Here is a 60,948-nt window from a genome sequence, read left to right on the forward strand (position 1 = left end):
GCGCCCTCCTGATGCCACAAGTGATGAGGATTTTCGAGATGTTCATCAAGTAGTGGTACCAAAGATGTACCGGAAGGAGATTATATCTCTTGCCCATGAAGCACCATTGGCAGGTCATTTGGGGATCAACAAAACCCAAGAGAAGGTGCTTCGATATTTCTTCTGGCCAGGTTTGCGACATGACGTCGCAGAGTTTTGTCGGTTTTGCCATGTGTGTCAGGTAGTTGGCAAGCCAAACCAGAAGATTCCCCCTGCCCCTTTAAGGCCAATTCCGGCCTTCGAAGAACCGTTTAGTCGGGTCATTGTGGATTGTGTCGGTCCTCTTCCAAGGACAAAGTCGGGTAATCAGTATTTGCTGACGATGATGTGTGCATCTACCCGCTTCCCCGAGGCAATTCCATTACGGACAATTACTGCCAAGAATGTCAGTAAAGCTCTTGTGAAGTTCTTCACAATGGTAGGACTTCCAAAGTGTGTGCAGTCAGACCAAGGGTCTAATTTCACATCCAAAATCTTCCAACAGGTGATGAGTGAGTTAGGTGTAGAATGTAAGAACTCAAGTGCTTACCATCCACAGAGCCAGGGAGCTCTTGAACGCTTTCACCAAACCTTGAAGAATATGATGCGTGTGTACTGCAGTGAGCACGAGAAAGAGTGGGATGAGGGTATTCCTCTCCTCTTGTTTGCAGTTCGAGAATCGGTCCAGGAATCTCTTGGATTCAGTCCTTTCGAGCTGGTCTTTGGCCACTCAGTTCGTGGTCCCTTGAAGATCTTGCAAGAAAAGATCTTGGTTGAGCCGGAGTCCAACCTATTGGACTATGTGTGTCAGTTCAAGGATAGACTTTCTTGTACTCGTGAACTAGCTGCAGGTCATCTGAAGGCAGCTCAGTCTAACATGAAGAGACTGTTTGATCGGAAGGTGAAAGAAAGGCATTTCGAGCCTGGTTCTAAGGTTCTTGTGTTGCTCCCTCTTCAAGGAGATGCCTTGAAGGCTAGATATGCAGGGCCGTATGTGGTTGAGAAAAGAGTGAGTGATGTCAATTACATCATCCTGACACCTGATAGGAGGAAGAGGAGAAGACTCTGTCATGTCAACATGCTAAAGGAGTATGTTGAAAATGTAGAAGAGGCTAAAGAAAAGCCTGTTGCCACAGTCGGAATCGGTTGTGAAGTGGATGGTGAAGACAGTGAGAGTGATGATGTGGAAATTCCGCAGTTGATGTTGAAGAATTCTGAGGTGTTAGCAAATCTATCTGACACATTATCTCATCTTCCAGGAGTAGAGAGAGCTCAGGTGATGGATGTAGTCCATGAGTATGAACACCTCTTCAGTGATGTACCAGGTCGTACTAGTGTGGTGGTGCATGATGTTGATGTGGGGGACTCCTCCCCTGTCAAGCAACACCCATATCGTGTGAATCCATTGAAAATGGATGTTCTGAGGAAGGAAGTTCAATATATGCTTGAACATGACCTTATTGAGCCCAGTAAGAGTGGATGGAGTTCTCCCTGTGTGTTGGTTCCAAAGCAGGATGGTTCTTTGCGTTTCTGTACGGATTACAGGTTGCTCAATTCGAAAACAAAGTCAGACTCGTACCCTTTGCCCCGCATCGATGATTGTATTGATCGCGTAGGGAATGCCAAATACGTCAGTAAGTTTGACCTTTTGAAGGGGTACTGGCAGGTTCCCCTCAGTGAAAGAGCGAAAGAACTGTCTGCATTCGTGACTCCTGATGGATTCTTCCAATACAAAGTGATGCCGTTTGGGATGAAGAACGCGCCCGCTACATTCCAGAGACTCATCAACACCGTCACGTCTGGCTTGGTGGGATGCGAGGCGTATCTCGACGACATCATAGTGTACAGCCATACATGGGAGGACCACCTTCTGAGAGTCAGAGCACTGTTTGACCGCTTGACCAGTGCCAACCTTACGGTGAACTTGAGGAAATGTGAGTTCGCCCGAGCAAAAGTCGTGTTCCTGGGTCACATTGTGGGACATGGTTCCGTCAAGCCTGTTGAAGCAAAGGTGGAGACGATCCTGAACTTTCCCCGCCCACAGAGTAAGCGAGAGCTGAGACGATTTCTGGGCATGACTGGATATTATCGGAAGTTCTGCCATAATTTCGCTGATGCTGCAACACCGCTCACCAACATGTTGCGGAAAGACTCGCAGTTCGACTGGTCAGATGACTGTCAAGTCGCTTTCAACCGGCTGAAGGCAATGCTAGCGAGTTCTCCAGTTCTTGCAGCGCCGAACTTCGACAAGCAGTTCATTCTTATGGTGGACGCGAGTGACACAGGAGGAGGAGGAGCCCTGATGCAGAAGGACGACAACGGAGTTGACCATCCCGTCGCTTACATGTCCAGAAAATTCAACAAACATCAGCGACGGTACTCCACTGTCGAGAAGGAGACGTTAGCGCTCGTCATGGCTCTTCGTCATTTTGACGTGTACCTGAACACTACAAAGTATCCAGTGCTGGTGTACACCGACCACAATCCGCTTGTGTTCCTGTCGCGAATGAGGAACAAAAATGGACGCCTAACCAGATGGGCGCTAGTGCTACAGGAGTACAACCTCCTGATACAGCACGTACGCGGAAAAGACAATGTCATTGCAGACGCTTTGTCCCGTGGATAAGATAGAAGTACACGTATTTTCCACGGATGGGACAAAAGGACACAGATGTGCTTAATGTCCAGAGATAATAAGACTGGTAATGACTTGGAAGCATGAACAATACGAGACAAAAGAAATGTGTTTTCATGTATTTGTAAGAAAATTATATTTCTCATGTTGAAGAAAGAGTGTTATTGATTGCTTTGAAATGATGACACAAACATTGTGTACACTGCTTTAATTTATCCATAATTTGTTCTTGTCTGCGTGGAAAAAGACAGCATGTTTTCCAAATTGTCATGATTTTTGCACCAAAACAGGGCAAAATCATTTCCAGTGATATAGCATGAGTTTTGCTATGTTTTATGCTTTATATGCTGAAGAAAGGGGTTTTCAGTTATACAGCATATTTTGATACAGTTTATAATGTAGACATTGTATTAATTGGAATTGCAAATTAAGTTGCATTGCTGTTTGTAGAAAGCACACACAAACACACAAAAGCTGTTGTTGCATCTTTTCAAATGCTTAATTTGCAAGAGTTGAAATATTTGTGGTATCACAGAGTTGACCAATTATACACATTTTCCATAGCATAGATATCGATTGAGTGAAATTATGACACTATGAATGATATTCATAATGTTGTGAATGTGTAAGGTTCATGAGACCATACAGGTGTACAGACATAACCAGGTTATATTCATGTGATATCTTGTTTCAGAAACAGAGAGTATAGCAGGTGTTCATAATTGCATTGTTTTGCTGTACTCTAGTGTACTTACTGTACATGCATTTATTGTCTTGACGAACAAGGCTTTACAGTACTTGAACAGAAGTGTCAAGAAATAAGAAATGTAGAGATGTTTGTCACACCAAACAGTTGAGCTGAACGCATTGTTATGTCAGTTTTCATCAAAGGTCAGATTGCTACAAGCTCACCATGTAAAAATGGTTACTAAGTATAGTGAATGGAAGATTACTTCTATTATTGGTGACATACACAATAATCACAACAAAAATGTGTGAAGTTCATTATGCAGACTGCATGATTATCAGTGTATGTAGGTTATTCAGTGATATGTGTAGCGGTTTTTCTCAAGCATATGCACATCAAGCTAAGAGAGAAGTTTGATATGTCCATACTTATGGTATATTGTTTCATGATACAATTACAGTGTATTTTGTTCTGAACCAGCAGCATTTCTTAGACTTCGACTAGGTGTTGAAATGTTTGGCCATTTGATACTCAAAAGCATTTCAGGAAAGCTAAAGAGAATACATGCTTCATGATTTATGACCAAGCAGAAAAAAAAAAGAAGAAAAGAAAACAAGGAATGTTGTGGTTGTAAAGTTTTGCGCGTATACGCACATGCTTGTTCCGAGCAGGTAGTGGGTCTATATTTAGACAGTTAGCCTACGCTCAAGACAGGTTTTGATAAGGCTCATAAGTCTGAGCTTGTTTATGTGAAGAATCCACTTTAGTGTATGAACACACAATCGTGCATTTTTATGTATTGTGTTTCGGAACATGTTTGTAACGACTATTTGCAGTTTGACTGGAAAGTTCTTCCATAACTTCCCGTCTTAAGGGGGGAGATGTGATGCGCCTTGAACAAGGCTAATACCAATAAAGAGGTCCGCAGCAAGTTATCGCTCTCAGATCAAGACATGGCTTCCCAATCGTGGTCTTTTGCAACGTTGTTGTGATGGTTTGGGTGCGATCTGCCAGGAATGGAGCGGAACATTTTGATTGTCATGATGTGGTGATTGGGTTGAGTCGTGACACCAGTTTCGTTAAACACATGCGATATCACGCTTACATTTTGCACCAATGCATATAGGGCGTATGTCATACCGCTACATAAATCTTTTTTTTTCTTAGACGCCATCTTGCCTATGTCAAAAAGGGTGAAAGGCTAAAAGTCCTTATATCCATCCCTCGGGGAACTTGTAGATCGATAGACACGTAGGCAAACATACAGGTGTATTATGTCCTGTGATATATCCCTCCCATTATCATGGCAAATGTTACTTTTCTTAAGTTAGCATCTTATAGACTCCTTTACAAGTAAAGCAATTCGGGTAAAAAGTTACAAATTCATATTTTGTGGTATTCTATGTGCTGCATTTCATACTGCGTTTTGCACTTATGTAAATAGTGTCAAAGTGATCATTTTATAAAATACCCCCTGATTGATATGAAACAAAATTACACACGGAGTAAATCTATTCTTTTTATTTGAGTTCAATTCCGCATTAAACGTATCCTTGTGTAATAGAAATGCGGGAGACCGCCATTATAAGCACACAAGCACACTTGACAAGGGTGATGGTCTTACATTTACATATGATATGATATGATATGATATGACATAATATAGTATAATATAGTATAATATAGTATAATATAGTATAATATAGTATAGTATAATATAATATGATATAATATAATATAATCAAAGTTAATCCAGTCACCACTCATCGAGCAGATTTCGAGTGGGAAAACAAATCTGGAATGGTGTAGGATGGTGCAAAATTGTATAGTGAGTTTGTGTAGAAAGCAAAGTGTTGGGTGCGTATCTGTGTGTGTGTATGTGTGTGTGAGTGGGTGTGTGTTTTTCAGTACCTTGCGTTCCAAAAGTGATATATTTTGTGACATTATTAGAAAGAGCATCTTCAGCAGAAGACAATGATGCCAAAATCATTAAATTGGGTTTAGAACTGTTTATTCTACGCCAAATTCTGTAAATTGAATTGAACTGAATTGAAATGGTGTTTTATTAATCAATATCTTTCGCAGCCCGGAGGCTGAATTACAGACATTGTTAACAAAGGCCACGTATACATTAAAAATACTCACAAAATACAATGTAGCAATTAAATAAAAAAAAAGAAAATACATAAAACAACAAAGGGTCAATCTTATTCATCTTAACCATTGCACAATTAGATTTTCCGATAGTACAAAACAAAAAGTAATATTACAAATACAATATATTACTGTTCTCAATCATTATAAAAAAAATGTGTTTATATTAATTATAATTATATGCCGGTCATTTATACTTATTAATCAATACAGATGTTGTATTGTCATACGGCTCAAATCAACACATTTTACGCAACAAAAGTAATCAGTTTATCGAAGATAATCAAAGATAATCAGATAATCATACGGCTCAAATCAACACATTTTACACAACAAAGATAATCAGTTTGATTAAAACATAAAATTCCTCACAATCTTCTCTTCGTAATATACATAAACTCCCATATCACAATACATTCAATCTATACACAGCGCAATACATCAAATCAGTCAATCAATAAACGACATATTCGCATTACATGTGCATTGTATATACGAAAATAGGATCTGATAATTGGACATCTCTCCCCCTCTTTCTCCCCCCCCCCTCTCTCTCTCTCTTACTCTCTCTCTCTCTCTCTCTTCTAACTCTCATTCCACTATTACACACACTCTTACGTACAATATGTATATCTAACAAACAAATGTATACTATTGTTTCTATAACCAACACTCTGTGTTATATCATTGCACATTTTACACCAAAATTCGATCTCACAAATAACCAACACCAAATCGCTAAAACATAACATTAAAAAAAATTAAATCGTTGCTGAGGATAATGATATAAAAAGATACAATTATACTTTTTCCACTTGTCGTTAAACCCTTTATCCTGTGATCCACAACCTTTTTATATTAATCATAAACTCTCTGACAACGCATACCATGCACATCATGATTAAAACAATATGTATATGTGACCCTGCACCACAAAACACACAAAAAGCCGCCACACATAGATTTTTAGTTAAGGGCAGATTCTCAAAGAGCAGAATCTAAGCTTTCAAATGAGGTATAACTCAATCCAAATGGATTATTCTAACCTATATAAATATTGGAAAGAAAGCGCACACTCTGGAAAAGTTTGAACTGAGAAAATAGGCTGTGGAGTACAGGGTCTATTCAGGTGCCCAATCTCTACTAATCCGTGCTACCAATGCAATGAATGGGACAAAAAACTCGGTGTAAACCACTGTAGCAACAACAATGAAGGGATTATCAGATTAAGCTGAAATTGAGCATGCTTAATTAACACAATCTGTTCATAATAAATGTCAACTTTCAAAGCAGTAGCATCGTCTTTTCAAAAGTTATTAGAGTTCAAAGTAAAGAGTATGCAAAGGATTTTCAAGAAATTAAAAGGGGCCTCTATTAAAGAACAACCTCATCACACTACTTTACCAAATAAGGGTTGTTCAAAAACTGCTGAAAACCCACTTTCCCATTCAATTTATGATCCCGAACTTTGGGATAATGTTGAAGAAAAATAGCTCTTTCAGAAAATATGTAAATCTCAAAACAGACTCGGTTGACCCGCTTTACCTTTTTTGAAACCTCACATAAAATCAAGTGTTGCGACTTTTTGTTTGTTTTGTGATGCACGGTCACATTATACTTTCAAAAATTACATCTTCACATAATGAATGCAGTCATTTTCAAATTTCGCTGGATTTTTGCGACGTATAAGCGAAGAATTTGGGTACGACACTCGTTCCATATACGGTGTATTGTGTAAGCCCGTTGATCCATGTCAACAAAAGATACAGCTTTCACATTGGGCGCGGGCAAGGAAAAAACATTAGCGTGTGCGCGCCCATTGTGAAAGCTGTCTCTTTCGTTGATATGGATCGACGGGCTTACGCAATACACCGTATGGAACGCGTGTCGCACAGAAATCCTTCGCTCATTTGAATTCGAAATTTTAAAACTGACTGCATTTACAGTATTGGGTGTAGAAAAAAAAAGTTCTGCACCAAATTTAATGATTTGGGTATCATTATCTTCTGCGGAAGATGTTCTTGTTAATAATATAAAAAAATATATACTACTTTTAGAACGCAAATACTGAAAATCTACCGTTCAGCTTTTTATGGGACACCCGGTACAGTACATATATATATATATATATATATATATATATATACATATATATATATATATATATATATATATATATATGTATATATACATACACACACATATATATAATACACACATATATATATATATATATATATATATATATATATACACACACATCTGTTCTATACGGAAACCTGGACACATACTCGCGCAGGATTCGAAGCTGCGACCTCCTGATAATCGGACATGCGTCTTCTCGACTAGACCACCATTCATTAAATTATCTAATTAATTTATATACACACGCAGAACCTGTTGCATGCTGTGATCAGAAGGTTGCAGGTTCGAATCCTGTTATGCTTGAGTATGTATGCCCCTGATTTGATATCATGGGTACTACTCGAGAGTGATCAATTCAGTGCTTATCTACCTCGATGTATAAGGGCAATTTGTGGATCTGCTGCAAAATTCATGTACTTTAGTGATTGTCTATGCACTTTTGCTGTAGGCCTATTCTTAATATTATTCGGAAGTAAAACTTGTTTTTCGCTTATTTTCTTTTTTCCCTCTCATTTACATTGTTTCTGAAAAAAATATTTGCCGCTGGTCCGATATAACTATATAAGAGACCTTGAACTCAAGCCGTTCATTTATCTAAGTTCTGGTTTGATTGTTTTTACAACCAACAAAGTCCGAAAGCAAATGCCACACCTCGCAATAACTAATTTTTGAAGTAACGAATCTTCGGAACAACGATACTTCTGAAAAACGAGCTGTAACCAATTGGTTTATCATCTGATGGCGTCCTGACGGGGTGCCTGGAAGAGATAGGTGGTACAATTTTTTTTTTTTTTTGCGAGAAAAAGTGCGTGGTCAGCATATCCAGTATATGAGCATAACAAACAAACAACATACTTGGCTAACCAAGATACATGAATTAAGACACGCCTCAATACGAAATCAATGTACAGCTCTCGACTAATGAGATCGCTTATTTTTTTTCTCACCCCTCTCCATTATACATTTTGTTTTGCGCGAAATATTGTGTGACCAAAAAAAAAAAAAAACAACAACAACAAATAACCCAAATGCCTTGAGCCTGCTAATGCCTACAAGTTTGGCACATTCTGCTGATATGCCGAAAAGGATAAAAACAAAAAATAGGTCATAAGCGAGCATAACGTCTTGGCACCTTAAAGAGGACTGACATGCATTGTACTGGAGAATTTTGTGCATCAAACACAGAGTGAAAAACTTTTAACTGGAAAGTTGCTCATCTGTGCAACAATCAATGGCAAACCAAGGTAAGTTGTAAAAACAGAGGACACACTTTCTTCAAGTATATGCATAGTTCTACACACCTGATTTCTAGTATTACAGAATTGCCCTCCTTCCTCCCGAACAGAATTTCTTCCCAAGTACATTTTTTTTAAAGCAACTCCTCTACCATGCTCTCACATAATTCCCAGATTAATTTCACATGCTCACAAGTGTAAAAAAAAATAAATGTTTGTAAATTTCTTCTTCTTTATCACAAAAAGAGCATTAGTTACTTACAACAAAACCGAACCGGAAAAGATGATGGTTTGTATAAACAATACCATGCACCAGTTTAAATTGAAACTCTCGTAATCGGCTATTTAATGTACATTGTCTTGGCCTTAAAAATGATTTTCTCCAGTTTAAATTGAAACTCTCGTAATCGGCTATTTAATGTACATTGTCTTGGCCTTAAAAATGATTTTCTCCAGTTTAAATTGAAACTCTCGTAATCGGCTATTTAATGTACATTGTCTTGGCCTTAAAAACATATTTTCTATCTCCTTGACAGAAAACCCATAATTTCGTTTAATTCTATTAAAAATCGGTACTGCACTTTCTTTTTCCTTAAGAAATCGCAAATACATTTGTTTTGATCTTAAATTGCTAATATCATTTATTTTCCCTCCTATCATAAAATCAGTTTCCAAAATATCTTTTTCTTTTTCTCTCATATGTCTCCTCCAAACCAACAAACCACCGGCACATTTTCATGAATACATCTTAACAAAAAAAAAAAAAAAATCGTTTACTCCTAAGGCTAAATCTCTAAAATATCTATCACGTTTCAATTCACCGTTATTTCTTAATACTGTATATGTTTTAATCTATAAACTCCCTTTTTATGCATATTTTCATCATAAATCGTATACATTTAGATATCATAACATTACCAATATACAAACTGTTACTTACATTACTTCTTATTTTTCTCGTATTTACCCACACTTCTAATAAATCCTTATAAAATTGTGGGTCTTACACTTTCAGCAACACTAGTAAATAATCACACAAAAATATAAATTCTCCGTCTATGTCTCTCGTAACAAAATTAAAATATTGCTTCCATTTCATATTTTCATCTTTATTAAGAAGTTTCTTAATCCACATAACTCGCTGTGATTTAACTTAATCAACAAGATTCATCATTTTCAACCCGCCTTGTTTATAATGTAGAAACATTATATTTTTTTCTAATTTTATATCTTTTTCCTTTCCATGCAAAATCAAAAACTAGTTTATCTAATGAATCCAAAACCCATCTGGGGACTATAGGGAGAAAAGCTCGATATATAAGTTTTGAATGAATATGTGCTTTCAGTAATTGACTCTTTCCCATCAAAGTTAAATCTCTTTGTTTCCAGAAATTTAAAAGAGATTTTATTTTACTCAAAATTTCTTTGTAATTCATATTTTCCTTCGTTCCCTCATCTAAAGAAATGAAAACCCCAAGTATTTTCACAAAATCAACTGTTTCTCCAAAATTGATATCCAATCCAAAAGAAAGCAAAACCTTTTGAAGAAAATGATAGGAAACAGAATCAAAAGCCTTTTCAAAATCTATAGCATATAAAAACCCTGGTAAATCATAATAAGATGTGTGAAATATCCGATATCATTTATAATTTGAGTAGCTTCCCCAATATTTCTTCCCCCAGTATAACCCACTTGATCTCCCAAAATAACTTCATTTAAAACTTCCGTTATCCGTTTAGCTAAAATCTTTGTAAAAATCTTATAATCTACATTAAGAAGAGATATCGGTCTATAATTCTTCAATAAGAAAAGGATCTTTCCCATCCTTAACAATTAACCTAATTACTGCTTGCTTCTGTGAAGATGACATTACCCCTAATTTGTGTGCCTCATTTAAAGCTTCTCTTACTACTCCTCCAATCTCCGGCCATCGATATAAATTATATCAAAATATTATATATCGATGGTTTGAGCGCGACAATTTTGGGTCTAGATGCAAGACACTCAGTAGGCCGGTTAACTGTTCCTCAATCAGATTTTCCTCTGTTTGACATCCTTCTGTCCATTATTTTGCTTCCATTCCCGGCGGAGCTCGATAGTGACTGACTTCCTGTTACATTAGCGAACTTTCAGATCTGCGACACGAACACCAGAGATGACGCTATTAGGCTAAAATGGCGTTCTGCACATGCGCGGGACAGCTGTTTCAATTCTTCAACCAGGAAGGTTACGTTGTCTAAGCGTTTTACGTGACGCAACTCTAAATCTTGTTAGTATCTTCCCGTCGCACAGTGACGGCACCAGTCCTGCTTACTGGATCTCCCAACCCCTCGAATTTCCACAACAATAATGTTTACCGTTGCTCTTTTTACAGCCTTCCACAAAAAGAACTTAGTAAACTGCAACGTCTTCAGAATATTGTGCCGCTATATAGATTACTTACTTCACGAAGAAAACTACGCATACTACCCCAATACTTCGGTCCCTACACTGGCTCCCTGTAGAAAAATATATTAACTTCAGGATTCTTCTTCTTGTCCACTACTTGTCTTCTACTTTGCACAAATTTGCCCTGCCTACTTTCAAAATACCCTCCATCTTCACCAACCACCACGAAATCTCCGTTTATCGAACTCGAATCAAGCATAGTTGGTGGGATCGTGCTTTTTCATACATGGGTCCAAAAGTTTAGAATAGCCTGCCAAAATCTCTTCGACAAGCATCTTCTATCGATGCGTTTAAAAAGAACATCAAGACCTATACCTACCCAATTTAAATTGGCAACTATTTACCTGCATGAAGGCCTATACGTATTGTTTGTTTGTTTATTCTTATTCTTGTGTGATACTCTGTTGTAACGTGATTCTGTACTCTGTTCTACAGCGCCATAAGTATCTTTTTAGGTAGAATAAGCGCTTTATAAGAGTCTCTCTATTATTGTTATTATTATTACTATTATTATTATCATTATTACTCTGTAGACACACGAGATTTGGTTGGTTCAACTGGTGAGATAAATGTCAATATTCCTAGCTCCTTTCGCCGCTTTTAAGGAAAAAAAGTGGATCGGCGAAATGCAACCGACAATAAAAAAGTCCCAGACCCTACAGACCCGTTTGTCATAATATGGCCTGTTACTTTCTTTCTTGTCTAAGGCTGGAACCTGGCATTGCAGTCTCTCTTCTCTAACTTTGTTTCGAAGCCGTCTGTAATGACTGTCCCTATTACATTTAAGTAACACGATGTTCCCCCAACTTAGAATAGTTCAAAAGGAGCCTATGATATATGTGGGTTTTATTATCGAGATTTTTTTTTTTTTCAATGACTAACACGGTCTTTCACAGTTTTATCGGTTGTTTGAATTGTGCAATGAATGCTATTGCTGTAGTTTTTCCCAATTCATTTTTGTTCATTTAGAAACGTTGTAGTATTTACATGTCTTTGAAATTGTTCTATAAGCGTTATATGTTGATTTTGATTGTATTGAATGTAAAATAATAATATTTTTTTTCTTTTTCTATGTTTGTTTGTAAATGTAATTCTGGAATGTTTTATGTGTTGTGTTTTTAAAGGGCCCCGATGAAAACCAGCCAGTGCTGACTTGGGCTATCCTTTTTAAATATGTGAAATAAATAAAAATAAATGAATAAACATTTCCGAGCATGCCAATGTTTCAGCGGTTACAAACTAAACCCAAAGCTCTATCACCCTTACGGAACCCTGTAGACTCGAGTCCTTGGAGAAACTAAGACCGGAGCAATTGGCTCAGGAGCAAATTATACTGTCTTGTTAACGTTTCGGCACATTATCAGCTAATGTCACATGTGTGGCATTTATTTTGCAAAGTCCTTTTTTCTTAAAAGTGATTGGACTAAACGCAAAAACTCCTTATCTGTCGTGTATAATCTATAAAGCGTTTGATAAACCTAACGATGTTAATGTGGTGGGCGACGATTTGCGCTTGGTTTCCAACGTCCTTTCTTAATAGGATTGAACTTGTATCTCCTGGATTATAGAAACACAATTCCACCGTGAAAACCAATGATGTTATCACTCCACCAAAATTTGCCAAAATTTGCCATTTTGGGTAAAATTATGTATCATGAAATACATAAAGGGTATAGAGCTTATGGTGCAGTCAGAGATCTCATGTATACGTTACTTGCGAAGCTTGGTATTCTATGTCCAGAGATATTACTGCATGGTTTTTAATTAGTCCATCTAATACCCGTATGATGCCGGGCAAGTACGGTTTGAACGAAATGTGCACAACGTGTGCGCTTTTGTTTTATGGTTTGAGCTCCAGTAATCTGTCTAACGTTCGAAATACGAGAAAAGTCCTGGGCAGGTAGACTTTTCTCCTTAAAAATTAACGTACATTATTTCTCATCACATTAAAGCTGGCACCTATATTTTATACAGTGTTTACCTAATTTATTCTGTGGTTACTAACTGTCATTTCTTCTTCCTTGTAAGTATTACTTGTATAATATGTCTTATAAATATCATCATATCACTAATCCATGTACGTACGTATAATTATCTATATCTTTTTTTTTTTTTTTGCTTGACCGATTTGATTCCCTCGTAATATTATGTTACAAAAATAGCCAAACCCGAAGTGGTAGTTGAATCGATACTACTTGATTTAACCCGAAGATGGAAATATACAAATCGATTGTTAAATAGGCGCTTTTCACACACACACACACACACACACACACACACACACACACACACATACACACACTTATATAATTACGGTTTACCTAGATGTTTATCGATTACATTCAAATCATTCATTCATGAATTACAGTGGCCCATTCTGGTTATAAGATGAACAAAAGCAATACCAAGATAATTAAAATAAAAACACAAACAAACACTTTTTTCTATATATACTGTAAACTGATAATTTCTGACTTAAAGAATATATCCAGATACTATAAGAAATTTCACCTTAAATTGAAGAAATAATTAAAGAATAATAACGAAATCTAATAGGTACATGCCGTATGATTTATCATAGCTTACCCGCTTTCACGACTGAAGAATATATAATATGCACTGTGTATTACCTTTATATCGTTTCATTATACTCATACATACTGCTAACCGTGTCGTGACTGTAAGCTGTTATGCTTTAAATATTCAGTTTCTTTCATCTCTCCAGGAGGGAGGAATATTTGTCGTTGAATAGGTTGTGATTTTTTTTTTCTTTCGAACATCCACTAGGTATTTGCTATACTTGTTATCTTTGTCAAATTATTTTTGTTTCTTAAGCTTTGCAATTCCTTCTACTATATACACAATTTTTCGCGGTGCATCAAGTTTCGCCCATTTCGTGCTACCTTTGGCTAGCCCGAATTCTTAAACCCACGAAAATATCTGCTTCACGACTATTTTCTTGGCAAATTTTGAATGGGGCGACAATCGTGCACCGCGAATTGGAGAACCCGCGTATAATTATTATGTTTTCTGTTTCAGCAAGAGAGATTGATCCTGTGAGAGAATGGACACTTGGGATGCGGAATCACATTATCAAGAGATTTTCCCTGAATATAATCACCTTCATATTAGTGACCAGTATGTAATATTGTAATATTTGATTTATATTTATATTCTCACTATTATAAATAGAAAAAATTTTCGCCGAACATTCCTCGTTCTGAGTTATCTTCTTGCAATTTGATGTGCATTTTCGCCATCTGGAGCCACATAGGATTTCAAAGCCAGTCTTCTTACTCGCAAGTATATATCACTAATACATACTTTTATATGACAATTTAATTTTTTTTTTTTTGCGTGACTAATTTGTCAGATGAGGCCACAAAGAAAATCTAGATCTTATACTAGTACCCTTAATTATTAATCACTAAACCCCTCCAAATCCTCAGCTTTGATGGATTTCAGGACTAAAAGTCATAGCTGTTTTGGGGTGTTAACTATTTCACACTTGCAGTGAATTTCAGTTTCCAGTGCTTATCGTTACATTTTGTTTGGGGGAAGGGCTGTGATATGCCATCCCTCACTGTGCCATAGTTGTGTGCAATCAAGTTTGATAATTATAAAAGGTTGCTTCTTGCGTCTTATCACCATGATGTAGCTCAAGAAGTGCCCGAGCCTGTGAATTGACGTGAATTGAGAGGAAGACTGTCAGTCCATGCTTCAACCAGACAATGCCGCTCTTCTTGATGTTCATTTTGCTCATTAGTAACTAGAAAAACAAGGAGCTAAGTAGTGAGTGTTTCATTGACTACATTAACTGTTATAATGCATTAACCATTTATGATAGAATTGCGCAGCAGTAGTTAAACCATGGATTCACATTAGGTTCAGGGGTTCTCGTACATGTCACATGGGAGGACATGATTCTGTTTAGAGCAGCAGCTAAGTAAAAATTTGGCATGTGAGATGACTTTTTTGTCAACCAGCTTTTGGTGTCTTTTGCCAAAGAAATAAGTCAAAGGCCAAGTCTGCATTTTAGAGTGTACATAGGTTGTGGGATATCGCAGCATGAAACTTGTCTTGTTTGGGAGAATTAGCCATTCAGTAAATTTTGTTTCTTACTCATCTAAAAATTCAGCAAAAGCATAATGTTCAATCATTGCTGAATCATTGTGCAGCGATTAGTATGTCACACAATTGACCAGAAATATACAGTGTACAATTACAAAAGGGCATTCTTGCTTACGCTGAGTTTTCTCTTTCCAGTACTGGTAGGTATTATCAGAATAGCCATGAATTCAGAAAAATAATGTTTACAAATCTGGTGACAGAAATGAACACATGCCTTCAATTTGATGCCTGCAGTTTGTGGGATTAAGGCATATTTGCTGTACATGAGAATGCAACATAATATTATGGCATACTGTTGAATAAATCAAACTTTACGGTAGTTCTTAAGCATAAATCATACAATGCAATTTTGATAGAACATGAATTTACCTCATCAAAGAATATTTTTGGCAATAATGACTCATACAGTGTGAATAATGGAGAGACATATGTTCCTTTATTTGAGTGCTTGAGTGCATGACCCAATTCCCCATTTGGGGATATCCTCCCCCAGCCTTTGCTTTGATGAATTTCAGACCTTCTATGTCTGGGGATGTTAATTCTTTCATACTTTCATGGAATTTCAGTTTCCTGTGTTTATTGTTACTTTTCCTATGGGGGTGACGGGTCATCTCTCATTGTGCTGAAGTTGTGTGCAATTAACTTATCAAAGGTTGACTCTTGTGTCTTATCACCATGATGTAGCTCAAGAAGTACCTGGTCCATTAAATTATTTCATTGATTTATTTACACACGCAGAATATGCTGCATAATATGATCAGGAGGTCGCAGGTTCGAATCCTCCTTGAGTATGTATGCCTATGATTTTTCATCATGGCTACTACTTTATATTGATTGATTCACTGCTTATCTACCTCAATGTATAGGGCAATTTGTCAATCCGTTGCAAAATTCATGTACTTTAGATTGTCCATGCACTTTTGCTGTAGGCTAGTCTTAAGATAGGTTCGGTAAGTGAAACTTGTTTTTTCGCTTATTTTCTTTTTTTTTCTCATTTTACAATGTTTCTGCAAAGAGATTTGCTGCTGGTCAGAAACATGTAAGAAACATGGAAATTAAACCATTCATTTATCTTCTTTCCGGTTTCATTGCTTTTACAACCAGCAAAGTCCGAAAGCAAATGCTATACTCCTCGTAATAACTAATCTTTGAAGTAACGAATCTTCGGAACAACGAACCTTTTTAATAACTAACTGTAACCTTGGTTTAGCATCAGCTGATGGCGTCCTGACGCGGTGCCTGGACGCAATAGGTGGTATATTTTGTTAAGCGCGAAAAATTGCGTGGTCAGCATATCAAGAATATGAGACTAACAAACAAACAAAATAATTGGCTAACCTAGATACATGAGCTAAGCCACACCTCAATACGAAATCAACGCACAGCTCTCCACCAATGAGATCGTATATTTTTTCTCGACCCCTTCCATAACATTTTGTTTAGGCGAAATATTGTGTGAAAGAAAAAAATAATAAAATTAGTGCTTGCGCCTACCAATGCCCAAAATTTGGCACGCTCTGTTGATATGCCGTCTGTAATAAAATGGATAAAAAACAAAAAATAGGTCATAAGCGAGCACAACGTCTTGGCAACTTAAAGGAGACTGACGTGCTGGAGAATTTTGTGCATCAAACGCAGAGTGCAAAACTTTTAACTGGAAAGCTGCTCATCTGTGGAACAATCAATGGCCAACCAAGGTAAGTTATACGAGCACGGAACACACTTTCGTTAGGTATCTGCAATTCTACACACCTGATTTCTAGCAATTATTACAGATTGGTTTTATCTATTTATTTGTGTTTATTTATTTATTTATTTATTTACTTATCTATCTATTATTATTATTATCATTATTTTTTTTTTTTTTTTTGGGGGGGGGGTTGTTAGGCATTTACAATTATGCCACTATCCGCTCTAATGTCTGTGGTTGTAAGTAAGGTTCGTTGCACTCGAATTGAAGTATTATAAACACAAGTACATCGCCTACTTCACACATGTACTGATCGCAGAAATTATGTCCATCTTATGGTAAATTGTATTTCTTTTTGTACCGAAAAAAAAAGACAAATCGCAATTGTTGTTAGCGTCTTTCTTTTTATCGAATGTAGTCAAGTATGTGGTTATCGGATCCTATAGCAACATACGGCACACAGTCACTCTCGTCAGACCACTATGGGATCGCCAGTGCATTTGGTGGTACTTTACAGCTTGGCGTCTTTGACGCAGCAGTGCGATCGTACCTGAAAGAGAGAAGTGATTTCATGATAAATAAAATTAATACAAAATTCAATATTACTTTAATCTCAATTAAATTTTACTTGTGTGTATTTTCATGTTTGGTATTTTTTTGTATTTTTTTTTCAAATTGTACAAACCTCGGCCATTTTGTTCATTCCGATAGAATTTGCTTTGAGCACTGTTCTTCGTTGTATGAGCCTATGACTACTTAAGGACTTTGTTGTTGATGAGGAGTTAAGTGGGAAAAATAGCTGAGGGAATAAAAGACTAAGAAGGATTCACACAAAATAATAGATAAATTTGTGAGGATTTGAGCGTAAGTTCTACAGGATAATAATGCCTGACATTCCACTGACGTTTAACGTCCATAACAGTGCTTCAAGCCGCTCTTCCATTGACTACAGAAGAAGAGGCACCTTATTCAACAAATTTAAGAACATGTTTTGCTTTGTTTGTTTGTTTTTTTGTCAGAGAAAATGCTGAAATCTGCATTAATTTTTTTTTTTGGAATATGATACATAACACATTATCTAGTCATGTTTCTTCGAAATCATATCTTGCTGGAATTACCCCACGATTGACAATAAAAGGATACTTATCGCATGAACAGACAAAATTAAGTACATCAGTGCAATAATTAATTGTTTGCCAGGTTTAGCTGGGGAGTGTAAAATCTTTTGGATTCAACAAAATGTTTATTGCCAGTTCTTGCGAATGCGGAAGGGAAGGGTCACTAGTACACTTGAATGACAATACAAAACAAAATGCGTTATGCTTGACAAAATGTATCGATGTATACCTCAATCATCACGTATGTTTCCTAAAGAATATCTCAATATATATATATAATTATTATCAATACAGAGGATTTTTAGAGCCCAAATACAGGTGTTATTTTGTCAACGCACCTCATTGCCTCCAACCCACTGAGAAAGTTTGTTGAACTCGACCAATATTTTTTTTTTTTTGCCGAGGCGACGAATATTTAAAATATTGGATGGCAAGAGGGGGATTCCCCAAAGTTTTTATAAACTACTCCGTGATTGGTTGAGATATACGAAATGACCTGAAATATGAAGTAAAAACGTCTGTGATTGGTCAATCACAAATTTACTAAAATATCGGTTTTTTTTTCTAAAATTCTGTGTTTATATCAACAAATTTCATATATTAATTAGTTGAAATTGTATATTAAAATGCATAGATCACTGTTTTATCTGGGTATGAAGTGGATTAACTTGCACTGAAGAGTGTACCATACCCCATGTCAGGATCAAGTACAGTAGGAGACCTGATTGTACAGCACTCAGAGACAGAAAGGTAGCATAAGTGATATTCTTAAATACTAAAATCCTCTGTAGGATAATAATGATAATATTGGATGTCCTATTTTCGGTTAATACAAGGAAATATTGGAATTTCTAAGCAAAATATTTGGACTCGTCTTCGACTCGGCCAATATTTGTGCATAGCTCGTCCAATATTTCCTTGTATTAACCTCAAGGCCATCCAATATTATATAAATATCATATTATAGGAAGAGAATATTGATGCCCATGAGAATGATGTACGAAGCTGGTGTGATTTGTCAGCCTCTGCACGGGTGTTGTACAATTTTATCAGACATGTCGGGAGCGAACCAAGCGTGATTAGAACATGTGATCTACTGTTTACGGGTGTATCACTCTTGAAATTAAAAACAATGCTAAACGATATATCAATCCTAAATGAAATTGAAATATTACAACGGCAATGTTTGGAAGAAGAAACAAATATTGATTTTTTTATGCGGCCCCTTGCATGAATGATGAGTAATTACTAATTGCAAGTCAACATGAACATGGGAAATCAAATTCTGCTAAGATTGTATCAGAATTATTATGGAAAGAGTATGAACAGGTACTTAATATGATTAACAATTTGAATACAATCTTGAAGAAAAAATATCTTAAATGATACCTAAAAAATACGGTAATAAGTATTTTAAAGGGAAATGTAAGAAGGTACGTGAAATAGAAAGTAATTTACTGAATTAGGTATTGATTGTATAATAACAGAAGATAAATGTAAGTACGTTGAATATTTCAACTGCACTTGTGAAGAAATACAGGGAAAGGTAAGGTTATAATATTCTATGGCAAATCATAGTTCCGCCGGAAGTAATGAAACTTGTGTTTTAAGTTGAAGAAATTTCTGAAAATCTTTCTTTTGAGTGAACTTGAATCATTTGATCAAAATCTTAAGAATACAGTATTGATGAAATGCACCCAAGATTGCTTAAAGCAGCCCGCTAAATCGATTATAAAACTTTCAATTTGTATTTATTTCAACTGCTCTATACAAGCTGGAAAGTCACCAGCTGATTCTAAAATAGCAAAAATATTCCCTTTCATAAAAACAGTACAAAAACAGATCAGCTAACTATCAAACTATTTCTGTTTTGTCTACTGTGAGGTAAAGATTTCTCTTGTTGAGAAACTGAGGGAACTATATTTAAGTATGGCAGAATAAATAGATGCACATATAAATAGATAATTGGAAACATTCATCATCACACCAGACTATCATTATTTTACAGACGACATGCAATTGAAGTGTCTTGTATTATCTAAACCATGTGGTTGATACTAACACCCTATGCGACTTTAACTATGTGTTGAATACGATCTGTGATTCTGAAGTTTGCATAATATACATAATATAAAACTTTCGTCTCTTCATTTTGCATTATCATGGAATATAAGTACACATGTATACTTGATTTAATTGGCAACCTGTTTCAGCTGTTAGATTCAAATAATACTGCACTCAGTTAGTTTGTTCAATTAAAGTTGTATTACATTTATTTCTGAAAGAGAAATCTAGAAATAAAATCAATTAATCAACAAGATAGGCAATAGCGGGCATTTTGGATGTCCGAATTGTACAGATGGCTCGATAAGATATTGTAATCTTTGAAGTTGCAAGGTCGATCACTAAATTCAAGTCAACAGGTATATTCAGTGTCGAAATGTTATATAGTGAAACACATGGATATCAAGAGAATTATTACGGTATAAGATTAATGACGCGATTATACGTAAAAGTGCTTTCAGTTCAAGATTTATTTCCCTATATCTCTAACATGACCAAAAACATACTCCTACATTTCAATTACACTGTACAAGGAAAGACATGTAAACATATTGTGTTTGTTCGCAAAAACCGATAAGTCCATATATATATTTGCCAAGTGGAGATATTTGCGATTAAAGGTCAAGAAAAATAAAGAGAATAATAAGAAAATTTTTGCTTCTTTTTACCATAGCTTCAAAAAATGTACCTTTTTATGTAGTGACCAATATATCATTGAAAAGGTATTATTTTGCATTTTATGACAGAGACCGTACTTCAAAATCTTCAAAAATGGACTTATCTGTTTTTGCGAACAAACTCTTGAATTTAGTTAATACAAAGCCGGATATTGTTGCACTTTGGTCGGGAATGCAAGGATTGAACATTGTTATTCGAGTTTGGATGATAATGGTGATAATGATAAATAGTGAAAAAGAAATAATGAAAGGAATCATGAATAAAGGGGTAAAAACAAAAACAGTCGATAAGCTCCAAGATGAAAAAAAAGAGTCTGAAATTAATGGGGCGACGGTAACAAGTATTTGAATGTCAGCCAATTTGGAAAAAAATTACGGGTAGGAATACAGCGCAATAAGTCATAGTATACCTGAATGCACTCGTACTTCTGAGTATACAATATTTCTCTTAATTGATTTTATTTCTTTGAACAGCAAAGACCGTATGGATTGTCGGGGACTCGACTGTGGTCCAGGCAAAGAAACGAGCGGAGACCAATCTTGGCCTGAGCGACGCTACCGTTTATTGGGTGGAGAAGGGCATCGGCGAGATAAGTCGGTGGCTAAAAGATATAAACGATAAGCCCACGCATGTGGTGATACACGTAAACCAACTTGAACCTACAACGGGAGCCTTTGTCAAAATATTAGAGGATCTCACCAGTGATCACCCGAATATCAAATTCTTGTGGTCCGACATACTGGACCAAGATGACATAGATTTGAGTCGACGAAACGCACTTAACAAAAATGCGGAGAAAGTGGCCAAGGAAAGCGGCGGCAAGGCTATCGGTCACCCTGACATCACTCGGAATAATCCAAGCTTGTACACCGAAGGCGGACGGGGTCTGAGCGATGCTGGTTTGGATGTGTTCATCAGCGACTTTACAAAGGGCCTTGCTGACCTCTGAGCAGATGACATCGACTGAAGGTCAACAGAATGTTCAACATTCCGGTTACAACGAAGTGAAAATTTGAGCCGTATCACGTTATCCACGCTATATATTCTTATTGTTTATTGTTTATATTTATTTTTTAAATAAACCTCCATGTTCCATATTCCACGTTTCATACCAGTTTTATATTTCATTTGATTTTGAAAGAGAAATGTTTTTAACACAATGGTCAGTTTGAACCAAAATTGCACAAATGTATAAGGACGTGTAATTGACGTGTAATTGAGAAACCCACTAAAAAGCAAAGCTTGTGGGATGTGGGTTCCAGAAATATAACATAGGCTTTTAGTACATCGTTTTTAGTATATCGATGTCAAAAGTGACGTAAAGTGACGTGTGTTTTTTTGGATTTTTTTTTATTTGTTCGATGAGCCTATAGCAAAAATTTCGATATTACGAGATAAAATTGCCGGTCCGAAGAACCTCGTTATAACGGGAGTCCAATGTATTTAATCTAGGACTAATCATAATCATACACATTACTCTACAATGATTTTCAACCGTTTCTCGCAGTTAGTCTCATTTCTCAGCCACGAGGCCTTGTCAAAAGGCTAAGGGTCAAGTGAAAATTCTCAAATTCTCGATTATCTGCTCTCTGAAACAAATAATGTTAGCCATGCATATGAATTCTGGTTCAAGGAACGTACAAACACTCAACACAATCCCCTTTGGGTTGTGGCATTAAATTCAATTCAATTATGTCACTTCAATATTTTACTAACCATGCGAGATTCTGGTCATCCCCTTGATCAGTCGAAACTTCCGATTATCTGAGATATAAAACTTAACGAAATAGGGCCGAATGTCTTCCGGGAGGTATTTATCATTAATGGTGTCGTGGAAGGGAAATAATTGTGTATCTTATAGCCTATACTTTCCATTTTTTTTTGTGTGTGTGTGAAACGTACACTAATTTGATTTCAGTCATTTCTTTTACTTACCTTTAATTTAGGATGGTGTAGCGTACATACACTTAGACCTTTGTAAATGATAAGGTAAGTTTTCACTAGCTCCTCACTTTTTTTCTCGAAGTTGTATAACTATCTTACATTTATTCATAGTCTGTAGAGGGGTCTACATTTTAGATACATGTACCACCATTGCTTCTTCAGTAGTCCCCTCCAAAGTATAGTTATCATAATTATCAATGCCAGAATGCAAAGTATAGTTCATTCATTATTGTCATTATATTTTCATTCATTGATTTTTTTTTTTTTTACGAAGAGTTCCGTGTTCATAATCATATCGGTTACAGCTCGTTATTCCTAAGATTCGTTATTCCGAAGGTTCATTGTTCCGAATTTCATTTTCGGATTAACCAATCTTCGGAATAACGAACCTTCGGAATAACCCCACAAGTTTTCGGATTAACGAACCCTTTTTCATTTTCGGATTAACGAACCTGTAGATATAGGGAATTGGCGTGTTTCGGATTAACGACCCTTCGGAATAATGAACCTTCGGAATAGCGAACCTTCGGAATAACGAACAGCACCCATCATATCGACGTCAACTACATTTTTGTCGCTCAAAAACAATCGCTTTTCGCGAGCGATCGCTGGTTAAGCTGCATGCACTGGACAGTCTTAATCTGAGTTTGCTGATAATACAAGACGTATACCTTTCAAAGTAATAGTACCTAGGGAGAGAGCCAGGAATAGATGTACAAAAGATTTTGGCAAGTTGGATGAAATCTTCTGAGATATAGACACCATAGAGTTCCTAGAGGGTATATACATAGAGTGCACACGAGCACACATAGAGTGCAGGCAGACGAAATCCAACACAAACAAACATGCACACACATACACACATACACATAAAGTTATTTTCAACATGTTTTAACATATACTTTTTTTGATTTGACTGAATCATTTGACATGTAGACCTACATTGATTTTGACCCTTTTATTTCAAAGATATACGTCGCACAATATAAATGTTTTTTATGTAATAAGTGTTTGTTTGTCTATAAGTCGTGAGCATACATGACAACTTTTTTGTTTGTTTGTTTGTTTCAGCATAACATTAGGATCATTGCACGCGACAATGCAATGTAAATTCTATTAAAGATGCTTCTTGTAGTAAAGATGAAGTTCATTTATACCTCGTATTCTGAAGAGATTGTATAATGATTAAGTGACTGCTCAGTTTTGTGAATTTGTTGTTTGACAATGTTTGCTGTGCTAATTTTCACTTGAATTGTAATCATGATATGATATACATGTGTTTATTGGCCTGTGAGTATTTTGTTGGCAGTGTATTTGTCAAAACAAACTTAGTTCCAATAAATTTATTGAATGAAATAAATGAAATAAACTGCACACGATGTATTTCACCATTTCTGATCTGTTCATTTTCCTTCTTTTTTCAGCAAGTATTGCTACCAGAAGTATTCCATATTTTGTACATCGTCGAAATGTTATACAATGCCAAATACGAACAATGTAATTCAACTAAGAAGAATAAACTTAAAACAAAAAAGGTTCAAGTATGTAACAATATCTCATCAGAGGTTAACGGCGCTTTCGATTAGCAACTGCAAATGGATGGGGACCCACTTCATATTAACCAAAATCACATGACCGGAGATTCGTGACCTGCAACTGGCAACCACTGCGAACGTTGAAAGCGCAAGATGTCAGTGGAGATAGGGAAAATAGTTTTGCGAACGTAATGACTCTCCGATTTCAAATAGCAGTTTTATGAAGGGGAAATGAATTGATGACAAACGAAAGGTTATGTACTCAGAAAGGAGAGATAGAAGCAGACAGAATGATGTACTTCTTGTTTGGAAAATTAGTTCCTGGAGACACGTAACCTTCAGCGTGTGCAGCAGAACATCTGATGATTGCGCAAACACGCAGACACAAACATACAAAAAAAGAACACGATTTATATCTATGTAAAACATGATTCTATATGACTGCATGCATATATACACTCGACACACACACACACACACACACACACACACACCAAAAAAATACTTTTAATTAATACTTTTCAGATTTGTCCATTATATCAGGCCAAAATAACAAAATAAAGCGAATTCCAAACTCTTTGAGCATGTTAAGGTACCTTATTGCTCAATTCAATTCACAAAATATGAACGAATTCAACGTCAACGTTCAAAAGCAAAAAAACAACAACATCAAACAAACAAACAAACAAACAAAAGAATAGGCAATCTGTTATTGCTGCAGTATTAATAATGCCCTTTGATTCCACAATGTAAACAAAAGATAAAGGTTACACAAAGGTTCTATCTTTGAATGAGAGTCGAATAGGAATTTTGATTGAGCTCGCTCTCTCTCTCTCTCTCTCTCTCTCTCTCTCACAGGTTGTATTTCTGTATCTATTTTCTTTTTTTCAGGTTATAAAATGGTCTTATTTGTATATTTCATTTCATTTATTAAGTTTTACCAAAAATTACAAAATAAACATCAATATATAAAGTTTATATATACATATGTATATATATGTATGAAAAACCAAAACGGCAAATTCAGGAAACTCCTTCCTGCCGGAGGAGCTCGCAAGTCATAATTGTACAAGCTGGTAGTCGCACTCTTCGTCAGCGGCCAGGGTGCGAAAAAGATGTAAAATTAAATCCGTTTCTGAAGCAAACGTACAAAATACGTTTGCTCATATATATATATATATATATATATATATATATATATATTTCATAATTTTCATAGGATCTGACTGGGGCCCATTATAATTGAGGTCCACTCTAATGCTCTACATCAATCTCTGATACCAGAATAGCTCCCGTTACAAAGAAAAAAAAAATGAACAAAATCTCAAAAATCTTACCCCTAACACACACATACACACAACAGAGATACATACCTCACTCATCAATCAGTGTCTACTTGCTGCACAGTTTTGTCGGGTTTGTTATGATTTGATCAGCCCCTTTAAAGATGAAGCAAAATCATTTATGTTGCCATGGTAACAAAAGTGTGTCCTTTTTAAAAAAGATTGTAAAATATTCAATAGGAATCTTGATTGCTTAAAACACAACATGTAATTTCAAGCTGTAAAGTAAACCGACTTTTTAATCATGCACATATTACACTATTGTAGTTTCACTTCGAAACAAAATTGAACAAGTCGCACAAACTATCGCACAGTTCATTTAGAAAAAACAACAATTTATTCCATTTATGGAGTGGAGCTCATATGACATCCACCACTGTGATATGTAACCACATTCAAAACACATTGTATAATCCCGCATATACCAAATCTCACAATAATATTGTCATCGGATCTACCTCTGGTGTACCTCCATACAATCATAATGTTCATATGCATCACATTCGAAAGTCATTCTCTTCCACTTCTTGATATCAAAGCTAATCTGCAATTATGAATCCAACTGAAATAGAAGTAGATTTGAAATATCTCAACCTGCAAAGAGTTAGAGCAAAAGTTTTTTTCAGTTGCGGATGGTTTGAAGAGGAGAGAGAAAATTACAATACAGCTTCTCTGGTGTTAGATGTAGGGGCGTGCACACGAATAGAGACTAACCTTCTCAAAAGATAGTACAAGATTTTTGACCGCGAGTCATAAATTATGATGAACTTTAACATAAGACAAAATCGAAGAGTACTGCCCTATAGAATTTTGATATCACTAGCTCTCAACTTCCAAATAAATGTTTGCTTCTTGTTGTTGTTGTTTTTTGTAAGAGATGGGGCACTGATTTGGGTACAGACAGGAAATATATGGGAGTTGGAAGTGGAATTATGCATGAGGTGGTGAGCTTATCAATCATTTCATCTCACACCGTCTACAGAAGCAAAAATCCCATTCCATTTTACCACTGGCTCCCAAGTCACGTTAGTTTGAAATATATTTTCCTAAAAACATACAGGATCTCGCCATGAGCACCAAATCAAAATAAAAGAACACTACCGGATCTCTTCTCTGCTAAAAGGTCCCAGGGGGAGGAGAGGAGTGTGACATAGGATGGCAGCTGCAAGGTGGTGGGAAAGGCTTTATATAATGTAGTGAAACTACGTCTGATTCAATTGAGATGCTACGACCCTGCACACTGAGTATTACTACACGTCTTACAGAGTAATTGAGGATTTGTATTTGCAGTTATGAAGTCTCATACGTAGAAAACGAATCACGTATCTCTTGCGATCCACAACCCCTTGCTGATCCTCGTAAAAGCGCATCAAGTCAAACGTCCTCACACTATGGTGCACTCCCGTTATAACGAACACGGTTACAACAAAATTTCTGTTACAACGAAGTAAACATTCAGGCTGAAATATCATTTTTTATTTGTTTGGTCATAACGAAATTCCGTTGCAATGAAAGACAAACTGCCAGTCCCGACGACTTCGTCATAATGGGAGTCCACTGTATTTTCAATGGTTCATCATATTGCGCTTATGTGGAGCAATATCATCCTGCCTCAACAGAGAGTGAAAATCTGAATCCTGGTTTAATGTAGGAGAACCTCGATATTATGAGGACCTATAGGCCAAAGCGATTACCTCATAGTGTCTAGTTGATCACTACATGAGGGCACTATCAAAGACAAAGGAATACAGTGTTCGGACATGCAAAATCACCAGTCCTTTATATGAAGGTTGAGGGTTTTTTTTACCGACCTTTTTTTAATGATGTTGCACTGTATACCTATACCCACTGCCAATGGAGACACACTTCATTCCATTAGAAACATTTAAACATGGGATACACTGATAACCCACTAGGATTAATGATAAATTTAACCTGCATTTCATACAGCACAGTAGCAAACAAAAGTCATTTATCATCTCTTTATTATATCATACATCAAATAATAAAACTTTATTTACCCTTCCATTCAGCAGGATTAGTACCTTAGGAATGTTTAACATTGTTATTAACATACACAAATCATACCTATACTTTAGTAATTTTGTTTTATTTTGGTTTGAATAATATTCTTTATGGGGATGGGGCAGGACACAATGAATGCAGAATTTACAGAATTTAAAGTTTTTCTTCAATGATTATATCAAAATAGAGGGCATATATTATCATAAACTGCATATATACTACACACCAGTACACACACACACAGTATTCCATCATGTTGGAGGGGAGTAGGTGAGTCTTACGTACGATCAAAATAATCTCATGCATGTTTCTAATATCATTCACTTGTCAAAACTTGACAAATTCTGCATTCAAATGGAAAGGCAAAATAAGATATGTATTATACCACAAGCTGGTTTAACAGAGAAACAATCTGGAGTTTTTGCCACGAGTGAGAAAAAAAAATACAATAAAAAGAAAGATGTTTACATAATCCAGTTTCAATGCCTTAATGGTGCTAAAACAATGACACATAAAATAGCAGCACTGGGTATGAAATAAGAGAAATCCCGTGAAGAAAATCTCAGGGTCTACAAGAGGAAGTTGGTGCACGCGCATGCAAACACAAACACACACACACATACACAAAGACATAGAGAATTCTTTGAGTATCACAGCTCAATAACCATCTCTTACATATACAGTGCACTCCCTTTATAATGAATCCGGTTATAACAAAATTCTGGTTTCAATGAAGTAAAAATTCAGGCCTAAACATTATCCACTCTATGTGTTTTTATTGTTTATTTGTTTGGTTATAACAAATTTTGATATGACGAAAGTAAAGTGCCGGTCCCGAGGATTTCGATATAACGAGAGCACATTGTACCCCAACTCACTTGATAGTTAAAATTAAATTGTAAAATGAATGGTAAAACACCAATCCAAATCAGGAGACTACAGGAGACTGTGATGGGAGCAGACACTCATATCAACCATGCTGCAATGCAAAACAGTCACTCATGGCAACCAAAAAATCCTATTTTCAGCAAAAGAACAAACAAACAAACAATACAGACACAAGTACTCAGAGAGGCACATGATTCACAATCCAGTGTCAAACACAGACACCAACAGTTGAGGTAAAAACAAAACAAAAAACAAACAAAGCCAAAAACAAAACTGTTGTATCCCATGTTTAACTTGGTTCACAAGCCTTGCTATTTCCGTACCAGATTCCCTAATTTCATCTGCAAGAGACGCCCACTAATGTACAGCTGTATTTCCTTCTTATTTCTTGGCTTGTTAAAGTTGTATGCCATGCTGACCCTGGTCTTAATCAAGCTCCCGAAAACTTATGAGAAATGCAAATTCCTTCGATGAAGATAGTTTTCCCCCACTCTACCTCAATTACTCATTTTCTGACTTTTCATGTAATTTGTCTTTGATCATAATTTGATGATTTCCCTTCTCAACAAGAATGACAAATGAGCAACCATTTTGCTCAAAGAACAAGTCAAAAGTCAAAGGATTGTACAGTGAACCACAACCTTGCTCCTTCAGAAATCTTGAAAAGCTCCAGCCTGAAATGAAGACTAGCATGCCTTTCAAGACGCTCACTGTATATAAAACCAATATATACACACAGTTACTCTGTCCAACAAAGACGAAGAGATAAAGTAATAATTTGGATATGAGATCATATAACATAGAGCAATAAAGTATGTCATAGATATTGGATTTGGATTCTATTCCTGGTGTAAAATACATCTCTTGTGTTTGCATTAAAAAAAAAAAACCTTTCTTTTTCTAATGGGTGAGGGGTTTAAATTGTTCATTGCTGATAAAAAAAAGAATACAATAAATGATTAAATAACATCAAAACAGCACTTCTGGTTGATTTGTGCACAATCCCAAAGTTCAGCTTAAATCATATGCATGTGCTGCCAGCTTGTGTGCTGCATAGTGTCGGCAAAATCTTGATCACAGAAGTATTCAAGCAATGACAAGGTGAATATTCTGTCTTACTTTGGATGCCTGCCTGACTCAGTCAGCGCCACGTAAACTTTGCTTGTTTCGCTCAAATACCAAACCTTACACATACCCCATTAATTGATAAACTGCAATATGCCACAGTACATAGAAAGCGTCATGCACAATTCCTTTTTTCACACACAGTAACGTCACCTCTCACCTCTGATGTTTCATGGGTCACATACTGATTTGGGATTACAACGGGGAACAAAAATTATTTTGATAGCAAGTGGCTGGGAACCTCCAACAAAAGACACACAGTAAGTGTTACAGGGCTAGTGATTATTAAAGACTATGCTCTCCTTGTCAGAGGAATTAATGGTAACAAAAATCACACAGCACAATTGGGCTTTCAGTGTTTGTTACACATTTTACCTTCTTTTATTATAATTTCATATACTCTTTCATGTTCAAAGACTCAGACTAACACTGGGGGTAGTTAGAAGCTGATGTAGGATTATGAAAAACATTTTCAACTCACATCATTGCTTTCTTATTTCTCATTCTCACTAACAAGAAAGCTATAAAGTGGAGGAGGAGGGGGACGGGAGGGATATTAACTTTGGGCCCTTTTACCACTCAAGAACACATACCAGGACTTTCAGTTGCCATGGCAATATGCAGGTGATGCGACAGAAGCCAAGCCATTAGTGCCATCATTGTCCTAATTCTGTATAACATGAAGACTCGACTCTTGTGTCTCCCCCTCCAAGGCAAACATATGAACAATGACGAGAGGCGATTAACAAACACAATTTGGTATCACAGATCTCCTCCTTCCGATAACAAATGCAGGAATTCGATACAGGAGAACTTCTAATCATTATAATTCTCTTTTGAAGAGCTGCTATTGTCGCTGGAGATGGCCGTTCCGTCTCGCCGCGCACTGCTAGCCATCTCACGAGCCCAGCGCTGAGGGCGGGGTGATGCCGTATTTCTTGGTCACGTTGCTCTGGGCCTGGGCCGCTACGCTCAGGGAGTAGAGGTGTGCCATCTCCATCTCGGTGCGGGCCAGCTCGATGGCCTTGTTGAAGTACTCCTGAGCTGACGTCATCTGTCCCCTTCAGATATAGAATGGGGGGGGGGGGGGGGAGGGGGTGGTGTTGGAAGAACACAGGGAAGCATGAGACACTGGCTTAACCCTATCTTAACTGGAAGGGGGGTCAAATTGAATATCCCCTCGACATTTCGCATGACGATTCTGCAACGTGCAAAGATTTTGCCGAGCTATTTCATGACTTTTTTCTTTGAAGTCTCCCACATAACATGAGACCAAATTTGCGACGTCCAGGTACACCATTCTAAAGTTACGCAATGTTTTGCATATGCATGTCAGCCCCACAATAGCCCAAATTTGAGGTATCGTGTGCAAGAATGTGAAGGTGGGCCTACAGTACTTTAGATATATAGTGGAAAAGTCTACATACGTTGTAAAGAGATCTGATATACATGTAACAAAATACCAGATATAATAACAAACAAATTTCTCAGGTATCAATGAATTTGTTTTTGTTTTGTTTTTTATTTGTACAGTTTATGGACTACTGATGTATAACAAAATATCTGATATAAAGAGCAAATTGTCTTGGTCCCCAAAAATCTTATTATACTGAGTTTCTACTGTATTTAAGAATCCCTGTAATGAACAGGGTATGGCTCATCTCTGTGTGCGTACACATACAGCTGAATAATCTATACATTGTAGACTGCAGTCAACCTTGTATTTTTCGTTAAAAAAAAAAGAAATAACAAGAAAATATTGAAATGAAACTCGGAAGTAGCACCAGAAATACTACATCCCCCCCCCCTCCCCTTTACAGAATTCCTGGATCCGTCCCTGCATGATAATACACATGACGCTGCACTACACAACAAAAGTAAAGAAACGGATGTGACTCAAGGGAAGTGTAAACAGTTTGCTTTGACATATCCCAATACTAAAACCAGCAGAAATTTTGTAACTTGTATATCATGACGTGAAAAAGACAACATTTATCTGAAGTACCATTCCTCAAGTCAGTACAGGACTTGACAATAGCAGTGGCTTGGTCACCCGGTGGCCCAGGGCTACTAAAAATTGGTGCTGGGCCACCAATCAGCTTTTTTTTTCTTTCTTTGTTCAATTTCAATTTGAGAAGATGGCTGGATAGCTCATATTCAGCTCCAGTAAGCTGGTCTTCCATGAGTCCAGTTGGATGTGAGGTGAGACCACTTCACCAGGTTAGACACCCTGCTCTTTGCGATGAATGAATGAAGCAGGATCTTTTATGTGCTTGAGTTGTGACTCTCTCACACACAGGAACTCCATTTTATGTCCTATCCAAGGGACAGAGAGTTTTGCCTCTTACGAGATGGTACGGTATGATTACTTGCACACAACATTGCTCAGTGAGACTCGGGTATCGAACCCGGGTCGCTTGGGTCGAGGGCAGACGCGCTACCGACTGAGCCAACTCTCCGCAACATGTGTTCTCTTACCTCTGAACTTCAATGGTCCCCAGCGTTTCGTAGGCAAAGTCACATCTACTGTCAATCTCAAGAGCTTTCTGGATCATTCGTATGGCTTGGTCAGGGTCCTTCTTCCATGCTAGATACAGCAGCCTGGTGATAATAAAATTGAATAGATAATTCAACATGGAGAATATGGTACCAAAAACTACATATGATTTTTATGAAAATGTATAGTAGCACATCTCTATGCTCAAATATGTATTCAAAATATAGACACAAATAAAGGAATTGGAATGTGAAAGCCAACCACATCATATTATCCCGTACAGTAGATAAAGACTTAGATCAATCTTTGATTAGAAGTAGATGTTCACAGGGCCATATCTCAATCACAATTTTTAACAACAGCAACATTACTGCCAACATAAAATAGCAGGTGGCTGCTGTCTACTATAGACCTCGGTCTATAATAGACAGGTGGCCACTAAGACGGATTTGACTAAATACTGATAATTTAGCATTCTCCATTGACCGCAAACTTAACTTTTCATGTGCCATGTTAGCACGCCCGAAGTCGAAGGTGTGCCAACTTCGCATTTTCTGCTCAAACGCAAAATGCCACAGTACAATGAAAGCATTTCATGTGATTCCATTCTTGTCACATGTAGGTTGCATTTGATACCATGATTGACTATCAAGCAGCGTTCCCTATTGGATTTGCGAGCACTTGTTACTATTTGTGTGGAAAAGCCATGCCTCTACAATAATGTATCTACACTAGTCATTTTAAAAGAAATGTCATCATGGATTTGCCATACAGTTTACATCAAAGCAAAACTTCACATTCTCTCTTCAACTTTGCATATCGCATGTCCAGGGTAACAAAAATGTGTAAAAATCATATAGATTTGAAAAACATCATTTTTTCCCATAGGGGCAATTCCGCGGTTAGTAACGTTACATTTTAGGGACATTCTCATGATTTAGATTAGACTCATTTCTCTATCTGTGGATGTGAAGTCTCATTAATGTCACCAGAGATCATACTAGTGTAGACCTAGAACAGAGCAAAGAATGAAATCATTTCATGAATTATTTTAGAAGAAAGGTCTGCTTTTAATGCCGGTTAGTAACGTTACAAAAAAAGGACATAAAAAATTGATGAGCATCTTTGAACAAAAAGTTTGCTAAAACTGGTATAGCTTGAAATATATCAACACTTATTTTTCATTTCTAGCTTTAAGGGCAGTATCTACCCCAAATATCCTTTCTCATTATAAATTTGTTTGAAAATTAAGTACAAAAATCATGGTTAGTAACGTTATGGTTAGTAACGTTACAGTTTGTCCAGTGATTACAGAATTGTGTGTTAACTCAAATCATTACATGTTTCCCCATGAGAATGCAAAGTTAAAGCTAAGAAACATCAGATAAGACATGAAACTCTTATTTCAATCATAAAACTCATGCAGTATCGTACCATTGTACTTGTACATGTTAAAAAAGACTAGAAAAAAAGTTTGCATAAATTACAAACTAAAAAAAAGTACCACTTTTAAAGACTACGAGTACGTAGGTCAAGTGATATCCACAGTTTCATAACTTTGCCAATCACTGTTCATCATGACTCACAGTATTCACAAAAGCAGCCTGTTTTATTGAGCAAAACAGTTAATGTGTTCCTTATCAAGAGTACCTTTAATAAAGGGGAAAGAATCAAAGAGTAAAAAACTAATGTACCGGTATGTAGTATGTACAGTGTATGGCCAATTGTGGTGTGCGTAGTCATTGCACAAGAGGAATCCAGCATAATGCAATGTTTTATATCATTGTGAAAGTAGTTTAAGTCATATGACATTAACTCAAATAATACAGTGTATTAGATGAATTCATGTTTATTCAAGTCTAGAGACAGGTATTTTTTTTTTCTTTTAGACCAGTTTGAATAAATCTCTGCATTGTTCTGAAAACAAAAGTCTGTTCGCTGTACCTGAAGCGTCCCGACAAACCATTGTATGATAATTTCAAATTGGGACAGAAAATTTGAAGTGATGGCCTCAATTGTTTTTAACACTACTTTCCACACAAAATGCTCTTCTGGCCCACAGATTCCATCAATTGCCCCTTCCCATGGGAAGTGGTTAAAAGAAAATAATAATCGCTCAATGTGCACCTTGTGAGCCTTCTGTAGTGATGTGAATGCTGTAGACCCCCCCCCCCCCCCCCCAACATTTCCCACCACGATTCCGCAACGCGCAAAGATTTTGCCGCATCGTCTCATGACTTTTTTCATTGAAGTCTCCCACATATTTGAGACCAAATTTGCAACGTCCGGGTACACCGTTTTGCAGTTATGTAATGTTTTGCATAAATGCATGTCGACCTGAAAACAGCTCAAATTCATGATATCGTGTGCAAATCCAATGCAAATTGTGTTTTTTCGTTAATTTGATATTAATTAGATTGTTTCAACCTTTGACCAGTGAAATTAATCAATTGTCATGTAGATAAGCTTGAAAAAGTGCCTGCAACAAATTTTGGCAAAAAAAAGCAATAGAAAACAAAAGGTAAAAAAGCATTAAAATACATAAGAAATTAACAAAACAATAAAAAACAAAAGAAACTGATTTTGATTTTGCTATTTTTTTGCAAGAAAATTGTTGGAGGTGTGTTGAGGAACTCTTACACAAAAATTTAGCAATCCTTCAGTCTTTTTTATGGAGTTATAGGTGAAAATATGATTTCATACGTAAATTTGCATAATTAATTTACAAAAAAAAAAAGCCAATATCTTTTTACTGTATGACCATGTAATCTTGTAGTTGACATCTGGCTCTATCATCAGGCAAAATTTTGCCAGACCAGGACCTGTCCATTGGAGTCTTATTCACTTATTTCATGGTTAGTAACGTTACAATACCCACAGGCTGTGGTTAGTAACGTTACGTGGTTAGTAACGTTACACATTTTGACTGCTGTTATTTCTAACTTCTATAATGATTAGTAATACTTACTTTTATATTTCAGTTAGTCATTGGACACAGCAGGAAAAATTGAAATATTATCATTCATAGACACTTTATACTCTCTGGAGGTAAATAATTTCACTTTTTGGTTAGTAACGTTACATGACTGTCCGATGGTTGGGGAAATGCACACATGTTTGCATTTCGAAGACATGTTAGTTGATTTTACTTAATCTATCCATGAAAGCATTGCATTGCCTCTATGAATTCAATATTTGTGGCTAGAAAATGGCATTTAACTTGACTAGCTATCTTCTTTGCCATTATGGAGATTTTGCTGATGAAATTCAATCTGAAAGATTACTTGTTCAAAATTGGTGAATTCAATACCTAAAACTATCAAGATACCCTGAAAAATAGTTTTTCCTGAATTATCAATGTGTTCTTTCTGAAGTCAAACACAAAAATCAAGGAAAAAAACAAATTGAAATTTTATGGTCATGTCCCTCTAACTGCGGAATTGCCCATAGCATAAACATGTTGCTTTCTCAGAATAACGTGGCACACAGGGGGTTTATACAATGGCACATAAAAAGTTAATCGTCAAAAAAAAAAATTCACCAAATTGATTTGAAAAGATTTTGGTACACTGTACCTCTATTTTGACATCTTCCCTTCAGCATGCATAACCCAGCTTTTATCTGACATATTTTGCAGTTTGAAAATATAACACTTGTGGTACTATGTGCAACAACGTGCAAACAAAATTGTGCAAATATTTTCTTCACCACACATCATGTCCATGTGATTTCATGGCAGATATTGCGATGCTGGTAACAATTTGCTAGGAGATAGACCATCTACTTTGGGTGATATACGTCTCACTCATTACAAACTGACATATCACAGATGATCAATCATGTGAAAATTTCCAATTTGAGGGTAATCTTGTAATGGGAGAATAATGCACTCACCCACGATGGACATATGCTGTAGGATTGTCTGGCTCTAGTGCTATCGCTTTCAGGTAATTTTCATCTGCCTGCTGGAATTGTCCTTGATCGTTCAGAGACTAACACGGACAAAAAAATCAAACACACATTTCATGTAAGATGCAATGGAATTTGTCACTATTACTACCATTATAACACCATAATTGTCATCTTTGTAAGCACCATCACTACTGGATTTGTTATATATTCCTATCATCAAATCTCCAAAACAGCATCAGCCTAATCTTCATTGTCATAACAAGCAGTCATCAGATTCAACATTCTGTTATTGTCATCATCACATCATCATCAACATCGTCACTACTGTCATAACCAACATATTCAAAATCATAATCCAACAGATTAAACATCACCACTGTCATTACTACCAACAACAGTATCGTCAGGATCACCTTCATCAAGAAGATCAACATCATCTTAATCATCATAGATCTTCATCTTTCAAGGTTTTTACTAGTGAAGGTAATAGTCCTCATCTCACTCAAGTTTGACAACATTGAGAACATTTGAATGTCCAGACTCAATCAGCCTGGCTCACCTGAGCGCAATCTTAATCATGATTATCAATCTTCATCAACATCAGTTATGAAGGGACTGTACAGTACTGGTTGAGGTGAGGATTCAGCATGTAATGTTTTGCAAGATATTTAGAAACCACCCTATGAAATGTTGAAGGGCATACAATTCGGAGGGGAATCAAAGATTTCTTTGATGAATATCGGTTTTGACGTGACTGAGATATCTAAAAATAAGTTGAAAGAAAGAGATCATAATAAAAGCTTTGGCCTGTCAATTTTATTGGGATCATTTTTTTGGATATCTCAGCCATTTCCAGGTCAATTTTCATCAAACAAACATTTAATCCTTCTTGAAATTACATGCTCATACCATGTCATAAGGGGTTTCTCATTATCTCACCAAAAAAAATTATAAACCTGAATCCCCATGCAAACCAGTACAGCACAGTTCCATGAGGTAATATCTTTGCTTTTATTGGACTCGGCAGTAGTAAGAAAATTTGAATCTGTAACTACATCAGCCCAATGTCTCACCTGAGCGTAGAGTGCGAAGGCCTCGGCACATTGGGCGAACTGTTTACAGCAATCCTCCAATGACTTCACGGCCGCCTGCATCTGCATGGGGCTCTGGACGAGAACCGAGAGGCGGTACTTGGCGTAGCAGTGCTGGGCGTGGGCCAGGGCAAAGTCCGGGCTGAGCTGGCCGCACTTCTCAAAGTCCTCCACTGCCTTGTCCACCTTCTCTAGCAGCAGCAGAAGCTGGAGTGCAGGTTAAAAAAAGTGTAAGTCTAATGATTTAGATGATACAAAAACACTATAAAAATACTCTTCTTTTCAGTATTGAAGCCAATCAGGGGAAACAAGTAAGCAATAATTCTGCACTCAGCTTCCATGCAAATCCAGAAATCCTTTAATATAGCAAGTAAAGTAAGTACAAATTTTATACCTGTCGCATGTAACCGGGTATAAATACTGTAGTTGTCACATTAATAATTGGATGAGTCACTATGAAGGGAAATGAAAAAGAAAATACAAATGTAAGAAGACAGTAAAAAGAAAAAGTACAACATTTAGTCATTTACATTGACAAAGTGACCCTATCAGAATGAAGGGAGTTTGTTTTGTGGAGAAGGTGTGCATGTATCTGCATTTGCAGGGGGTTTTATTTTTTAATCTTTTTTTTGTTTTGCTGTTATAGTCGAAGAGTAAGATTGTGTGCCTGTTCTCTACTACATATCACAAAGCCCAAAAAAGAACTAGAAATGTCGCTATGGCGACTGGTATGCCTCCGCCATAATGCATGATTCTCCTAATAGGTCTATAGTACATGTGGACAATGTGTGATTACATTTTCACAAAATTGGCAAAATATTGAAATGACATGTTTGTCACAAATGTATCGAATGTTCACCTTCCTTGACCTACGTTTAATTGGATGAATAAGAGAGCATGCATTTGGGGATTTAAGAACTTTAACTTCGACTTTGACCCTTTCATAAGTTTACACACTTGAGTAATTTTCAAGGTATGGAGTAAAACTAAAAGTGCAATTTCTGTATTGAACAGTAAATTGTTATCATTTTCATCTGGCCTTTGATTCATAAGAGAATCACTGTCAGGCAGAACATACATAAATATGTACTAAGTTTAAAGATAACTTGAGCCACTTCCGAGATATGGAGAAAGGAGTAAGTTCAGCACTTTCACTTGATCTTTGACCTTTTGACCTTTGGCCTTCTTGGCAAAAAAAAATCCCAGAGAATATCTAGTGGATTATACATGCATACATCAAGAAAAAAAAAATGATAATCCTGCTGGCATTGCATAAATATTAGGAAAATAGTAAAATTTTAAAGTATTGCCCTTGACCTTTGACCCCTGACCTCTGACCCACAAACCCCCATTCCCTAGATAACCACTGCCAGTCAGTACATGCATATATACTTTGTTCCATAAAGATACCTTGAACAATTTCCAAGATAGAGAGAAAAAAGGGAAATTTTAACATTTTACTTGACCTTTTGACCTTTGACCTTTTGACCTCATGACCCCACACTTTTGCAAGAGAATCTTAATTGGGTAATACATGTATACACTCAGTTTCAAGAAAATATCTTCAGGCATTGCATAGATATGGGGGAAATAGTGAAATTTTAAGCATTTGACCTTGACCTTTTGACCTTTGACCTTGAGCATGTGCACCCAAAAGTTGATAGGCACAACTTTACCCCCTAATACACATACATGCCAAGTTTCATTAGGATACCTCAAAAGGTTTTGATAGTTACCCTGTCCACAAATCCATTACGGACGGACGGAAGGACGGACGGACAACCCGAAAACATAATGCCTCCGGCACCACTTCGTGGCGGAGGCATAAAAAAAGAGTAAAACTAGAAATGTCGCTATGGCGACTGGTATGCCTCCGCCATAATGCATGATTCTCCTAATAGGTCTATATTATATGTGGACAATGTGTGATTACATTTTCACAAAATTGGCAGAATATTAAAATGACATGTTTGTCACAAATGTATCGAATGTTCACCTTCCTTGACCTATGTTTAATTGGATGAATAGGAGAGCATGTATTTGGGGATTTAAGAACTTTAACTTTGACTTTGACCCTTTCATAAGTTTACGCACTTGAGTAATTGTCAAGGTATGGAGAAAAAGTGCAATTTCTGTATTGAACAGTAAATTGTTATCATTTTCATCTGGCCTTTGATTCATAAGAGAATCAATGTCAGGCAGAACATACATAAATATGTACTAAATAAAGTTTAAAGATAACTTGAGCCACTTCCGAGATATGGAGAAAGAAGTAAGTTCAGCACTTTCACTTGATCTTTGACCTTTTGACCTTTGACCTTCTTGGCAAAAAAAAAAATCCCAGACAATCTCTAGTGGGTTATACATGCATACATCAAGTTTCAAAAAAAATAATCCTGCTGGCATTGCATAAATACAAGGAAAATAGTAAAATTTTGAAGTATTGCCCTTAACCTTTGACCCCTGACCTTTGACAACATGAACCCAAATTCCCTAGATAACCACTGCCAGTCAGTACATGCATATATACTTTGTTCCATAAAGATACCTTGAACAATTTCCAAGATACAGAGAAAAAAGTAAAATTTTAACATTTTACTTGACCTTTTGACCTTTGACCTTTTGACCTCATGACCCCAAACTTTCACCAGAGAATCTTAATTGGGTAATACATGTATACACTCAGTTTCAAGAAAATATCTTCAGGTATTGCATAGATATGGGGGAAATAGTGAAATTTTAAGCATTTGACCTTGACCTTTTGACCTTTGACCTTGAGCATATGCACCCAAAAGTTGATAGGCACAACTTCACCCCCTTATACACATACATGCCAAGTTTCATTAGGATACCTCAAAAGGTTTTGATAGTTACCCTGTCCACAAAATTCATTACGGACGGACGGAAGGACGGACGGACGGACGGAAGGACGGACGGACGGACGGACGGACGGACGGACGGACGGACAGACGGAAGGACGGACGGACGGACGGACGGACGGACAACCCGAAAACATAATGCCTCCGGCACCACTTCGTGGCGGAGGCATAAAAAAGTATGCTAAACTACTGTTTGTAGTTTTTTTTATTTTCAATTGGTGTCCATAATACAGATTGAGCATTAATCTTATGCACGGAGTGTGACAGCAAATAATTGAAAAAACAAGCTTTCATGGAGGAATCATATTAATAACATAGGTAAAATTATTTCACGTAATATTGGCGTCATGAACAGATTAAAATATTATCTTCCTTCATCTGCATTATTAACCCTTTATTCTAGTTTGATATTACCTTATTCAAACTATGGGAATCTTGCTTGGGGTAATACATATCAGATATTACTAGATAAACTGTTTTTATTGCAAAAGAAAGCGCTCAAAATTGTTTTTAATCTACATACCCGAGAACATACAGATGCTTTGTTTTTTGACCATAAAATACTAAAAATAAAAGATTTGAATGTGTTCCAATTTGGCCAGTTTATGTTTAATTATAACAGTAATTTATTACCTAAAACATTTCATGACTTATCTCATCGAAACAGTCAAGTACATAACTATCCCACGCGACGATCCGATGAATTTCATCTTCCACTAATGAGAACCACACATGCCCAAAGTACATTTCTTTATACCGGACCCAAACTTTGGAATAATCTAGATAATAGTTTAAAAGATTCCCCCAAATTCGTCACATTCAAATACAAATTCAGACTAGATATATCGCTACGGCGACTGATATGCCTCCGCCATAATGCATGGTTCTCCTAATAGGTCTATAGTACAATGTCTTGACAACGTGTGATGACAGTTTCAAACAATTGGCAAAATATTAAAATGACAGGTTTGACACAAATGTGCTGAATGTTCACTTTCCTAGAACTAAGTTCAATTGGATGAATGATTAAAATGTCAGAGTGCAGGTATTTGGGGAACTGATGATTTTTACTTGACTTTTGACCCTTTTATAAGTTTAAGCATTGAGTTATTTTTCAAGGTATTGAGAAAAATATAATTTCAGTATCAAATGGGAAAATAGCATTATCTAAACCTGGCCTTTGACCTTTGACCTCACAGTTCCAAAGAGAATCACTGTTAGGTTGAACATGTATAGATATGTAAGTTTCATGATGATACCTTGAGTTACTTTTGATATATGGAGGAAAAAGTGCAATTCAGCACTTTCACTTGACCTTTGACCTTTTGACCTTTGACCTTTTGGCAAGAAACTTCCCACAGAATATATATTGGGTAATACATGTATACATCAAGTTAAAAACAAAAAAAACCTTCATTCATTGCATAAATATAAGGAAAGTAGTGATATTTTGAGGAGTTGACCTTGACCTTTGACCCCCCTGACCTTTGACCCATGACCCCCAATTTCCCTAGATAATCACTGCCCATTGGTACAAGCATATATACTAAGTTCCATGAAGATACCTTGAACCATTTGTGAGATATGGAGAAAAACATGAAATTTCAAATTTTTTTTCACAAAATAACCTGTGACCTTTGACCTTTGACCCTGTGACCCTAAAATCCACACAAAGTATTATCCCCCAAGGATATACCCTCATACCAAGTTTGATGTAAAACCACCGCACGGTTCTTGAGATATCGACAAAAACAAAACGGGACGGACGGACGGACGGACGGACGTACAGACGTACAGACGTACGGACGTACGGACGTACGGACGGACGGACGGACGGACGGACGGACGACCCGAAAACATAATGCCTCCGGCCACTTCGTCGCGGAGGCATAAAAACAAAACAAACTTCATGGGCAGGGCTTCCAGGGAGCTGTCGTGTCACTTTTCTTGGAGAGAGAATGGGGGGGGGGGGGGGGGGGGGGCGCTGCTCTCGTATCTCACCTGTCCTCTGTGGTGGTAGACGTCGGCATTGTCGGGATCGATGATGACGGCTTGGCCAAAGTCCGTCATGGCCTCCATCTGGTTTCCTTCCTGCATGTGCATGCTGCCTCGCTTGATGAGCGCATTGGCCTTCAGCTGGGATGGAAAGAAAAAAAAAACATCTTTTTATATACAAACTTTGGTATTAGTGGAGATGAGGATTGGGCTTACAACTCTCTGACAGATACCAAGAACCGCTTAAAGGGGATGGCTAGTAACTGATCAGTGGGAATCAGTGGAAATGCTGGGAGATGATTGTTCCAATCCTTATGGGATTCATTCAAGAGTTCATTGTATATCTATTGTTGTGTGAAAATGATTTGCTTCAGAACGGTCTCATATTCAAGTAATGTGCAGATTAATGCTCCGTCACTGACCAGGGACGCTAACCTGGAAGCATTAAACTGCACATTACTTGAATATGAGACCATTCTGAAGCAAATCATTTTCACACAACAATAGATATACAATGAACTCTTGAATGAATTCCATAAGGATTGGAACAATCATCTCCCAGCATTTCCACTGATTCCGACTGATCAGTTACTAGCCTTCCCCTTTAAGAAATAACACAGAGCATACCATTCTTAGAGGAATTCAAAATTTATTACATAAAGATTGGTTTCAGAATGGCTGAGACATCCAAAAACAAAGAAAAACAAAGCAATTTTCATAAAAGGTGGGTCCCACCTTGTGACACAACTGACTGTTGAACTGATTTTGTGACATTATTACCTCCGCCAAGGGAGGAGGTCATGTTTTCGTTACCGTTTGTTTGTTAGTTAGTCAGTTAGTTAGTTAGTTAGTTTGTCTGTGTGCAAAATAAAAATGAACGGATTTGGATGAAACTTGCAGGAAAGGTTGAGAATGATACAAGTAACAGATGATTAAATTTTGGTAGTGATCCGAGAATTGTGGGGGAATTTATGAAGGATTTTTGATATTTTTGCAGGTAGGGTCAATGAACTCAGGCTGTGCGTATTTGAGGTTTGCATGCGCGCACTAAAGTGCGTGCTCTAGTTTCTGCTAGGGGGAGGCGCGCCGCGCAGCTGAGGGTTTATAACGTAACAAAGGCTCCTATATTGGAAAATTGGACGATTTTTCAGCACGAATACGTATGGGTGGAAATCACTGATCTCTATGGAAGAGCAAGATCATCATTGGAAAGTACGTAGCTGCTCGGTGGAGGTCTGCACTCTCAGAGTGCTCTTCTAGTCTGTATATGCGAACATTTTATTGTACTCCTAATTATTTTGTTGGAAATGAAATTAATCAACTTGAACTTGAACCCTAAGTCCTTGGAGAAAATAAGACTGGAGCAATTGTCACAGGAGCAAATGTTGCAATTCCCGACACAAACCTTCTTATCTGCCTCTGGCAGCCTGATTACTTTATCCAGGTCAGGCCTGGCTAGAGACCCTTGACCTTTGAGGAGGTAAAAGGTCGCCCTCATGAGCAGTGCCTCCGGTGCCTTTGACCCCCCACTGTTGATCTCGTCTGTGCAGGCGTCGATGATGGAATCAAAGTGGCCCTCCTTGAAGCAGTATTTGGCTTTGGCGTATCCAGTACTAGTGATAAGGAATGTAATTTAAGCCAGTTCAGGGTTAAAGGGACTGTACAGTTCGGGTTGAGGTGAGGATTTAGCTTTTACGGTTTTGCAAGATATTCAGAAACCACTCGATGAGATGTCAAAGAGCATACAATTCTAAGGGGAATCAAAAGTTTATTTGATGAAAATCGGTTTTGAAATGGCTGACAAATCCAAAAACAAGGTGAAACAAAGAGATGCTAATAAAAGATGTGGCCTGTAGCCTTTTATCATTATCACTTTCAGCCATTTCAAAACCAATTTATATCAAATAAACATTGAATCCTTCTCAAAATTACATGCTCTTCCAAATTTCATCAGAGGTTTCTCATAATCTCACTTGGGAATGTTATAAACCTGAATCCTCCCCTCAACCAGTACTGTGCAGTCACTTTAAAGCTTGCGCATGAGCAGAAAAAGGTCATTCATACTGACAGACATGTTCGCTTCAAAATTCACTGTGGTAAGCATCTATGATATCACGATTACTCATGTAATCCTTATGAATCAATGGTACTTGCCTGTACATCTGCCTTACAGCAAGCCTGGTATTTGGTAAATTTTGATACAACAATGTAAAAATTCAAGTCTCAAAATTACTGCATTATCTATACAAAATCTGACCGCAACTATTAGGCCCTCTCTTATCCACACACCTCTCTGTAGATTATCTAGACAGCTCCAAGCAGTGTAGACCAAGAACAGAAAAAAAAAGAATAATAATAATTTAAAACACAGTCAAAACTCTGCAAAGCACACGCTATTTATTTATGACAATCCTTACAGAAACCAGCGATGATATTGAGGTTTGTTGAAAAAAATCAGAAATCAACATTTTCCGGTGATTTGATACATGGAAAAAGCAAATTGTGTGTAGACTTGAGGAAAAAAAACTCAATTCAGATTTAAATCTACAAAATATCATGCCTGAGAATCATGTTATGAATTTTGCAGTAAAATATTTCAATTCCATAATTATGACTTTAAGTAAGCTAGAATAAATTGCACTACTGTTGCAGCACGTACACTACCTACACAGCCACCATTGGGTTGAGAGCCTACTTGCACTCACACACATGAACATAAAAACATTGTTTCTCCCATATTTGGCCAAAGCGCTTCAATCCTGACGGCCGCCAGTCCCGACATGGCCAGATAACAGAGTTCGGACTCTATGCTTACATTATGTGTGTATTGTCAGGCTATAACACAATTTTGACATAAAAGAAAATTGATGGTCCCAAGGATTTCATCAAAACTGGAGTGGTCTGTTAAAAGTGAACATGTATGTGTGTTATATTTACTGAATGATCAGATAGGTATTTTGGTTCATCAAGTACTAATTTTACAGCTAAACCTGACCTACCCTCATAGCTTCTCTCCACAAAGTCTTCAAAATGGCACGAGAGGACGGCACTAAGTCGTCACTCACCTTGAGAAGTCTTCAGAGGAGCAGTAGTCCTCATCCGTGGTGTTTGAAATGCCATCATTGGAGAAGGAGGAGAAGTAAGACCGGATGAACTGTCCGGAAGGCAGACATGGAACCCTCTCCTACAATATGGGCAGTTCACATTCACATTTTAAGATATTACCAAGCAAACTCATGATGATCATAAGTATTCAAAAAAAAAAAAAAATCACTGAAAGTTTTTACATAAAAGACAGTTCCTGGCCATAATTCTGCCTAGACAGTTCATTGAGGATATATTATGTGATGCAGAAAAATAAATTGGGGAATATCTATTTTTTCACGAAAAGATGGTTGAAGACCAGTTTTGAGAGTCAAGGATTAAAACCAATGATATTCAGGTACTATAGTAGCATCACGTACAACCTGCTTGTGCTAAGCCATCCTTCAAACATTCAATTGCCAAATGTACTCCACTTTTTAAACATTGAAAGTCCCTAAATATCACAGCTTTGTTTACAGAGCAATGGCTGACAAACCATTTGTCTTTCCTCTATTGGCTGTCATGGACATAGGTATTTGATGAATGTAAGAAACACATATTCACGCTCACATTTTCTCCCACATCCCCTGTACTTGGTCAGATGACTGGTTGTTCTGCTGTAATACAGCAGTGACAGGAAGACTACAATACTGAAAAAGCTGTTATTTTTTCCAAGGCTGTAAGTTTCTCGAATTTTGCAAAAGACTGTTGGGCATCCAATTCGTCTACACCCAAAATTAGGGACTTTTCGACTGTGAGGACGTGGCTGCCTTTCTCATACAAGAGCAGTTCCAAATTGCTGCAGTCCACTGGTCACGTCCGCGGTGTTATCACCCTTTTCAATTTTCAGTGCATGCCGTTCATACAACGTACATTACTGCTATGATGCAGGGGCAGATCCAGGAATTCTGTAAAGGATGGGCGTAACTATATTTCTGATGCCACTTCCGGTTTCATTTCTTTTTTAAAATCTTTCTTTTATTTTTAAAGAAAAATAAAGGGGGGCGCGCGTCGGTTACAACCCCCTCTGGATCTGCCACTGATATGTCATGGCCCCGTCCCCTCCAGCAGGCTGGCGATTGGTGGGTCAAGTGATGACGTAACTCTAGGTGGCCGTGTAATCCCTGGAAGATGTGCTTAATTCTGGGGTTGGACGTGCTGGAGAACCTGAGGCATGTGCAGTTCCTTAAATGACATCATTACTGCGACATCCACGTCCAGGAGATGAAATCAAATCATCCCTAATTTTGACACCAGATCTTAATCACATGAAATTTATGGACAGGCATCAGTGCAATTACGATAGCCTCGGTGTGAAATCGTGAAAAAAAACTCACAAAAATGTTTGTGACCTCTTCATTTACAAAAGTCATAACTGCATGGAAAAATAACAGGTTTTACACTTTAGTCTAACCGTTGTAAGATACCGACCTGGTACTTCTCAAGAGCTTTATTGTTCCCAAACAGCTTTAAAATTACACTTTAGTCTAACTGCTGGAAGATACTAACCTGGTATTTCTCATGAGCCTTCTCCTTGCCAATCTCCTTCAGCATCTTGTCAGCCAACATCATGCCTTGCTGGTGGGTGAACCCTTCTAGGAGGCACACTGCCGTGGCATCTGCAGTTTGTAATAACAGGGACAGCAACAGGAAGAAATGATAACAGTCTCTTTGTATCCCTCCTTCTGAGCAATACATTCCACAGATCTCGCAAAATTTATAAGTAGGAAGACATGTTAGCAGTAATCATTGACAAGAGATGTTGATGGTTGGTATCAGTGTTGTTTCTTCAAATCAACAAATTCTTATGTTGAGAAAGCAGACACTCGCAAAGACTTAAACAGCACCTCAAAAGGGTGCACATCAAACTTAGACCCCGTTTACAGTGCAGGGCTGGGCCGAGCCGCGGCCGAGCCCAGCCTCAATTGCTGGGCCAAGCCCTGCAATTTTGTCCCTTTACACTGCCGAGCTCGGCCGCGCTTTTAATTCAAACCTTTCAATATTTTGTCGTAGTGGCACTCTGCTTGTAAACAAACGCAATTTGGTATAGTCTGTTTTTTAGACCCTTTGCCAACTGGATTCCGTGTCGACGAAGTCGCCGTTCGGGCAAAGGCCTTTGCCGAAGGAAAAATCCTTTACAGGACAAAACCACCTTAAACTATACTAGTTTTCGACGTTGAGGGGGTTAATATCCTGAATAACGAAATAGTACGGGCAGAGGGTTTGGAAGCCAGACTAAAATTGGCTGCGCATTTGGCCCAGTTTGCATTTACACTGAAATGAAGGCGGGCTCAGCTGCGGCCAAGCCACGGCCGAGTCTCGCACTGTAAACGGGGTCTTATTGACTTCCACTTATTATACAGGCCAAGAGTCAATACAGCCCACCAGTCATACAGCATTTCAAAATTCAGTATGGAATTGGTTAAGTTTAGCCATGTGAGCTTACCTTCAAGACACTGTATCTTCTGGTTCATCATCTCGAATGCCTTGGCCCGTCTGAACAGGGCCTTGACGTATCTGTTGTTCAACTGTAAGGCTTGGTTGCAGTCATCCACCACCTGCGCATAATTTTTCTGTGTGAGAGAAGAAAATTACAATAAATAAGTAGCTAGGTAACTATCATTTCTTAATAGCATCATGCTTAGCAGCTTGCTCCCTAAAAAACACAATAGCAAGCTACTTGTATAGATCTGCAACACAAACACCAAAGACACTAATACACAAATACTGTAAAAGTGGATATTTTTGCATGACTAATCTTATGGGCTCGGCCAGGCAAGAAGAGTTTTGCGTGTTTTTAATTCCACGCAATCAACACATCAACTACAGGAACAAGTGGCAAGCAGAAATATTTGCGAGCTCAGCTTTTATTTTCGCACTATTTTCTTTTTGTTGCTTAAAATGCGCAAAAAATTTCAACACTGCAAAAATTCCCATTTTTACAGTAGGCATACGATTGTGAATGGTGTTCTTCACATGTGCAAGACAGTTGCTTCCACAGTCTAATGAAGGAAGAGACATTGTCCTACAATGTAGCATTCACACTGCAGATTTAAAGCTCACTGTTATCTTCAGGATGAGGAGAAAAAAGACCTTTGCTCTTATGATCACTGACAATGTTGTCAAATACCATACATATATATGCTGTATATATTGTATTAACTTTGCCCAACATTTCTATGCCTTTTTCATTCTATTACCCTGTACACATGATGGGGAAAGGAACACATACAATGTAAGGGAAAGACACGATATCTTATAGAATTGCTCAAAACACATCCGTACCGTCAGTAGGAATAACATTTGACACATGTTCACCTTCTTCTTTTTTGATTGGGGGGGGGGGGGGTTCTGTTCTAGTACAAAGGAAACTTACAAAAAGAATGTATGAATTTTCATCACCAAACTTACTGCTACAACAAAGGCATGTTTACTTAGGAAATGAAGTCATTATCTTTAAGCTCCTACAAAGGTGTGTACAAAGTTGTAGGAGAGGAAGGAAGTAGCAAAGGAGCCCTCTCTATTAAAGAATGGATAAATGATAATGACAATAACATGGTACACACTATTTGTATCAGGGTGTTGGGTTTTGCATCCATGAAATAACTTGGAGTTAAAACATCAAACACACTTCTTTCTACTCAAACTGAAAACTTTGGACAATTCAATGTATAAGATGCATGAAGAAATATGTGCAATGTCTGCTACCACTTTGTACTCATACTAGCTGAGCACGTTGTTATCGGCATTTGAAATTTGGAGTGGCGTCCTCATAGTTTTAGCCTTTGTACAAATTTGCTGGAAACGTCATAACAAATGGGAAGACAGGTATACATCATGCACACGTAAGCATTGATATTTCTGAAGTATTTGAGTGATTACAAAGTGAGTGACATCAGTATCTCGTTGGAAATCTTGATTATCCCTAAAATTTGCATCAACATCCATCTGATTATTATGCCACACCATGCGAGCAATGCAGGGTTCTAACTTCTACACGACAATTGCTCCAGTCTTTTTTTATCCAAGGACTTAGTGTTAGGGTTGTGATAGGGTTTTATGTTTGGCATGATATGAGGATTAGGATTAGGAGTACGTTATGTTTGTGGGTAGAATTTGTGTTTCGCTTAGTGTTCACGTATTGCCGAGGAGCAATTGTCGCATAGCACATGTCAAGGAAACGTTCAACACCAAATTGATGAGGCCCACCTTAATATTCCACATTTAACCCTAAAAAGACTTGGGGGGGGGGGGCCTAAAAGGCCCCCCTCGACATTTTGTGCGATTACTCGGCAACGCACATTGCTTTCACCGCGACGCTCAATGACTTTTTTCTTTTAAGTTTCCCGCATGTTTTGACACCAAATTTGATGCCTGGGGTTATGGTTCTGATGTTACGTAACTTTTTGTACGTGCACATCGGACAGAAAATGGCTCCAAAATGTGATTTTGTGTACAAAGTGAATGCAAATTTATATTTTTCACATGGTTCATATATGAATATGCTTATTTTTACTCTCAATGGCTGAAATCAATTTGTTTCAGCAGTATTGTTCTTCAAAACCTTCTGACATAAAATTTTGCTGAAAAGGAAAGACAAAAGCAAAAGGTAAAAAACAAGGAAATACATAAGAAATTCATAAAACAATAAAATACATAAGAAATAAAGTTTGATACGGAATTTTTTTTTCAAGTACATTTGCTAAGAATGCCATAGAGTATTTGGACCAAAAATTTGCACTTTTAGAATTGTATTTACTGATTTATAGCAAAAAGCCTGATTTTTGCATAAATTAGCATAATTGATATAAAATTAAAAAAAGACTATTTTGAGAAATCTAATTATGTGATCTTGTTGATTACATCGCACACTACCATTGTGCAAATTTTCGTGGATCGCCCGATCCACGGCCGAGATCTCAAGGGGGGGCCCTTTAGCCCCCCCCCCCCCCCGTCTTTCCAGCTACCAAAATACCCCAGTCTTTTTAGGGTTAACAAAAGGTCCTGTGAATGAATGTTGCTGCACTTGGCACTCCTTGCCTGCATTCCCTTCCTACCCCCAAGTCCCCTCACCCCCTTACCATCTGTTCCTGGGCAGCCGCCTTGTTCTGGTAGAAGGTGGCGATCTCCTTGGTCTTGTCCTTGGGGCAGATGTCGATGGCCTGGGTGTAGAGCTTGATGGCCTGCTCGTAGTGACCTGCCTTGAAGTACTTGTTCCCTCGCAGCTTGGCAGACTGGGCTTGCTCCTCTGGGGTCTGCATTGGGTGAAACGCACATGTAATACATGTAAAAAATGTATTAAACAAATGAAAACAAATATGAAAAGGTTATCAAAGATCCTCACAGGAAATGGTCTCATCTGTTGTAATACTTGTTTCCGGAACAAAAAAATATTCACAACGACAGGCTGTGGGCGAATCACTATTTTCATCAAATAATAAAAACAAATGTCGCAGACATTCAGACATTTATAATGTAACTTTTACCAACATCATTACACTTTATTCTTGCCCCCCCCCCCAAAAAAAAAAACAATATAAAGACAATTGTTTAAAGAAAATTGAAGGGGGTCGGGTTAACAGCATTGGTTGATTTGGTGTGGATTGACCTATATGCACAATATTAGGTTAGTACTCCTACTGATTTTATTACCTCCGCCAAGGGAGGAGGTTATGTTTTCGTTACCGTTGGTTTGTTCGTTAGTTAATTCGTTCGTTAGTTAGTTTGTCCGTGTGCAAAATAACTCAAAAAGTAGTCAACGGATTGGGATGAAACTTGCAGGAAAGGTTGAGAATGACACAAGTACCAAACGATTAACTTTTGGTACGTAGTGATCCGAGAATTTTTTGGGAATTTATGAAGGATTCTTGACATTTTGGCAGGTAGGGTCAATGAACTTGGGAGTTCAGGCTGCGCGTATTTGAGGTTTGCCTGCGCGCACTAAAGCGCGTGCTTTATTTTCTGCTGGGGTGAGGCGCGCCGTGCAGCTGAGTGTTTATGACGTAACAAAGGCTTCTATATTGGGAAATCTGGCAACTTTCAGCACACAATGCTATAAGTACGTAAGGGTGGAAATCACTGATATCTCTGCGGAAGAACAAGATCAGTGGTGAAAATGGGTTCTAGGAACAGTACCCCCTGGAAAACCACCCTCCGGATAACTACCACCCGGATAATTACCCCCCAGGACAATTCCCCCCTAGGGCAACTACCCCCCGGACAACTACATGTACCCTCCTAGGGCAATCACCCCCCAGGGCAATTCCCCCTTAGGAAAACTACCCCCTGGATAACTACCCCTGGGATAACTACCCCTGGGATAACTACCCCTGGATAACTACCCCCTCGGATAACTACCCCCTGGATAACTACCCCCCCGGAAAACTACCCCCTGGGTAACTACCCCCCGGAAAACTACCCCCCGGATAACTACCCCCCGGAGAACTACCCCCTGGGTAACTACCCCCCGGAGAACTACCCCCTGGGTAACCACCCCCAGGATAACCACCCCCCGGATAACTACCCCCCCCCCCCCCCCCGGATAATTACCCCTCGGATAATTACCCTCCAGATAACTACCCCCCCCCCCCCCGATAATTACCACCAGGATAATTATCCCCAGGTTAATTACCCCCTCCTCCGATAACTAGACCCCAGATAACTTCCACCCGATAACTACACCCTCCGATAACTTCCTGAGGATGATTACCCCGGATAAGCAAGCCTACAACTCCCCCTCCCCTATAACTATCAAGACGAAAATTACCCCCAGGACAGTGCACCACGCCAATTACCCCCTGGGTAACTACCTCCCGGGTCATTGCCCCCCCCCCCCCCCATCTTACCTTTAATAAAAAGAATATCATTACTACAGGAAACGAAGTTCTTTGTATTATTTGCCAGGAATCACGGAGATTCCATACTGATACATCATGTTATGAAAACAACATCTTAAAGATTTACGATTTGTATCGTTTGCACTTAGGACAATTTATGTAAAAGCTTAATTTCTCCCTCTGTATTTTGACTCTATGTTCATAAAAAACGAAGCTGTCCCTTCATATCCTACCCGGTAATCCAGTAAATGTCAATGCCTTTAACCAAACTATTTTCGCTAAATCTGTATTTGCTTTTACTGTTCCGAAATTTCGGATTTCTCTTGATAGTATAGTATAAAAGAAGTTTTTAAGTTTGAATGCCTTTACCATTGAACTAAAGACATTTTGAAGAAATGTTACACTTCAGAATGAGTTAAACTTTTTGCAATATTTTTTTAACCACAATTGTCTATCGTTTACCACAACTCCATGTAACACTTCTTTATTTTGAGGAGCTTATATCTCATGCCTCACGTGCCCTGGTTTTGACCCATCATCTTCCTCTTCCCTCTCGCTTTTCTCTGTCCACCGTGAAGGTAGTCTATTCCTGTCATTCATAACTCACCTTTCCTCTTTCTCTCATTACAAGGGATTTATCTCGTGTGTGTTCATGTGCAGTGCACTCCCGTTAAAACGAAATGCTCAGGACCGGCAGTTTTTTTTTTTTCGTTTTAACGAAATTTCGTTGTAACCGAACAAATATAATATGCAATGTATAACGAAAAGAAGGAAACCACGCATAAAAAAATTCTGTTTGTTGAATCCTCATCATACGCTGGAAAGCTATGTGAAATGGGAGAATACCTTTTTAATTTCGTTTAAATATTACATTTTAAAAAGAGCATAAAGTTGTTTGTGTTGTCACACATGTGTAGAAAATGACGGTGTAGGATTTGGTTACAGTTCGCTATTCCAAAGGTTCTTTTCTTACTAAAGTACGTTACTCCGAAGACTCCTTATTCCGAAGTTTCGCCATTCCCGGGATTACGATGGTTTGTTTATGTGAAGGTTGGCATTTCCGCAGAATCATTATTCCGAAAGTTCATAATTTAGATCAAAATAATATATTGTTCATTTTCCGAAGGTTCGTTGATCTGAAAATTAAATGAGGTTCGTCATTCTGAAGGTTTATAAATCAAAAAAAGAAAAAGGTTCACTAGTCAGAAAGTCCGTTGTTCCGAAGGTTTTTTCATCCGAAAATGAAATAAGGTTCGTTATTCCGAAGAAATTTTGTTAATGAAAAAAAAAATGAGATTTATTTATCTTAAGACGATTATAAAGATTGCAATTCTTAAGTTTTGTTAGTGTACTCTCCTTTTTCCACCATGGATTAACGATACTTTTTGTAATGTTCCGATTAACGAACGTTTTGAATTCCTATCATTTTCGGACTAACGAACCGTATAAGAATAAGAATAAGGACCATATTTTATTATCGAATTAACGAACCTTTGGAATAACGCCAAAATGTGCTTAATAACAAACCCTCTTTCATTTCCGAACTAACGGACATTTAGTTGTATCAGAATCTGTGTGTTTTGTATTAAAGGACTTCGGAACAATGAAACAAACCTTATCTGAATTCAAATTATTTTATTACAACAACGCAAGTTCCCCTCGGAAACTGTGCGTGATACACGGAGTGAACATTCAATGATGCGTTCGCTCATGCAGAGACGCTTTAATAATGCTTGTTCCGCTACGCAATTTCGAATGCGATCCGCATTTCGTTATAACGGAGCGCATTTCTTTTGTTTTTCTTTGTCAGTGGCGCTCAGAAAAGACTTCGTGATAACGAAAATTTTGTTATAACCGTCTTCGTTATAAGCGAATTTTGTACCATAGACTTTAATGGCGATAATTTTGGGACCAGAAGTTTTGCTTCGTTATAACGAAATTTCGTTATAACCGTGTTCGTTGTAACGGGAGTGCACTGTATCTTTATTTGTGTACTTCGTCTCTGTCTTAATTTGCTTTCTTTGCATTGTTTCATCAATTTTGTAACTATTTCACTGTTATTCCGTTAACGCTCATTTCAGAATTGCCCTACTGCATTATTGGGCATATTAACAACTAGTATATCAAGGATGTGGGAAGAGATTGTCACCTCCTTGGTATGATCACTGCAGAACATTACCTCCCTTGACAATTACTCCTTATTAAAATTAGGCTCCAAGCAATCACCCCTCTTACAATAACTCTCCCCCAGAAAATTACGTCTCTCATTGTTATTTTCGAACACGTTAGCTATTTGAATTGAAAAAAAACCCAACATTTTTTCATATCGTCTGGTTTTGGTCGAGACCTAACTTTAGGTTTTAAACATCTTTTGGGTGAGATAATTAAAAACCCCTTACGAAATATTAAAAAGCATGTTATTCCAAGAAGGATTCAATTTTTTGAGAAAAAAAAAATACTCTTGAAATGGCCGGGATAAAACAGAGCAGCCCTATAATGTAAAAAGGATTCTGTCAACTACAACTCTCCTAGATCTATTCAAAAAGAGGGTGCAGGACAAAAGACTTCGTTAACAATAGGGTGTTTTGTAAAAAAAAAAAAAAAAATACCGTTTAACTCGTAATATTTTACTCTTTCTAATGAGACTAACTTATATTTGAACTGGATTTCCTCTTAAAGTGTCGAGAACATTTAATTTGAAAACTAGCACAATTCTACTTGTATGTAAACAAGCTGTAATTTTATTCTCATGACAGATTGGGGCACCTTTAAAGTTGCCAGTTATGACATCTTGGTAGTATCTAATAATTTCAATAAAACCATGGGTTCTGCTTGATTGATAAGCTCGAGTCACTGACTTGTTACCATGGACCTGCTTTGATCGACCTACAACGATTGGTAATTGTGTGGAACTGACAGCTTGTCAGGACTGATAACTTTCATAAAACCGTGCCCGGATCCTATCAGAAATTATGGCTTTATATCGAAGAGTCCCTCGCTAATGTTTAATAAGGGAATATGAATTGCAGTGAAATCAACTCTCCATTTCTTATGTTTATCGTCTATCATGTGTTATAACGGTAGAAATAATGACAAGCCAAAAGAGTGATGACAGTGTAAGAGAAAGGTGCATCTTCTGATATGGTGTTATGAACTTATGGAAAATATACGACGGGGTGGTAACTTTCGGGGGGCGGGGAGGGAGGGTTGTCCAGTAGGTAAGTATCAGGAGGGGGCGGGGGGGGGGGGGGGGGGGGGGGGGTTCGGGGTATTGTTAATGGGGGGGGGGGGGGTAGTAATCCGGGTGGTAGTTATCCTGGGGGTAATTATCCGGGGAGTAATTATCCGGGTGGTAGTTATCCTGGGGGTAGTTATCCAGGGGGTACTTATCCGGGGGGGGGGGGGGGGGGGTAGTTATCCGGGGTAGTTCTCCGGGGGGTAGTTCTCCGGGGGGTAGTTATCCAGGGGGTAGTTATCCGGGGGGTAGTTATCCAGGGGGTAGTTATCCGGGTGGTAGTTATCTGGGGGGTAGTTATCCGGAGGGTAGTCATCCAGGGGGTAGTTACCCAGGGGGTAGTTATCCGGGGGGTAGATGTCCTAGGGGTAATTGCCCTTGGGGGTAGTTGCCCTAGGAGGGTAGATGACCGGGTGGTAGTTTTCCTGGGGGGTAATGGCCCTGGAGGGTGATTGCCCTAGGAGGGTAGTTGTCCGGGGGGTAGTTGCCCTAAGGGGGAATAGACCTGGGGGGTAATTATCCGGGTGGTAGTTATCCGGAGGGTAGTTGCCCAGGGGGTAAGTGCCCAAATACGGTGAAAATGATTTGCATGCTTGGCGGAGGTCTGCGCTCTCAGAGTGCTTTTCTAGTTTTTCTTGTTACGAATTTTTGTAAAAAGATGTCAGACTTCAGCATCACGAGGCCGATTCGTGCGCGGAGAGGCGAGAGCCGCAAAAAAAAGCACCGAAAATATTTAGTCAGATCAGGCCACTAGGTGCAGCAGCCTTGCATTGAGCGAACCTGCTGGCGCCCGTGTTTCGATGGGTCGCTTTACATCAGATGATAAACACTCAATTGTTGTAAAAATAAAAAAAAAAAACAGACAGAATTTTTTCTTCTTTTCGTCATGGATAGTGGACATGTGTGTGTGTAACAAAAAATCACCATAAAAAGTTGCGACAATTTATATGTCAGGTGTGAGATGAATAAAAGTGAACAGTTCGAGCTTCATGAGTCTCTCTCAATTAATCTCCCCGGGAGCGTCATGAGGCTCTCCGGGTGCCTCGTGAGGCGGAGGAGTGCTCCCACGGGGGATCGAGCAGGCCTCGTGAGCGGGTTTCCCGGACTGAAATACAATCTGGCAACACAGTGCAGTAGTTATTAGTAAAGTCAGTCAGAAATAGCCCTCATCTTAGCCTTGCTTAAAACTGGTGAGCTCAGAGGCAACTGGTAGTGTAATACGTTAGACTCTAACTTAGACTCTAACTGAGAAGCATGGGTCATTATCATGTCCAGCATTATTACTAGCATAGCCCACTTTCGATACACCGGCCATGCCCACTAGACATCTACATGATGCCACTCTGGGCCGAGGTTTCGTACCTGTTCCACGCTGTTCTGTCCCGCATCTCCCTCGCCGCCACTGGCAACCTTTCCATCACCTTTCTTCCCTTCATTCTCCTTGGAATCGTCTGAGCTTTTCGGCTTTCCCTTGCTGAGATAGTAGGCTCCGTAAGCCAAGCCAGCAACAGCTATCGGGGCTCCAACAGCAAGGCAAATCTGCCATTTCGACCAGCCCACATCGCTGCTGGGTTTGCTGCTCGCTGCCATCTTGGAAAGGTGATAGGCCACAAGTGGTTTACTACTCACAGATGCACGCCTTGTGGGTTTCCTCTCGTCATGCGTGTTGCATGGGGAGCTACTCTAGACGCATAATCCTACCTAAGCTAAATCGACTCATGGCGTAACAGTGCACGTACAACACGATGCCCAACGTGTATGTATGTGAGCTAGCCTCGCCGCGCAAGCGGCATGCAAAATCCCCGAATCGACCCGACTGGACCCCACACATTCAGCTCTGCCGAAGGTCAAAATCATCTTGATTAGGCGGGGCGAGGTCTCGATCATACACACTCCACGATCATTCAAATCAAAATTATGTAGAATTCTCTTCTTCATACGTTCACCATTGGCATTTAACACTTTTTTTCTTCACATAGGATTCCTAGAGAATCTTTACACGGTATATAAAAGTAAATAAAATCTTTTTTTTTTTTTTTTTTTTTCAATTTGCTGTAATGTTATTACCTTCTGCTTAATGTACTTTTGTCTTACAGTTTTGGTTGAGATTGGGCTTCAGGTTTTCAACGGTGTCGTTGCGAGAAAGAAACCACTTATGAAATATGCAAAAAGACCATGCAGGCCTATAGATCTACCATTCTAAAAGGAACAAAGTTTGTCAACTGGTCGGTTCGAATAAAAGATGAGACTCGCCTTGGGGGCCACTTTGTCTCGCTTTGAAAACATTTCAGCAATCTCGAAGACAATTTTCGTCAAATAAACTTATTGTAAACACTCCTCTTAAAATTACATGCTCGTTTTATATTTCATGGTGTAATTGTTTCACAAAAGGTGACATATCTGAATATCTCACTGCCAAAACCATTATTTTCTTTTGATTACCGTACCTATTATTATGCATTGGCGGATCCAGAGGAGGCGCACCGGGCGCCCCCGCTCTATTATCTTTTTAAACAATAGCCCCCCCCCCCCCAAAGATATAAAAAGGGGTATTCGTTGCACCCTTTAATTTTCTAAAGGCGCCTCCTCTTTACGGAATTCCTGGATCACCTTTTACTACACGTACGTCTATATGATAGAATATTCAACACTAGTGTCCTCAATTACTACCCAGGTAACATGCCCATATGGGTTGCATATGGGCCCAATATGGGTTTGAATATGGGTCCCACATGGGTATGCCCATATGGGACCCCTAGGATTTTGCACCCAAGATTTACATGGGACCCATATGGGCGATCCCAGATGGCCCATATGAGTTCCCGCTGGGGCCCATGTGGGTAATGTATGTGGTAAATATGTGGGCACTATGAGGGTTTTCCCATATGGGCTTTAGCTGGGAAATCAGCATGGGTCCCACATGGGTATGCCCATATGGGGCCCCTAGGATTTTGCACCCAAGATTTACATGGGACCCATATGGGCAATCCCAAATGACACATATGGGTTCCTTGTGGGACCCATCTGGGCAACGTATGTGGTAAATATGTGGGCACTGTGTGGGTTATCCCATATGGGCTTTGTTTGGGGTTTCATCATGGGTCCCACATGGGTTCGCCCATATGGGGCCCCTAGGATTTTGCACCCAAGATTTACATGGGACCCATATGGGCGATCCCAAATGACACATATGGGTTCCTTGTGGGACCCATCTGGGCAACGTATGTGGTAAATATGTGGGCACCATGTGGGTTATCCTATGTGGGCTTTTGGTGGGGTTTCATCATGGGTCCCACATGGGTATGCCCATATGGGGCCCCTAGTATTTTGCACCCTAGATTTACATGGGACCCATATGGGCAATCCAAAATGACCCATATGGGTTCCCAATGGGACCCATCTTGGTAATGTATGTGGTAAATATGTGGGCACCATGTGGGTTCCCCATATGGGCTTTTGATGGGGTTTCACCATGGGTCCCACATGGGTATGCATATGTGGGGCCCCTAGGAATTTGCACCCAAGATTTACATGGGACCCATATGGGGGATCCAAGATGTTACATATAGGTACACCGTGGGTCCCATCTGGGTAATTTGGCTAACATTTTTGCAAACGGTGAGTTTACCATATCGTGTCTTTAACCTATGGAACAGGCCTACCTCATTATGATTAACCACAGCTTGCCCAGCGGCAATGGCAGGAGACACTGGCACGTTGAGTTGATGGAAAACTGACACCAAACCTCTGTTATGAGCAGTCCACTTATTGTGTAGATTTTGTGTTTATTTCTTCGATGAACAGCCCTAGTAAGGTGGCACATCTTCGAAATCTACCTAAATACCATGTAAACATATTGTAAATACACTGTACATCCACCACCACCAATGACCTACACATAGAGAAGTATTATTCCCCTCAATTCACTCTTGAATGTATGTAGTCAATAGATCAAGTATCTTATTCTCAAAGTGAATATACAAGTACAGTGTATTTGTGCATTGTAATTGAAAACTGTTGACCTGTGTCCCTCAGCTGGATATAGGCATTCATATAATATTACTTGATAAACAAGCGTGAAAGCTATAAATGGTGAGATCTTTTTAACAGCTTCTGTAAGGGGAAAATACCCAAACTAAACATGTTGATTGAGTGAATGCAGCAATATGAAAAGAACAGTTCAGTAAGGTTTGAAGAAAATTGCACAATTCTGTCAAAAATTATGCACTTTTGAAATTTTGGTGTTGCTATCTAATTCTCCCTGAACCTGTGCTGCAAACCGCCTCTGTTTTTGTCCATCCTGCTATTTTATTCCACTGTTCTGATTTCTTATAAAATATTGTGTAGACCTTAAAATGTGTGCTGCGTGAAGTCTTGCTGTGTTTTTCCATCTTTTCTCTTCGCCAGATCTGCAAGGACAGATGAAGAAATATATTCACGAAATTACAATCTTCATATAGAATGTGTTACACATGTTATTCATCAGAAATATTGCTAGATTCAATTATTGAGAGATACAAAATCAGTCCAAGGATAAATATAGTTGTTATACATGCAGAGCAAAGGAAATTACAACAATTACGAATTAGGATAAACGACTTAGAACATTGCATAATAAGTTACTGCTTGAGGGTGAGTAGAAAGATATCAACTTACACCTCATCTCATTACGTAGGATTTTTTTTTTGAATGAATCTTTTAATTCATTTGATTGTAAAACAAACCCAGGAAGATCAAAGGACAAGTTTTGATTATCCATGAAATGGTAAATGACAATTAAGATTTAGGAGAAGCTATAATTTGAGTAAATTTTGAGTATAATTTGATTAAGTGAACAGAAAGACAGACACAGACAAAGGAATATGTGTATACATAAAAAAAGATTGCGAGTGGTCAATAAATATTTTGGACAAACGATATGAAGTTAAACCTACAATTAATTGCTATTTACTCGATATTGACTACCAGTAGGGCCTTTTGAAATTAAATCTATTTAAGCTCATAATCTGGTGTGATTTATAAACCTATATATGACTTATTTCTTAGAAAGGATTTGAGATAACAATACACTATAGATAGCCTTTAAACCCCCCAAACTATCTTACAATTGTACTTCTATCATAAGAGGGAATGCATTATGGTTATCAATTACCTCTTTAGAGAAGGAGTAATACAACTTAAACAACATAAATATATTTATAGTAGATAGAAAAAAAATGCCAACTAGAGCTATGATGACACAAATATCAGTAGGCCTATACTTGTTTTCATATATTTCCAAATGCCACTGCTATACTGATTACTATACTGTGAAACGTATATACTGTGTTTAAAGTGTTACGTACACGTTATACACATCTCTGATAATACAGGAGCATGGAAATCGCAGTTAGGCTTCACTCAGATCTCCTCCTAAATACATTTTATGCATGTCACAGTAAAACTAACTGCAGTATTTCTGAAGCTAAGCCTCTTTCTCACACGCTTAGTATTTGGTAACTGCAAAATACTTGTGCTTTCCAGTTAAAATTGTCAGGACATACAGTCAATCTAG

General features: G+C 38.0%; 2 protein-coding genes across 2 annotated transcripts in view; one reads left to right on the forward strand and one right to left on the reverse strand.

The window, feature by feature from the left end:
* Positions 1-2,644, forward strand: part of LOC139736525 (uncharacterized) — a 4,491-nt gene extending 1,847 nt beyond the window's left edge. Inside the window, exon 1 of the mRNA XM_071647274.1 lies at positions 1-2,644. This exon is cut by the window's left edge and continues 1,847 nt beyond it. Within this exon, the coding sequence (XP_071503375.1) occupies positions 1-2,644 (2,644 nt within the window).
* A 27,950-nt stretch (positions 2,645-30,594) lies between these two features.
* On the reverse strand, positions 30,595-56,988 carry LOC139736542 (mitochondrial import receptor subunit TOM70-like). Its single transcript, XM_071647292.1, has 11 exons — positions 56,757-56,988; positions 50,405-50,578; positions 47,770-47,896; positions 46,833-46,942; positions 45,305-45,423; positions 43,645-43,852; positions 42,246-42,380; positions 37,348-37,572; positions 36,257-36,354; positions 32,344-32,466; positions 30,595-30,926 (listed from the first exon to the last, which is right to left on the reverse strand). The coding sequence occupies exons 1-11, from the start codon at positions 56,982-56,984 to the stop codon at positions 30,764-30,766; spliced, it is 1,710 nt and encodes a 569-aa protein (XP_071503393.1). The 5' UTR covers positions 56,985-56,988; the 3' UTR covers positions 30,595-30,763.
* Positions 56,989-60,948: the final 3,960 nt, after the last annotated feature.

Source organism: Diadema antillarum, unplaced genomic scaffold (assembly GCF_040938485.1).
Source record: "Diadema antillarum isolate AM-2024a unplaced genomic scaffold, OU_Dant_1.0 seq00000651_RagTag, whole genome shotgun sequence".
NCBI classification, from domain to species: Eukaryota; Metazoa; Echinodermata; class Echinoidea; order Diadematoida; family Diadematidae; genus Diadema; species Diadema antillarum.

Bases quoted from the DNA above. Each gene is read 5' to 3' on its own strand.
- LOC139736542 (XM_071647292.1), bottom strand. From the start codon at position 56,984: ATGGCAGCGAGCAGCAAACCCAGCAGCGATGTGGGCTGGTCGAAATGG. The intron at 37,573-42,245 runs GTGAGATACGAG...CCTGCACTCCAG, and splicing joins TCTACCACCACAGAGGACAG to CTTCTGCTGCTGCTAGAGAA. The intron at 32,467-36,256 runs GTGAGTGCATTA...TATTATCACCAG, and splicing joins ACAGCATATGTCCATCGTGG to GCTGCTGTATCTAGCATGGA.